The sequence below is a fragment of the Thamnophis sirtalis genome, unplaced genomic scaffold (assembly GCF_051295495.1).
Source record: "Thamnophis sirtalis isolate CommonGarterSnake01/CBP01778 unplaced genomic scaffold, rThaSir2_p1.2 scaffold_5, whole genome shotgun sequence".
Lineage (NCBI taxonomy): Eukaryota > Metazoa > Chordata > Lepidosauria > Squamata > Natricidae > Thamnophis > Thamnophis sirtalis.
The window spans coordinates 46,894,779-46,966,867 of record NW_028261385.1 but is presented as its reverse complement, the minus strand read 5'-3'; the positions used below and the strand labels follow the sequence as shown (position 1 = coordinate 46,966,867).

The following is a 72,089-nucleotide window of genomic DNA, read 5'->3' as shown; positions in this document are numbered from 1 at the left end:
TCAGAATAGATGCTACAGCAGCTGATAGTTTTTTACAAGAGCATCCAGGTTGTTACTTTCTTCATCCACCAATGCCTGGACTGTTGCAATTATCTGAAAATGAAGCCGGTAAGGTTCTGTTTATGTGGTAAGGCAAAAGTAAGAAAAGTCTTTTGTAATATTCCTAATACAGGTTGGGTCACTTTGTAGGTATTTCACTTTACTTTGGGAAATATCAATCTAAAAATCCCTGCTTTAATATAGGATTTAAGAGATTCTGATGCACATCCTTAGTTGGTTCCAGCTGAATTATCTATAACAGGGCTGTCAAACTCCCGGCCCACAGGATGGATGCGTCACGCACTGGCCACACCCACTCCAGGTGTAGCGAAGGGGGGGAAAGTCCTGATACATCATGTGACACCGCTGTAGCAACATGAGTTTGACACCCCTGATCTATAACAAGTATTAGCTCATGTTATCTTGCGTCATTTCTATGTGATTATTACACTCTACTGTAAAAGATTGTCTTAATTTCTAATGCATTTGCAAGTCTACAAATTCGGCATTGATAATCTATTTAGAGAAATGGCTTGCCTTTCTTGTCTCATTTCCTTTTCCATTAAATTCCTTTTATTTTTTTATTATAGTTTAGGATTATGTTTTTGTTAATAGATGGATGTCAGAGAATTGCTCTGGTTACATTTCTATTGATAACTTTTAGCATGCTATTATTTAAGGGCTAGACCAGTGATGGCTAATCTTTTTGTTGTCATCTGCAGAAAGTGCACATGCTGAAAGTGTGCGTGCACATGCACACCCATAATTCAGTGTGTGTGCGAACCCCACCTCTGTGCGCCCTGCGCATGCACATGTGCGCACTGGCAAGCCTCCCTCTCCCCCCCACATGCACGCATGATTCCCATGGATGTGTGTGCGACTCCCTGCACATGTGCATACATCAACCACATGTGCCCCGTCCATATGCGGCAGAGACCCCAAAACCACCTGGCATATGGGAGGTGCGCACACATGTGCAGTGGAGCTGAGCTGGAGCAATGGCGTGCGTGCCCGCAGAGAGAGCTCTGCCACCTGTGGCATGTGTGCCATAGGTTCGCCATCACAGGGCTAGACCATTTCAATGTTCTCAAATATCACACATGTAAACGTAATGACAAAAAAATATTACGAACAGTATACAAACTGTTAAAAGCTAATTTTTGCATTGGTTTTAATAATACATTGGAAGGTTGGTGTTGTGGTATCTGCAGAAAAGAAGCTCTGTATTGACTGAATGTTTTATATGACCATTTTTAGGAATCATCGCCCAGGCTAGATCTGTGCTAGCATGGGATAACCGCTATCAATTTTGCCCAACATGTGGCAGTGCAACTAAATTAGAAGATGGAGGCTACAGGAAATTGTGCTTAAAAGAAGACTGCCCCAGCCACCAGGGGATTCATAATACATGCTTCCCAAGAGTTGGTAAGAAAATCGCTAGCATGTTGCTATTTCTTTGCTAATGGCAGTAAGAAAAATCAGAGTAATATGTAGCAATATGAATTCTGATTTGTCTCTGAACTCATGCATTAAACTAAAAATTGCAGCAGTATGTATGGCATAACCGAGCTGCAGGTTAGTAATGGGAGAAAAATGGATAGTCAGAATGTAGAACAACCATGTGAAAGCCTGGCTTTTGATGTTTTAAAAACACTTCCATTATTATTTAGTGTATGATGAGAACATGACAGAAGAGAAGTAAACATATATACACAGTCCACATAATTACAGGTAGCCCTTGACTTACAACAGTTTGTTTAATGACCGTTCGAAGTTACAACATCACTGACAAAAGTGAAGTATGATTGTTTTCACACTTACAACCTTTACGGCATCCCCCTGGTCATATGTTTAAAATTCAGATGCTTGGCAACTGACTCATATTTATGACCGTATAAGTAACATTTCTACAAGGGTATGGTAGTGACCTTATAACCGGATGTCCGATTCAATTGCCTCTGGCATTACTTCATGCAGATCTTTTGGGGAACTGGAAGTCATACATCGTGGACAAACTTGCATAATATGTTTAATAGTTTTCATATAAGCACATAATCACAACAAGGGGAATCTTTCCATCCCCACTAATACAGGGCAGAGACACTTTTTCCAGTATCACACTTAATTCTCTTCAGTTTCGATCAGACAAAGCAAGGCAGGTCAAAATCAGATAGTTTGGTTGAGGGATAACTAATGATCAGGTCACAAGAAGTTACCAGGCATTCAGACGGGTTAAACCGGATAGATGTCAAGTGAACACTGTTTTCCAAGCTGGCCTATGGGATTCAATCTTGTGATGGGCTGTTCTTTGCCCTGGTGAATTGGGAGGGCCTGGTTGTTCAGCCATAGAAAAATGAGTGATTGTTTTCTGTTCTGACCCCCCTCGTCCCACACCAACACATACTCTGAGCCAAAGATAAGTTACGACATTTAATTAACAGACAGACAGGTCCTTGGCAGCAAACCGGCACAGACAAGCTTAGGCAGCAATCCAGCACAGATACGGCTTGGCAGCAATCCAGCCTGCTAAGCTCACAATAATGTTCTCCGACATTAGTTCCTGCGTTGACTTCTGCAAGAGGGGCGTGTGCACAAGCAGTCCTTTTATAGTCTGGAGAGGAGCCTAATGACCACCAGTTGAGTGCAATTACCTCCTGTACTTGCGCAACTGTTCCTGACGCCTATTAGTTCTTCGGTGCCGGGCATCCAGGAACAACTCACTGCTGACCTCAGGCTCACACTCCCTTGTCTCCTCTCCACTGGTCCAAGGCTCAGGCACCTCCTGGTAGCCAACCAGTCTCTCTGCGCCCTGCTCGGAGTCGGAACCTTGTCCAGGGTCCTCCACATCCTCCAGAACCGACTCATAAGGCCCCTCGCTGTCAGAGTCTGGTGGCAGCTCCAACAGTCTTCTAATGTGGGGTGGAAGGTTTTGCTAAGGAGTGGGATGCAATGTGCAGAAATGATACATATTATCCGTGGAGTTGGACATCAATCATTTGGGTGTGGGTGCTATTAAGTCACATGTTGGCACAATATTCAGCTGTGGAATAAACCAAAGCCATTGTTGTTGTTCATAGTGTGTTAGCATTAGCACCCCAGGATGTTTCAGCCAGTCTGTTCAGTAAATTGTTGTGGCTTTTCAATTTTTATAAAAAAAATTTCCAGATGTTACCAGAAGGTTAGTGATCTGTCCAATGTTATCCCCAGGTACTTCGGAGAAGGATTATGTTGTAAAATACAATTCTAGAACTTCATTGAAAGCTGATAATTTGTGTACCTATTTCTGAAGTGGAATGTGACTACTTCTGTTTTTGTTAAGCTTTGTTGGAAGTGTCAACAAAGAGTTCTGGTTGATTTACAATATTAATCTTTAATTTTATTATTATTATTAATAATATATAAACCCTTTGCATCAGTGTGTTAATTTGTATTCAAAATTTCTTAGCTTTCTCACAAGTCCACCATGCATAAAACATTTTCTGTGTTTTTCATATAATCAACATTGCCTTTATACATTTTTGATAATTTATCTGGTGTCATACACAAATGATAAATCATTTTATATTTTTTTCCTAAGTTATGACACATTGTAAATTTAATATTGGTTACTTACATTCCCTACCTAGTGTCTACCTCTGTATTATAACCAAAATTAATACCATTTTATCATGAAATCTTTAATTTCTTCTTCTGTTTCAAATCTTAACAAAAAATTATACATTTTTGCTATTATATGTTCATCATTTGTGGATAGCCAAATTTATTTTATTTATATTTTTCTAATTGTCTTTTTATCCATATTACACCTTTCTTTTAACTGTGTAGATAAAAAACACTGAAAACAATTTCCTTCTCCAGTCAATTACTCTCTTGACTCCACTCTCTCGTCTTAAGTTCTCAGTCTTTCTATTCTGTGTTTATCAATCTTAATATATTAGCCATTTTTCTTCTAAAGAATGCTTCTTTGGTTCAGGTTAATAAATGTTTGGGAAAAACTTGAGTTTATATTTCTTTCATACATTAAATATGGCACTTCTTAAATATGATTTCTAAAAACATTAACTTTACTATACTAATAAAAACCATGCCATTGAAACCTTCCAATTCTAAGATTCCTTTATTTTTTGAAAAACTCATTCTTTCATTTAAATTAAACAGGCTACAAAATATATAGTTTTTGTACATTTTCCATAAATATTTGCAAATACAAAAATAAGGCAATAAACATCATTAAAATTAGATTCTCCCTTTTTATTAGTACTATATATACATATGGATAAGCTAAGTTTGTTAGCTGATGTAGCCTATAGTTAATAAACTACACTGATGCCAGTGGTGAGTTCCGGATCCTGTTGCAACTGGTACAGTGCAACGGGACCGGGCGTCCACCACATGAACGTGTGCAGTACACGCGCAGTGCACTCATGCATACTTACTGCCCACGATTCTCCAGATGTTCAGCGGAGCATCACGAAGGCGCCGTACGCTCCATGCACGGAAGCCCAAAAAGGTCAAATACAACTAAGGAGGGTGGGCAGGTGTGCCCTTCGGAGCACCGTACCGGAACAATACCTGGTGTTCCCAGCAGGCACCGGTACACCCATACCGGGGCGTACGGTCATATCCCACCACTGACGGATGCTCATATTTCACTTCAGCCCTCCTGCCATCATAAAAATACTCTGCAATGTTTTCCTACTCTAGAGTTGAAAAACAAGACTGCTTTGTGCTTGCAAAGATCTCGGCATTACAAGGTTGCCTCACCTTACAAGGTGTCCTGGGTTATGGATGGACTAAATGTAAGATCAAGCATTTAGATGTCTAAAAGCGAACCTTTTTAAGATGTGTTTGGATACATAATTATAAAAAAGGACTCATTTGAGAGTACAAGGCACAGTGGGATCTGCAGGCGGAGGATAAGGTCAAAAAAGGCAAGCTAAAGAAACGTGTGTGTGATGCATATACACAAGGGACCAGCTTACATTTCAGTACAGCTTCCTTGCCAATTTTTATTCCTCTTCCCACCTTTTCTATGGATGCTGATGACAAACCAATACAGTACATCTGACTTACTATTCTGAGTAAATTTTACCACTATGTTCTCTCTCGAGATCTTGCATTCCTTCTCCTTCAGATATAACCGAGTTTAAAGTATTTAAATAATTATTCCACTATATACTGTATATCCTTGCTTGTTTTCATTCTTATATATCTATTTGCAAGTATTTAAAAGATGCATTTATATTTTTATTTAGATTACTTTTACATAGCTGCTTACTATTAATTTTCTGTTTATTTTTTGTTGACTTCACCTCATTCTCAAAGTGTATTATAGATGTGTTTCTTATCTTTTTTTTTCCTTTTGGATTTTGGTTGATGCACATTATCTACATTTCCTACAAGTTAGTTGAAAGTAGGAGTAAATATTATTATATATTCGGACAACTAAAAAAGAAAAAATGTGATCAGGATGAGATATGCTGAGCCAACAATTGGTAATTCCAATAAAATTTCTTTACCAAAATAAGTAGTCAGCAAAATTTGAAACTTCTGCTCAATACATTGCAGCATATAAATTTGCCACAGGTCATCAGTCTTTGAAGCATATTTACCTAATGGGATTGTCATATCTGTCATTTTGAGAGGATAAGATGAGAAGCCAACAAAATGGGGGGAGAGGAAGAATGAAACAAGACTATTGAATATGAAAGTATGAAGGAACTGGGTTGCATATACTTTAATAAAATCATTAAAAATGCAAGTTCTGAGACACAGTAACCATCATACATCACATTTTTTGCCATACCTTTTGTCTGTTTTCTTTTACCCCACTCGCAAATCCTACAGATAAGCAGAAGAAAGAGTAGACAAAAGGAATGATCTACGTAGGGATCACTGGTTGAAATCTCTTTCAATCTCTTTTTTAAAAAATTTGAAGGACATCTTTTTGAATGAAAATTTCAAAACCTGACAAAAGAGACAGGACAATGTAGCAAATGCAGGTATTGTCAGAAGAAGAGATGAAAAAGTAGGGCCAATACAGAATGGGAAGAACCAAGGAGAAAAAAAATTATCATACAATGCAGAGCTGTTATATTTAGCATGTTTTAGAAAATAATATTCCTGAAAGAGTTACAGTAATAGAAGTGCAGCATCTCTGATTTCTGGGTGTTTGCACCCAGTTGTTTTTGGATTCTACCAAATCTGTTAGGTTTCTGTCCGTAGAAACAATCAGGTTGTCATGTTTTTCCATTATTTTCTTATTATTATTAACAGAACTTTTACATGTTGCCTTTTTGCTTCAATATTTAATGTCCAGAGACTGCTCTGTTTAAAATTATAATTAAGGAAAAATTACAAATGACATTACACTAACTAAGTCTTATTGTCCTTTAAACATTGCATTTGGAAATCAAAACATTATCACCAAACCATTCATCAATAACTAGAAGGTGCAGAAAGCAAAAATTATTGCTGATTAAATTGCTGATATATATAACTGGGTCACTTATTCCAGTGTTTTTATCAAAATCATGCAGTAGCTCAGACAATTTACCTCCTGAATCTTGCTTTTGGCCTAGGTCCCCAGAAGGCATCAATGTTGAAAAAAAACCATGATTTAAAAAAATAATAATCCTGCAGTAAGTTTGCCTAGCTACAGGGCTTCTTGTGAGAACTGGGTTTCAAGCAGTGAAAGGAGATAGCGATGCTAAATAAGAACGGGTAGGCTTATGCTTCTCGCTGCTTTTTGTAAAAGGGATTTAAATATTTATGCCTCTCCTTAATTTCTGTTTCAGATCCTGTAGTAATAATGCAAGTCATTCATCCAGAAGGCAACCATTGCCTTTTGGGAAGAAAAAAAAGATTTCCCCCAGGCATGTTCACTTGCCTTGCTGGATTTATAGAGCCTGGTAAGTTTTCTTTATATGTATACTGTTTTAAAACTTTTTTGCTGCTTTTTTTGTGAGGGTGGGGGAGGGAAAGACAGGGACACAGTATTGATTTCTAAATAGCACCTTTTTGATAAAAGCATGTTACCATTTCTGTTCCTGAAATGAGTGAAATTCCAGTCACATATATGATAGGTAGGTAGGTAGGTAGGTAGGTAGGTAGGTAGACAGACAGACAGACAGACAGGCAGACATACATACAGACATACAGGCATACATACGAAATATACTTTGTCCCTATATATATATTTATGTATGTATGTATGCATGCATGCATGCATGCATGCATGCATGCATCGTACTTTCATTCAGACACAGAGGTTCAGGGGCTTAAAAGACACTGGAAAGGTCTATACTTTAGTGGTTCAAATCCTGCCACCACATGGTCGAATGAGATCCCCCTCACTTCCCTCAGTCTCTGCCAACCTAGCAGTTCAAAGGCATGTATATACAAGTAGTTAAATAGTTACCACTTTAATGGGAAAGTAACAATGGTTCGGTGTTTCACCGTACACTTGCACTATGACGTGATGTCATGCTAGCCAATGCTGTGGAAATGTCTTTGGACATTGCTGGCTCAATGTCTTAAAGAAACAGATAAGAACCTCCCACTAAAGTCAGCTATGAATAGCAGAGTAAAACCCGTAGGGATTCCTTTTTTACCTTCATTCAGGAACTCAATGTAACATACATAGTCTTCATTTCACAGAGTGACAATTCTCTGAGATACCTTGGCTAAGGAAGATGACTGGCCACCAGTTACCCATATGGTTGTGGGTGGACTAGAATCTGGGTCAGTCTTCAGTACTTCCTTTCAAGTTAGAAATTCAAAAATTCAAGTTAGAAGGATACAGGGTGAAATGAAATGCAAGCACTATAAATTACAATTGGGAAATAGGGAGCTAATGCTTGTGCATTAATTATATGAGCATGGTTGGGATCGCTAGTAATTTGAACAGAGATTGCTAAAAAATCTGAGTTTAGTCAAATTTGTGGTCATCTGCTAATTAGCTGATGGTGTATCCCAATGCAGCTTAGAGACAACATCAATTGTCAAATACCATTTGTCAATTCAGGTAGATTGACTAAGGAACTTGTACATCAATATGTCATCCTCTCTTACTACTGAAACCTCAAATTTTAAGGTAGACATTATATTTGAGAAATCCTTTGAAAATGTTTTTAAGCTTTTCATTATATTATTCAAGTTCAGCCACTGAACAACTTCACAGCAGCTTTCTTGGCAATTTTTCTCGTATTCCCTGCAGAGGAATAAATAAGAAATATTTCTCCGTATTGATAGTATCTGGTTCTAATTGGGAAGCAAGATTTGGATCTCTTGGGGATAATACAAGAACAGTGTGGCAGAAGTTTTGTCATATGCAGATTCAAATAAAAATGAATAAAATTGGTTTGCAGGGAAGGCAATTAACATTCTTTCATGCAGAATGCACAAAAACAGAAATCATATTTAATTGTGCCTTGAATAGATTTATCAGAGGAGTCAAAATAGCATCCTGCTCACTGAATAGGACTTGAGGATAGGTAAGACAGCAAAGCAATTTGAAAATATATGACTCTTTTATGTCTAGCAGCTTTATAAGTTTGAATAAGACCAAAATATGTTTGATGGGCATGAATGATTTATTTATTTATTTAGCCAGTTGAGAGTTGAAGAATATGGGTCACTAATATCTTTTACTGCAGTGGTTTTTTTTAAAAAAAATAGCCACTTTAATATATATGTAATTAAACTTTCAGAATTCTACAAGTTTGAGAAAAATGCTTTAGTACAGTAGATTAGACTGGAATTTTAGGGAGGTTTTGTTGTTATTGTTGTTGCTTGAATATGGTATTCATTGGCAGACAAGTACTTCCAAATACCCCAGTATTTCTTTTGGTAGATTTAATGATGAAAAATGTCAGGAAATAATTTTAGCTATGGATTGTTGTCAGAATATATAGTGCTATGACAAATTTCAGAAATGATGCTGACCTTGATTTTATATGGCTTTATTATCACTTTGTTTTGCTCTTGAAATAACAAATGCAGAAAATCTGTTGAACTGTTTCAGATTTGCTGCAGTTTGATAGTAGTAAAACCCAGAATATTTTATTCATTCTGGGTTTAATCTGAAAAGTATCAACATATTAATCTGTGACATATCACAGTAATTTTTGCAGGGCAAGAAGGATCCCTCAATTTTCCCAACCATATCTCCTGGACATCCCATGCTTAGTCTTCCCAACACCTTCCCTAATGTTCTCCCTCACCTCTTGTAATTCTCTATTAATACACTGGATTCTCTGCCTCTCTCTCTTTCTGATAGTAATAAAGAACAGCCCCCCCCCCCAAAAAAAAGCAGAATATCCCATTTTCTTGCCTGCACCAGAGTTATTTTCTCTATCCTTGCCCACTTGCCCTCAGTTCCTGCTTTTCATGCAGTGTACCCTACTGCTCCTATCTTCTCAGCACATTTTCTTGGCCAGGAAAGCCCTTTTACTGTGCCCTTTTCTTCCTCTTAATTTGCCCCTGCCTTAACCTTGAACTACTGTGCTTCAGTTCATCTTTGGAACAAAACAGTCCTGTTTCAATCCAAATACAGATCAGAATAACTGATTACAGATGTGGGGGGAGCGAGGTGAACTATTCGTAACTGGATCATGCATAGAGCTTTCAGCTCTTCCCTAAAATATTTATTATTTGGCTGAAGAGACATGCACAGATGCTTAGAAAAGACATATAAGGCGTATATGGTGCTATTTACTAAGTCTGCATTACTATTACTATTAATCTTCTCATCGTTCCTATTACCCATCTCCTCCCACTTATGACTGTAACTTTGTTGCTTGTATCCTTACGATTTATATTGATTGTTTCCTAGTATGATTTAATTGCTTATTTGTACGCTATGACTATCATTAAGTGTTGTACCTTATGATTCCTGATGAATGTATCTTTTCTTTTATGTACACTGAGAGCATATACACCAAAGACAAATTCCTTGTGTGACCAATCACACTTGGCCAATAAAGAATTCTATTCTCTTCTATTTGGGTCCATTGAGAGATGGTTATGGAATAATACATTCATTGCTCTTGAGGGACATAAGGGTACCCAGCAATAAGCATTGCTTTTGACAGTTACTGGACCAGGATTATTAGTTACCAGGGTGTGTGTGTGTTTGTGTTTCTGTGTGTGTGTGTGTGTGTGTGTGTGTGTGTGTGTGTGTGTGTGTGTGTGGAATGTGTAGGAAACATCGACCTCAAGAAAAATCCTGTGATTGCTAGATTGTTTTTCTCATATATCAGTGTATGCAGCCTCCAGAGTCCTCCCCATATAATGTTATTAAACTTCATAGCATGCTGTCAGAATTCAATTGCAAAATGCCATTTTAAGTACTCTACTACTGTTGGTGTTCTTTTTATTTGAATGTTTTGATTTTTTTTTTAGATTTAAATGATTCCCTGCCCTCCTTCAGCTATATCAATTTTTGACTGTATGATATGTCTATCATTTAGTAGGATAGTCTGGTTCTCAGCATGAAAAAGATTGTTCAGTTCTGCTATATATTAAAAGTACCGTTAATGGAGGTCCATGTGTATCTAAAAGCATTTCATTAGTTTGAACTTAATAGATGCACTGAGCTAAAAATTAAAGAAATATTAAAATATTTGCATAATTACAATCTATAGCTGTTATTCTCAAAGCAGTTTGCAAGTCCTAATTTCTTTATTTGAACTGGAGCTGTCAACGTGCTTTAAAATGCAAAGATCCCAAGCGTCAACTCTTGAAAAATGATGTTCAGATGATTAAAAATGAGGTTTAAAATCTATAAAGCCAAACAAGTAATTGAAAGCTCATTGCAGCCTTTAATTAAGATTAGCATAAAAATTACAATTTCCATTAATATGAGTTTTGCACAACTTTTTCCAATACAGGTCTGTTCTTTAGAAATTTAAATTATTAAAACTTATTCCAAACCTTAAGATTCTGCAAGACATTTGTTGTTGCAAGTATTCCCTCCCCTTCCTAGACATGGCCTGTTACTCTCATTTTCAGTGGATCCCATGAGCTGTGTGGATTCAGTTTCTTTATCTTGCTGGATATGAGTTACCAATGTACAGTAAAACTATTGGGGGGGAATATGGAAATAATTTAATTAGACTTGAAAATACGCTCATTGGTAAACGCACTGGCAGGGAGGGGACCAAAGATGTGCAATCAGTTTACATCTTTTGAAATTATTAGCATACATTGCTTTGACATGCTTTTGCTTTTGGACAATTAATTTTTCTGTTGAAAATAGTTTATGCTCTGATGTTTGAATATCCACAAATGATTGCTCAAGAAAGTTTCATATCTTTTGGAGTACTTTAAAGCACAAGGTACAATCTTTGCATTTAGCTTTGTCAATTAACTGTTCTATTTTTTCTTTGATTAGGTGAGACAATTGAAAATGCTGTTCGAAGGGAAGTAGAAGAGGAAAGTGGAGTTAAAGTGGGCCGTGTTGAGTATGTCTCTTGTCAGCCATGGCCAATGCCCTCCTCCCTAATGATTGGATGCATAGCAGCTGCAGTGTCTACCGAAATTAAAGTTGACAACATTGAAATAGAAGATGCCCGCTGGTTCAGTAGAGAACAGGTAAAGTTCAATTTAATTTCCTTTTCTTATTGATTGTCCTCAGAATGCATTGGTTAGGGCATACAATATGGATGTGCTTTTTCACTCAAACAAATTAAACTTCTTACTCTCCTTATTGTACAGTGATTACACTGAAATTGAAAATTATATGTTGGTCAAAGAATTGATACAAGCAATTGTTTCTCTGTTGAGCCCATAGATCTTGCCAGTAGGTACATTTCATTGAAGACTATTAGAAATACATGGCTTTCACTCCAAGCGTAATGATCTTCCTGATTCAGTTTTACAATATTGTCTCCTTGGAGATATCAGATAAATGAGGTGACCATTTTTATTAGGACAAGTTCTATTTCCATAAAATATTTTGGCTGTTGGTGATGAGATAAAATACTGCTAAAACAATTATTTCATAAAGTGATTGTCTCCCATGTTTTTCCTTCATATTTCGCTTTAGTTGTTTTCTTCGTTACCGAATTTGTTGACCTGCCAGAGTGATCAAGTAACATTCTCTGGTTTTAAAGGATGCTTTCCATCTGTTCATTTTTAATTTTTCAGGGTGAAGAATTATTAGCAGATATACATTGTTTTTTTGAAACTTAACTTGTAGAAACATATTTTGAAATAATATTACATTGATTTTTTTTTAAAAGGAACCGATGCTTTTAGTGTGTGGCTTTCCCTTCACCAATTTTTGAAATAAAAAAGGGAGTAGATCATTCCAGAAATAGTAAGCACTACCTATATAAGAAGTAATGAGCAGATATGAGGTTTGCACAATGTCTTCTATCAAAAACAGTTGGTCATTGATCTTAACTACTGATTTTCAATTACTGCGTAAGGTGAGTTTCTTGTTCTGATATTTATTTATTTATTTTTACATTTCAGATAATAGAGATCCTCAACAAAAAGAACCAAAATATTTTTGTGCCACCACATCAGGCCATCGCTCATCAGCTGATAAAACACTGGATTGGAATGAATGCTAATCTTTAAATTCAGCAAGCTAATATTTGCATTGCATTATAACACCATCTTTTAAGATAAAATTAAACTTAATATAATTATAGTAGTAATTTTAGATTTTCAATTCTTCCATTCCCCACATTACTGTAATTATTCCATGTAATATTTATACTTAGCAGTTCTTTTGACAAATTTTATCAAATGTTGCCTAGTTTATTGATAAATAGGCTCATAAAAGCTTATTTTATTAGGAAATAAGTTGGGTGTTTTCCGAGCAAGCACTGTACATATAGTACCTATGATAGCCTGATTAGAACCATTGACCTACAAAAGTTTTTTTTTAATGCAGTTAAAATTTTAAATGAGAAGTGTCAAAAAATCTCATAAGCCAAATCTTACAAAATCTCTACATTGTTACCCAAGCTCACATGATTTTTTGAGGGGAGGAGGCTCATAAAATTGCATACCTGAAATGATTTCTTATGGCTAGTATAAAATATTAAGTAGCATTTTATCATTAGTTCATTAAACGCTGCAAAATTGTAAATATAGTATCAGTATAATATTCTTACTAATGTACTATGCAATTCTTAAAACAAAATTGTAAAAATCCTATTAGAAGAATAGACATTGCATTACCAATGCCAACTAAAATCTCATTCTTGTAAGAAGCTTGCTGTGTTTTGCACAGCGTTACCATTAGCGTTACTAAATCATAAAGTTATAATTTTGGATTTCTGGATATATTTGCATTAAGCAGGTTCCTACATTTCTCCAACATACCAGATTAAGAATTGTTCTAAATGTGTCATCAATATTACATTAATATTATTAACTGTTTAAATTGAGAGAAGTTTGGAATTAGCAAGCTGACTTTTGGCTTTTTTGTCCCCTGGAGCTCTTTAATAAAGTCTTTCTAAACCCTTCAGCTGTGTGACATCTATTAAAAAGATTTTGCCTCCGTAGAGAGTTCACTAACAAAGTTGTTCCCTGCATTTTCTTCACTCAATACCTCTAGTCCAATTATATCAAATTGAAGTTAAATGTATTGCGGACTAACACTGAAACAAGAAAAGTGCAGGAAGTAGAACAAATGGCACAACCCAAATTTAACCAACAGCTATGAACCTGGTTTCCTTTTTGAACTGCAAGATAAAGGATGCTCTCTGTGGAACTCGGGAGAAAAAATGGAAATGTGGCTTAACCATGACTGCTGGAGGTATCATTACCTTTTGTCACTGGGTAACAGAGATGTCGTCTTTTTGAGAAACTGGAGAGTATAGCCAGCGGTTATTTCTATTTCTGTTTCTTTTTTGATTGCCAATTTGGGACTTTCCTACCTTTCCCATGAGAGAGCTGAGCTGTCTTTTTTTTTTCAAGTAGTCTGGATACAATTCCAATCAAACGACCTCCTGTATTAGGCTGAACAGGCCCAGATGTTTCCAGATAGTCCATTTAAAACCCCTTAATGGGATCACATTGGGTCAGTGGCTAAGATACTGAGCTTCTCAATCAGAAAGGTTGGAAGTTCGGTGGTTCAAATCCATAGCACCGCATAATGGAGTGAGCTCCCATTACTTGTCCCAGCTTCTGCCAACCTAGCAGTTCGAAGCTTGTAAAAATGCAAGTAGAAAAATAGGGATCACTTTGGTGGGAAGGTAACAGTGTTCTGTGCACCTTTGGCATTTAGTCATGCTGGCCATATGACCACAGAGACGTCTTTGGACAGCGCTGGCTCTTCGGCTTTGAAACTGAGATGAGCACCGCACCCTAGAGTCGGGAACGACTAGCACATATGTGCGAGGGGAACCTTTACTTTACCTAACTATCACATAGTTTATCCATACTCATAAGAAGTAGTTACAATCCCTTCCAAATTAGTTTGGCTGTTCTACAATTTAGTTCCATTCCTTCAGTTATTATGGTTAAAGACTAACCTTATTGCACAACATTTGTACTCCCATCATATTGTGTGTATTCTTTCTAAAATGTCGATAGGCTATTATTCTTTTTTCAAACGGAGTAAGACATCCTGCCTAAGACTGAGAAAGCATGAGTGAAACTTGTCCCATTCTTTCAACATGTAGCAGTGTTTGTAGTTTGAGCCATGGTCCTTTAAACTGTTGTACTGTCACAGTCACAACATCACAAGAGCAATCCTTGGCCGAAAAAAATTATACATGATTACTAGAAAGGAAGCCCCATTAAATTCAGTGAAACTTCTTCCCAGCCTTAAATATTTCCTGGTAGTGGTGGTTGTTTTCCTTCTGTTATACCAAGGCAGGAATGTCCATTAGGTAGTTAAAAAGGTTAAAATGGCAGATGACACAATCTGCCAGAGCTAAATCATGTTAGCTGTAGATCCCATCCAGACTTTTCATGGATGGGATCAAAATGGGTAAACACCATGGATAGGTCAAAATGGGTAAACACCATGGATGTCCCACTATGATAGGAAAAAACCTACACAGTAGCAGTCAAGTATGAATTTGCTGCTGCTTAATAGTCAGTCTTTTTTAATGTCTGAAAAATTATATTTGATTAATTCACAAACATAATACAAGAAGAAAATTTATTCTGTTCTGAATCTGTCTATACACGTGAGGGAAAAAAGAGAGCAGGTATTTGTAGGCTGATTAAAGTTAGGCCATTCTTAATAATCTCAGGAATTAAATAGCCTAATCCGATTCTGAGTTTAAGGAACAAGAATAGAAATATAAAGAAATAGAGCAAGCCAATCAGACTTAAGATTTGACTAGTCTTTCTTCTGAATGCAAAGTCTTTCTTTCACAAAAATAGGAAGATGATACAACTTGCACAGGTGAGTTGATTTCCCACTGCTTATGATGGGGTATGTATAATTTAGACCAATAATTATAATATACACACCTTTACTCCAATAAAAAAACTAGCTACCTCTATGTGTTGTTATTAGTGTCCTGAATTGATAATACAGAAAATAAATAAGAAAATGAGATAGGTGAGGGTTTTGAACTGTGTTTTACAATCTTTATGATATCACAGACAATTATTTTGTTCTTTCCAGTGTGGAGATCAGAACACAGCTGTACTAAACCAATGAAATTGATTTTAATGCTTAGCTTTGGTAATATTTACACGAATCTATTCATTTTCTAGGTTATTCACAAAACGCCAGCTACATTTGCTGTACTAGAATTTTACAAGATTTGTTCCAATAAAGAAATATTCTATATTTTCCCCCTCAAAATAGGCTAGTTTCTTTATCTCAGCATTACTTGGAACCATATGATTCTAAAGTTGTAACATTGAATTCTGAATAGAGATAAAGTTCTAGGCTACATATTAAGTTAGGATAAGAATTACTTAAAATTTTATTTCATGAAGATGTGTGTATGTGTGTACACTACATACATACTGTGTGTATGTAGGAAATTAGATACAGATGTCCTTTGTCAAAGTACAGGAACAATATATTTCTTCAATCTGGGGTGCATTTCTTTGTTTTTGTTTTTTGAAGAGGGAATCATTACATTAATGATTCCTTTTTAAATATATTTTAATTGCTTTACTCCTATTTCCAAAATGTATTTATTCTGAAGTAGGTAATTCATTTTGAATGTTTAAGATCAGAATCCCATGTTTTTGTTCCTCTATGAATATATATTATTATAAAATATTAATATTAGAAGCACTAATGGCAAAATTATTTGATGGTTTTGCTAGCCTGAACTATATCTTCTTAAAGAATCTACATTTAGAAATTATTCAGACGATGTTCTATATCCATAATTTATATTTAAATGGAAAATAATAAATTGAAAACAGATTGTAATTAATGTTTAAATTGGAAAGAATGTTTATTGTCTGAGGTAATGGTGATGAATGATGATGTCATTTTTGGATTGGATTCTGTGGATGCTGGAAAAACACATTCTGCCAATTTATAAACTCTTTGAAGTTCTCACTGCCAACTGTCAATATGTCCTGGAAGAGCCTTTAAGCATCCAATAATTATTTTTATGATCAATGAAAGCTACAGAACCAGAACAAAGCTCAGTGAATTTGTCTTGAACCAAGCTACATTTAAAAACCAGTATTTAAAATTACATCAACTGATATAAATCACTTAAGAAGCGCAAAAATAGATGTAATAAAAAGAATAAAGTTTGATAAAACTATATGCAATTTCCAAGCTCAAGATTATTCCCTCTTTATTCTGGAAGACATTTTTGATTAAGCCAAGAGTGAGTTTATGTTGTATAATGAAGGAAAAATATTTTAATAGATTCATTTTTTCTGCTTTGCAAGATCTCTGCATCATAACTTAATAAACATGATAGACATATCAAAAGACTATGTATTTTTAATGATATAATTTATAGCCAGTTGTAGGCTTCTCTTCCTTGGATAACCTTTTACTAAACTGAACATAAGTCACAGCTTATCAGCCTATTTAATTTTCTATTGTCTTTCAATTAGGTTTTTTGTTTTATTGTTAAGCAATGTCAATTAAACAGGTTATTGAACATTATATTATTTCATTTTCATCTGACCATGACAATGTATGCATTTTTCTTAATGTACATGATTAACAGTTCAACATCAAAATAATCTCTAAAAACTAATGTTAAAAAGATAAAATCAGAAAATGGACATTGTATCTGCTTTCTCTTCACTTTTTTGATACTTTCATGTGTTCCCTCAATTTAATATACCTTGAAGCCATAAAAATGCAGTGATAAATTCCACAAATGGATTTTTGATTAAAAACCTTTTGCAACTATAAGATTCATATAGTTAAACTTCCTTGGCATATTATATAGCCCATTTAAAAAGTTATTCCCAATGAAGTAAAATAAAAAGACATTTGAGAAAAGGGGTTAAGAATTAGTGTGGATCTTCAGTCTCTTAAGAATGATGAATTATGGTGTTATTTATATGGACCTTTCAGAACTGTCAATTGAAGTTGGTTCTTTTAAGATAGCTGTGCACGCTATATATATAGCGTGATATGCTGTAAAACTGCTATTAAGATTTGTGGTGGTGAATGGGGAGCAAGCAAACTGTTTTTTCATTATCTGACATTTTAAAGTGTTCCATTTTTAAAAATAGAGATTTTCTAAGTACCATGTCAACACATGCAAAGGAGCTAAAAACTTCCTATCAACACCTTAAAAAAGATATTTTGTCTATTCCATTGCTGCAATAGACACACACACATACACACACACACTTTCTCTGGCAATACTATCAATTAACTTCTTTGTAGCTGAGAATTTAAAATTGCATTCCCAGCATATTATTCTAATAATGTTCCCAAACTATATCCAGAACTGCAGTTGGCAAGCTCCTCAGCTTTATATGATTTTAATCAGTAATTTTAAATGCTATGTTCAATATCCCAAATGTGCTTTTTCAAGAGGTAACTGGACTTTACTGTTTTCTTTGACGGTATTTCGCTTTTCATACAAAAAGTTTCTTCGTCTGAAGAAGCTTCATTGATGAGAAGCGAAATGTCTTCAAAGAAAAATGAAATTCATTTGCCTCTTGAAAAAGCACCTTTGGGACAACTATGACCTGGATACTGAGAATCTCCATAGACCTTTAACTATACAAACAGAAAAGGTCAAAAAATAGAATAAGAGCCCTGATGGATCAAGAATATAAAAAGTAGGTTATTCATCTGAGAATAGCTATTCATAAGCTCTCAAGGCCAGAGATGCCTGATCTATGATCATTGCTGTCTAAAAATATCCTGAACAAAAGACTGAAGCACTGTGATTTCTTTCCTCAAGCTTTAGCAGCTTCAGCTCAAATCCTAGCTTGGGCTGCTAAATAACTTCCCAAAGACAATGTTAGGAAATTAGACTTTTCCATTCTAGAGGTCAGATATGTTCTAGCATGGATAACTTGGTATCATTCAAGTCCTGACTTACAATGCAATATTCATCTTAAGGAACAAACATTACACCATTTTGGTCTCATTTAAAATGTACTCTTCTGAATTCATAGAATGTGGTAGGAAAATTAAACACAGAGTCTATTACCATTGTATTGTCCTTTGTACTTCATCCATATGTTCATTCCCTACCAATACTTCTATAATTCCTACAATTATATAGAGATGTGATTTCATATTTTGTTACATTTTAAAATATGAATTCAATAGATTATAATCAAAATATCTAACTTTATTGGGAAAGTAGCATAGAAAAATTTACATAAGGCAATAAATAAAGTTGACTTTTTCTTGATCCAAATAAAAGCAACATACTTCTTCAGTTTGGTGATCTTTCAAGGTTCCAAGTTACTTGTAAATTATGGTTACTGGGAACTCTGACTGTTTTAGTCCAACATGTCTGGGAGTTCCTGCTTTTCCAAATAAATACTAATAAAAATAAATTGGAATAAACTTAGGCAAACAATCAGCATGCATGGCCATCAATCATAGTTGTTCCATATAACCATGGTGATTAGAATGTAGTATTGCAGGATAATTCTGTCAACTGCCATCAGTTCAATTTTCAGCAGCTCAAGGTAGATTCAGCCTTCCATCCTTCTGAGGTTGGTAAAATGAAGATTGTTGGGGGCAATATGCTGACTCTGTAAACCGGTTAGAGAAGGCTGTAGAATACTGTGAAGCAGGTATATTGCTAAAATAGTTAAGTGGCAAGATATTAAAAAGAGTAACAGAAAGCATTTACATGAGTAATACACTCATTTCCAGAACATAAAAGTAAAGTACTGGTTGCTATTAATCATTGTTGAAACACGGGGGAGAAAAGCTGATACTTACGTAAGTCTATTGTTTGTGTCAATCTATTTATTAGGTCACAGACTGAATACTTTACAGAATACTGAATGTTTTGCTAAATATACAAACTAACAGATTATACGCAGTGTGGAAGTAAAAAAAAAACTGAAGATGGCAGCTGTGGTCATGGGTTATTGGCATCCATCTTTCTAAAATGCATTGCAATGACACACAGAAAATGAGTGAAAGGCTTCATGTGATACCCTGTTCTGGGACTGATGCCTTCTATGCTGGTTGTGTATCTATGACTGTGTTATCCTATTGCATATTTGATACACAGTGATGTAAAAAATTTAGGCTAATGTGCTAAAGCAGACTACAAGAAAATACAAATTATGCAATGAAGAGCCACTCATATAAGACCATACAGGGGCAGAGAAACAGTGAAAAGAGCACCGCTCCCTTATAAAATATATTTATTGGGGAAAATGAAAACACTGAAATTATTGGGCAGACTGAGCACAGAGACTAACATAATGGAACAAAGTTAAGACAAAATGAGTTACTGAATGGGGTGGCTATTTATGTCACCCAAAGCTCTCAATCTCTCCTACTTCTGCAATGCCAGGAAATTATGGAATCTGCAGATCACCTTTGAATCTCAAAGGTTTATCCAAGTATCAATTCCAATATTTCTTTTGAAGGAGTGATGTGTCCTGGAATTTTCTCAGTTTTATACCATCTTACTCTACAATGGGTGGCATCCCAATAGGGGACCATACAATCTATCTGTGCTGTACCAGGTGATAAATTCAGTCTGGGATGGTTCCTAGACCTTTCTGAAAAGAAACCAATTTATAATTATCAGAGTTGCAGTAGAATCAGAATACCCTAGGGGTATTGTGTCCTTTTGTAATCCATTAAAAATTATCATTGACCTGCCTAATTGACCTGCCTAATATGTTTAAGCAGTCTTACTTTCAGAATAGTAACATAATTCTTCTCTTATTTTTATTCTTCAGATAAATATCAACTGATGCCAACAGAACATTGAAAACAGGACAGGTGACAATTCAAGAAACACAAGATTTCATCATGAAGCAATGGATTTGCAATATCTGATAGAAGTAGAAACCATCTTATATGGAATGGAAAAGGAAATAGCACTGATTTTTAAGGCAATATCTGAATGTTTTAAAAAAGAGAAGTGAAGATAAGATTGTCCTGCTTAGACTCTTTTCTGCATGTAAATATTGATGACGTAGAAAAGACATCAAAGAATATACTACAATGGAGTGTAATTCTGTGGTCTGCTGTATAGAGAAGTGAAATATAATATCTTGAGTATGAAAATGAGTGTTGTGATCCTCATGAAGAGTCACTGTATGGCTTGAAAGTCAAAACACTTTTAAAAACTCATCACAAAGAACATTGTTACAATTAGCAAAAGGCCACTAATTTCTTGACTAATCTTTCTGAAAAATCTGAAACATTCAAATATACAATCCAAATCGCAAGTCCATCCAATGAAAATAAGGGTTGGTAGGAAGGAAAATATATTGGTGGAAAGGAGTTATTGGTTAATTCTGAGCCTGGTGATGAAGTAAATATGCTTGGGCTCACATTTCACGTAATTTTGAAACTATGAAAATATTGTGTTTAACATTTTTAATCATTGAAGTGTCTTGCCATTCAAATTTTGAGTCAAATTCTGACTTTCAAGAGATACATTTTTAAATTGCATAAATACAGAATGGTCCATTCTTACATCTCCTCCAGCTTTATTTGCTGACTCTGTGGAAGCTGCTTAGATATTTCAATTAAGATTATTAGAGCCTTAAGAAGATAAAATGGATGTACCAGATACATGCTCAGTTGCCTTAAACTGGGAAAAAGAAATTGCTTCCTGTCTAGAGAATATGAAGCACTGCACAAGGGGAAAAGATTTCTATAAAGAAATGGCTATGGGAATGGAAAAAGCTGAACTGAAATTCAGCTATTCTACAGAAACCACAGAAGAAAATCACAGTTACCAAGAAATCCATTTTGGAAAGAAATATAATAAAGAGATGAGTAACGCGCTACAAATAAGGAACAACAGCTTATTTGAAACAGGGAGTGCTATGCTAACTTCATCCAAGGAATCAAAAACCAAAAGAAGATATTCTTTTCCAGTTCCATCCATTGATATATTGTCATTGCCTCAGCTTAGAAGAGACTCAGGTTTTTATTCCATGCCATCTTTATCTTTAAAACTCCTCTCCATCCCATTCAAAGTAGTAACTACTTATAAAATGAGTACTAATAGACGTGTCAGCTATACAAAACCTTATTCGAGTTTCACATCATTGTCTGGTACTCTCACAGATCTTAAATCCTCACGCTGCTACGCTTTTGCTTCATGCGATCACAATATGAATGTCTCTCATACTAAGCAAGAAAGCAAATTCAGTAATACTTTTTCGGAGGACAACTATTTAGAATACAGACAGAATAGTAAGGAAACAGGGAAGGTGACAGTAGAAGACTTTCATTCTATTATGAATTCTTGTCAAACTCAAAAAGAGAAATATAGACCCATTGAGACATCAACAACCCCAAAAGGAGGTAAGGAACATATTACCTTTGAAAAAGATGGTTTTGTTGGTGAGGAAGTTCTGAGAAGCAAAGACCAACAAGTTCAAGTCCATGAAAAACTACCAAACAAAGTAACTGCAAATCAAGACTCTTTGCTTTCCGAAAGGCTATCAAGTGGCAATAGCAATAATAACATTTCTGCTAAGCTTTCCGTAGAAGACATTCAGGGTCACGAATCAGTAATACAGTCAAACAAAAATCTTCTGCAAAGTATTTTTGAGCCTAAAGAAATGAAAAAAACCCAGAGAAAATCAGTCGTGACTGTAATAACAGGAGAATTGGAACAGAAGCTCATCATTCCAGGTGACATTAAATCTATGGCAAATTCATTCGGCTTGGCAATAAAAAAAGAGCCCAGCAGCAAAAGGGAAACAGTATTTATGTTGCCTCTTTTGGATTCTGAAGAATCAAATCGAGTTAATGAATTCCAAAATTGTACTGACATTCAGAAAATGTCTGAAAACATTCTGGAAGATTCTGATCACCAAGATTATTCTATGCAGTCTGAGCATCTTTCAGCTGGGGACTCCTTTACAGATGCTCCAGACATGTTGTCCAGTGAACAACACATAAGTCTCTCTCATCATCCTGGAAGTCATTTAGCAGATGTTCAGACAGGGACATTATTCAAACCCAGCTCTGAAAAACGAGATGAAGAAAAGGAAGCAAATATGAATGTTGTCATGACCTCAGTCACATTCTCACCAGTAAATCAAGCTGATCAAATAGGCAAGTAATTTTAGCTTTCTATGAAACAATAAAAGCAATCTCTGCAAAGGCAAAAGTGACAATGACACAGGACATGATGATTTTAAAATAGTCATCAGATTTTTGATTCATATATAGAATCTGTTCAAACATAACCTGTGCAGTTTTCAGTGTTGTTCTTGATGTGATGAGCCCCCAACTAGCCCCCAACTATTAATTTTTGGTTATATTTTAAGAACATCTAAATAAATTTTACATTAACTGCAAACTCATATATTACCAACATTAAGTTGGCTTTAGGAATATTGACAATGATTTGATCCTTCAAAATAGTTTTATTTTTTTATGCAGAATTTGAATGCTATTTCTTATGTAAGTAAAACAGTATATGTATGCACAAAGCAGTTCTGACTTATCTCCAGAAATTGTGAATGCTCCAAAACTGGAAGTTTTTAAGAAGAGATGGATAACTATTTGTCTGAAATAGTATAGGGTTTTCCGCCTGAGCAGGGGGTTAAACTAGAAGACTTCCAAGGTCCCTTCCAACTCTGTCATTCTATTCTGTTCTATGTTTTGAAAGAGTGAAATAGATAATTGCCTTTTTTTAAAAAAATCAATTGAGAAATATAACCCCCAAAAGTAAGATATCAGTATAATAAAAGGAATTATACATAGACATTTCAGAAATTAATAAAGGACACATTTTCTTCACCAATTTTTAACATTAAAATCAGACATTGCTTTTTATTTCTATGCCAAACCCTACATTCAATTGAGTCGTGAGAGTTCTTCACAAAGTTTAAACATCCATATTTGGGTGTCTGTGTCTGTGTGTGTGAGAGAGATGTCTGTTGTCTCTCTGTAAATATACTCTAAAGTAAGAAACACCATCTCTTCCACAAATATTTTTCCCTTTATCATGATGGCGTTATTTGCCAATGCTCTCTTTTTTCTAAAGTTTTTGTCCATCAATGACCCATAAAATAGGAATGTGTTTAGAAAAATACAGATACTCAAATGATTGTTGAGACCAGTGGTGGGTTTCAAAATTTTTTGGAACCTCTTCTGTAGGTGTGGCCTGCTTTCTGGGTCCACTGGTGGAACCTCTTCTAACCGGTTCGGTAGATTTGACAAACTGGTTCTACCAAATAGGTGCGAACTGGTAGGAACCCACCTCTGGTTGAGACAATATATTAGGTGATTTGTTTAGTTGAATGAAAAGTCTTCATTCTTCTACTCATTTCGAAAAGTGGACATTCTTTGGATGAGGTTCCTACAGCATGGGTCTCAGGCAATTGTTCTTCTGTTCTGTTCTGGAAACAGAATCCAAAACTAGACTTAACCTATATCAATTCAGATGGAATAAAATTATTGCATTTGAAAATGCACATTGGTGATGGGCATAAGAGGAATATTAAGCCATAAATTGGTTTCAGCTTATTTCTGATAATCTATCAGCCCAAACAGGAACAGAATTTACTCATGTAAATTAAGTAAATGTCTGTCTGACTGTCTTCCACAGATTTTACGGTGGACATATATTCTTTGCCTTGTTTTTTTTGGCAATGGTGAGTGCATATCTCTGACAATCTTTCTCTCTCTGATATAACCCTAGCAAAAAATATAGTTGTTTTTATCCAGTGTAAGACAACTTCATATTTTTCATATACATTTCTATCTTAGTTTCAAACCTGGGAGGTAGCATGATTAAAATGTAGGCAATAAGAATCTGTGAGAAACTTCACATGATTTCCACATGGGAAAAAGTTCCTTTTAACATGCTGTACTTTCTAATACATTTATATATTTTTTTCTTTTTGATTTGACATACCTTCCTAAGCATAACCAAAACCTGAAGCCACAATTTAAGGCTATATCTATAGATTTGATTATTAGTTTTCATATAATCAAAACTGACTGTTTGATAGACAGAAGTGAATTCAGCTTAGTCTCTTTAGTAAATATGGATATCTAAGATTCCCTTTGTGGGTAAAAGGAAATTTGTACTTTCTAGAAGTGCACACCACACAGAAACTACTTCTTGAGGCATTGAGGGAAAAATATAGCAAGGTAAATAATTTGTGATTTATATAATGAACAAAGAGAATTTCAACCATCATAACTCCCATCTTGATTTTTTTTCTTGACCATAGTCTTTGGATACCCCTGACCAGAAGAGAAGTACAGAATTGAAATCTTTTTAAACTTCTTCTCACATAAATTATAAGCTTGTTAGAAAGCAATTTTATTTTATGCTATTTTTGGAATGTCTTAAAATATTCCAAGAATTATTATTTATAATACATTAAGAAAAGGAGAAAAGATATAGTCAGGATCATTGATTAATCTAAAGATTCTAAAATGTTTTGAGATGAGCTGACTTAAAGGATTTCTTTTCCATTATTTGCAATGCTAGGGGTTTCTTTATTTATTTTTAAAAGTGGCAAGTAAAGCAGTGTATGCCCTACCTTCTTGACCTCTGGTTTGGTGTTCTATTCCTGGTAGAATGTTGGAAATGTTGTGTTGCTATGCACTTCTAAAATATATGAAATATAAATAAATGGAATCATTGGGGTGAAAATATATTTGGCCCACTGGAACTCTATTCAAGATGGTACTTTCCATTTTTTATAAAATAGTTCTTTTAGTTTTGTTATTTTCAGTAACTGATATTAAGCTAACATATCTGCAATCTATATATAGTGGAATATTGGAAAAGGTAATCTGTCTTTAAATCTTGTCAGGTGTATGGAGTGTTTTTTTTTCCTCCCACAAAATATAGCTAAATCACTGAAAGACGGGAGCACAAGATTGTCAAGGGACCAAGTGCTGAAAGATGCAAGGACAAACAATAGTTCTGAAGAGGAAGAAGAACCAGACCGTTGGGCTAGACGAAGAAAATGGTTCAAAAACAGCAAAAGGCACCCTTCAGCTAGAAAGTATTCTAAGAATAGCAGCTTCACCAAAGGATCTAGTAAGTACTGCGTTTGGTTAGAAAAGAAAAAAAAACGGCAAAGATTTGCAGATAAATTCATCACTTGGGAGTTGTGCCATTGCAGATTTTTTTTTATTCAAAGTTTAGCAGTTCCAGAGGGATAATTGTAAAAAGCGACCTGTTTAGAATAAGGGCCAGGGAATGAAAGAGCTAACTATAATTTTTTAAATGAAAATGAATAAGGAGGAGATGGTTAAATACAACATAGAAGGGCAATCATATTTTTTTTTAAATTGTAGTTACCTTTAAATGTTAATGAATTAAATTTTAACGTTAATCCTCTCTCAACATCCATTGTATGACTCATTATGGTGGGGTCTTTAGCATGTCATTCAGAGCCAGGATGCTTCTTGACCAAAAAAAGTTGGATTCCCAATTGAGACAAACCATCAAAGAAATCCCCAAATTGTATGTGTGAAGAGAACTGTAGGCCTGACATTTTTACACTCTAGTACAGTGTTTTTCAACCTTTTTGTGCAAAGGCACACTTTTTTCATGAAAAAAATTACGAGGCACACCACCATTAGAAAATGTTTAAAAAAATTAACTCTGTGCCTATATTGACTATATATAAAGTAATTTTCCCACGGCACACCTTATACTATGTCACGGCACACTAGTGTGCCGCGGCACAGTGGTTGAAAAACACTGCTCTAGTAATTGCACACGAACAACCCAGAGCCTTTTGACATGATCCAGCTCTTTAGTGGGCTTCAATTTAATTAGGGAGGTTTTAAGCTAGCCCTTCAAAACAAAGAAACTGTTTAAAATAGCTGATGCTAAGGATAAAAGGAAAAGACAGCAAATATTCATAGTTTAAGATATAACTAAAGATTTGCTGTATTTTTAATATCACAGAAAAATCAATGGTTTTCTGTCATAGATTAGGGAAAAATAATATAAACAATCAAAGAAAAACATAGATTAAGAAAACAAAAATTCTCCAGCCCTTTATATCTACATATAATGGTTTAAATAAGGGGGGGGGGGGGAATTAAGTATTTTGAAAATGTATTATCAGTAAGACAAATATTTTATTTTTCTTCCTTTTGCCAGAATATAAACTTCATAATTGTCTTTGAAAGGCATAATTTCCACAAAATATATTGCTGAAGCTTTCTGTTTGAGGCTTAAACTTGCCTAGACTTGACTGTTATACACTCTCATGCACATGGTGCTGTGACATAAACGAAAACCTGTTGCTTGAAAGTGCTGTGTTATGAATGCCAGTATCCCTTATGTAACACCATGTTGATGAATGCTTTCTGGAGTGATTGAATTAACTGTGAATCATTCATCCATATGATCTAAGCTGCTCCTTGAAAACTCCTCCTCTCCTTAACTGTGGAACTATAAACAATATTATTGAGCTTTAAAATCAGTGGATTTTGATAGAGATCAATGCATAACACATGGACCTTCACAGGTCAAAAGGACAACAGAAAGGTAAGCTCACCTGGGCTTTTATGTGAAAATCTGTCTGTAATTTTCTTTTCTGTGAACCAGCAATGGTAATGTTGAATAACTTGTTGGAATGGAGTTAATAGGAAGAAAAAGAATCTAAGTATTGGAGGTGGGAAGCATCCCTTCTGTTCTTGTGAAACATTCTGTACTAAATAAAAGGAAATTATCAGATATTTTATATTGTATTAATCTGTAATGAAAATAACACAGGGTTAAGTATTAAAGTAATATATACATTTCTAAGGTGATGATGTTGACACAAAGAAATTCATATTTCTTTGTAAACATATTATAAGAGCAAATGGGTTAATGTGGAAGGAATATTAATCTAAAATCAGTGATTTTGATAAATTGGTTTTTTTAAACCCACATATAAAAATCAAAGTTAAAATGTATGTTCAAATAACAAAAGCCTCACTTGTGATATTACTTATTTTAGACTCTCCTTTTTGCTTCCCACACAAAATCCACAGCTTGGCAGTTTCTATTCTTAACATTAACAAGCATTCAGAATATTGGCTCATAAAACTAAACCTTCAAAACTCATCTGCTTTCCTAAGCAATAAGAAAGTATCTGAGCAAAAACATTCCTTACATAATTGGTAAAAATTCAATAGGATAGATAGAACAAACTTGGAAATAATGTTTGTGATCAACTTTATGTGTTTTTATACGATCCGGAAATTTAATATATCCTAGATTCTGAGTTCAAGAAAATAGCAACCTTTATTGTGTGATACAGATGTGGCTACTTTAAATGAATGACTTGATATGTGCCTTCTAATTAGCCAGGCTGCATGCACTTGCTTGTCAAGTTCACTAGAATCTGGCTAAGCCTCCTTTATGGCTGCTTATCTGGGACTACAGAAGCAATAGCAACAGCTAAGTTATATCCGAGTTACAAATCAAAGGTTTAATTGGGGTAAGAAAGCTGAATGATCAAAGCAAATATTTTTACTCTTCTCTCTCCAATTGATAGAATGCAGATGTTCAACATTTTGGACACTCCTGAGACCTCCCCTCCTGAAAGCCCACTGCTACTGCTTTGAGCCTCCTAATCAGGGTCACATATCATTTCTAAGCATGGAAGCACTCACCTAGCCCAAAGGGTGATCAGCATCATCTTTCTGTTCCTTCTGGGAGCTTGTGCTGATCAAATCTAAAGAAAGAAGGGTAAGGAAATAGTTCTAGTGATAGGCAAAAAGAAGGTTCACTTAATGAAAATGAAACCCTTTGTCTGAAGCTGACACTAATCCTCAATGCAATTTATGTTTATTTATTTTATTTATTTAGTTTGTCACAAACATGTACAAGATAACAGGTATAAGTAAGAACATGAACACAGGAAATGGGAACAAATAAATGGGGACAATAGGACTGGGACAGTAGGCATGCTGGTGCACTTATGCAAACCCCCTTACAGACTTCTTAGGAAAGGGAGAGAGTTTAAGGTTAAAGCTATGGGGGTTTGAGGATGTAACAACAGTCGAGTAGTGCATTCCAGGCATTGACCACTCTGTTGCTGAAGTCATAGTTTCTGCAATCGAGTTTGGAGCAATTTGGAGATGTTAATCCGTTAAATGTTTTATACAGGTAATAAAATATTTAATATAACTTACAAAGTAATAAAAGAAGATGGTATAAGAACAGGATGAAGGCTGAGTTGCAACAATGCTTGGTCTGGTGCCTAGGGGAACAGTACCTTTCTTTTTAACCATGTTTTATGGTTTGTTGTGAGCCACCTAGAGTCATTGTATGAGATAATCCTGTCCATATAAGTCTTATAAATAAATAATATAAATAAATAAACAAAACTAAGATGTAACTTTATAGAGATGGAAAGAACAAGCCATTCAAATACTCAATTTATTTATAATAATGAGCAGAAAAATCATGACCAAGACATAAATGGAGGTGGAGGAGGCTTTTTGTTTTTAAGCATTTTTTTAACTAGTAGATTCTAATTTCTCGTCATCTTTTTTGCTTTTAATAACTTTATCACTTTCTTGATGACACCAGCAAAAACATCTGATCTTTCCTTTTTCCAATTCTTGCCTCTTTCCAGTGAATTCAGAACGTGGTTGTCCCTTGGATCTGGGACCACACAGGGAAAGTGAAGAACGGGGCTTCTACACAGAAATGTTCCACTCAGCTTCATGGATGTTCCAAGGGGATGATGCTAATGCAGATAATAATCTCAGATGTCTTAGCAAAAGGCCAGTCACTGGTAAGTATAAAGGATGTGATATGATAATGTCTTCAGAGAAGGCAAGTTAGACATTTTTTGTCATCATCAATTGCAAGATACTATCATTGCCTATAAAAAAAACAGTTGGTAGGTAGGTAGGTAGGTAGGTAGGTAGGTAGGTAGGTAGGTAGGTATATAGATAGTTAGATAGTCAGATAGTTAGATAGTCAGAGCCAAGGTGGCGCAGTGGGTAGAGTGCAGTACTGCAGGCCACTTCAGTTGACTGCTAGTTCAGCAGTTCAGCGGTTCAAATCTCACCAGCTCAGGGTTGACTCAGCCTTCCATCCTTCCAAGATGGGTAAAATGAGGACCCAGATTGTGGGGGCGATATGCTGACTCTGTAAACCGCTTAGAGAGGGCTGAAAGCCCTATGAAGCGGTATATAAGTCTAACTGCTATTGCTATTGCTATATAAGTCTAACTGCTAGATAGATTATATTGATTGATTGATTGATTGATTGACTGACTGACTGACTGATTGATTGATTGAAGAAATCTTAGTGTATCAGGAGGGATATAAAATGACATTCAGGGATGTGATATGAAGAGAATCTGTGAGAGGTAGAAAAGAATAAAAGAAATCAATATGGTTGCCAGGACTGCACAATCAAACTCCACTTTTTTTTTTACATGAAATGCAATTTAAAAAAAACAAGTAGTAGGTCAGGGCTACCTTGACAATTGTTCTAATGATTCCAGACATTGCTGTTGAGTCCATGTGTATAACCAATCATTTACTTGAACAATGTACCTAAAAAGTTAAGTATTTCAACAAAATCACAATTACCATTCTAAAACCTATTGGATATACTGTATGTTTCATAACAATGTCCCAAAGGTACTTTTTCAGGAGGCAACTGGACTTTCTTGTTTTATCTTTGAAGATGTTTCACTTCTCATCCAAGAAGCTTCTTTAGCTCTAACAGGATAGTGGGGAATGGAAGGATTTATATTCCTTGCAGATAGCTGGTCATTTGCATCCTTTTAGGGAATCATTGAAGCACTTGGAGGTTTGCCAATTACCACCAATTACCTCCAATAGACCGATTAGATCCCACAGATTAGGCCTCCTCCGAATTCCATCCGCCGGCCAATGCCGACTGGCGACCACCCAGAGGAGAGCCTTCTCTGTGGCTGCTCCGACCCTCTGGAATGAGCTCCCCGTGGAGATTCGAACCCTCACCACCCTCCAGGCCTTCCGCAAAGCCCTTAAAACCTGGCTATTCCGACAGGCCTGGGGCTAAAGAGCTTCCCCCCCCCCCCGAATGGTATGGTTGTTGTGTGCTTTTAAATTGTGTATTGTTTTGTTCGTCTTTTTTTATTCTTTATTTGTACCCCTTCCCTTGACTTGGATTGTGAGCTGCCCTGAGTCCCCTTTGGGGAAAAGGGCAGCATATAAATGAAATAAATTCAATTCAATTCAATTATCTGTGTCTTCAGGGTCACCTGAGTAGTGCTCCTGGTTCCTGTGGTCTGCAATTTTTTTTTCCTCTTGAAATCCATTCCAACTCCCATACAATTAAAAGGGTGTTCGTCCCAAATTGTATAGCTGAAAGTCTTTATGCCCAATAAATGCCCAATAAAAATATGAATGTGGGCATTTTATTTCACTTTTGTTTTTTTTGTTTTGTTTAGTTCGGGAGCGAACTGTGAGGATTCCTAAAGGAACGGGTGACTATCCTTGGGGATTCCAAATCCAGTTCTCAAAGCCCATCTTGGTGACCAAAGTGGATTCCAGTAAGTGACACAATCATCCTCAAAGTTCACTTCCTTCGGGAAAAGATTCAAAGGAGTTTTAAATGGTATGGTGTTTAAAATAGCCAGCAAAGAGATAGCAGGTATTTCAACAATTCTGATTTCTTTGTATTGTGATTACAATGAAGCATTTTTCTTTTTAGAATTCTATTATATTTCTATAATATGGAAGAAAATCCTGCTGCTACTCTTGCAAATAGACCTACCATTGTAATAAAAATAATAAAAAAAAATCCTTATGGGAGAAGTTTTCTTTTGTCATTCACTTATGGATGAAGAATCTTCCTTGATTCTGACATTCATTTAATCAAACTAAAAGGGTCAGCTGTTGCCTGAAGCAATTACTTCCCCTCTGCTCTGCTTTATACTCTGCTAAAAAAAGATGATGATAATGACAAAAAAGGTCAGTGTGCCTTGGCAGTTAGGGAAAAAGTGGATTGCTTGTAGTTTTCCCTGTCTCTTTTTTTTGAATAAGATCGTTTTTTAACACCTGACCTCTTCTTGTGATAATTCAGTTTGGCAGAACAAATGATTAGTTGAATACCTGCCACCCTGACATGTATCGCTTTGGAAAATATTTGATATTGGGAGTATGTCTGTCAGAATCACCTGTTCTTTTTTCTCTTTTCCTCCCCCACATGAATTTAAAAACATCCATTTCAGGCTTAACTGAAAGCAGAGCTTGAATAGCTTGTCCACCATCCCTGATTTCAGGCCACTAGTTACACTAGTTTGCATTTATATGAAGTGTGGACATTATCCTTGCAGAAATCGTTGCTTCTAGAAATTCACTTAAATGCAGTTTTATTTGTTGCTAATAGATATTTGTAATTGCTGTAAATGAAGAAAAGAGACATGTTGGAGACTCATGCTTTACAGCAGGGGTGCCAAACTTGAGGCCCACCCGAATACATCACATACTGGCCACACCTACTCCCATTTTAACAAAGGGGGAAAAGTCGTGATATGTCATGTGATGACATGACAACACAAGTTTGACACCCCTACTTTACAGCATAGATAAGCAATTTATTACTTTCCAGATGTTTTCAAGCTGGTTCTTCATACGTTGTAAACCAGCTATCTTATTCTTGTTTTAGCATTACACCTACAATTCTGTAAGATAGTGCATCTTTGATGGAAACTGGTTGAGATCCAGTTCCTGACTGCACTATTGGCATTTATTTAACTTTCATTATCCACAGATGCACCTGAAATCTGTTGCGTGAGGACTTTTCTGTGGCTTATAAGAGTTTTATGGGTTGAGAAGCAGTTTCAAAAGATATTCACAAGTAAAACCCAGAAAAGTTCAGAAGTATAACATACTTTCTTTGAAATTCCTTTCTGGCATTTTTAAAACTTTCTAAATGGCAGGAATGAATAAACCATGAGCCAGTTCCATCAAAATGGCTTCTTTTCTCCAAACTGCAGTTAATGGAGATGGTGATAATAATAAAAGTTACCCCCAAAAAAACCCTTCAAAAATATTGAAATGGCTTTGGAAATGTAATGTCAAATTTATGGATGTATCAGTCAAATGCAAGATATATTATTTGATGAGCCATAATCTGACATAATGCAAGATATATTATTTGATGAGCTTTTATGAAAAGAGCAGAAGCTCCCAAAACTCCTGTGCCTGTCATTTCTCTGCTACCTTCTGATTTTTCCTTCCACTCCTTCAGAAAAGAGCTTTACACTGTTCAGATCCACTTTCTAAGGCATGGGGTACAAGAACATTTAGATTACTTGTATTAATTAAGGATATCTGTATTTGTGTTTTCTGGAAGAAAATACTTCAGAATACATTATGACATGTAATTGTATGCTGCCAAGCGATACAGAAGAAAACATTCTTCTGAGAAACACTGAAGAATAATTCAAATCATAGTAAATTGATAGACCTGAATTGAACATATTTTCTACATTTCCTTCTGTCCCTAGCATGTATTTACATAAAAGCAGGCTACATCCGTCTGTACCACAGACATAATATACATGCATATTTAAGCTACTGATAATAATCCAGAGGATAATTCGGGACTTCTGGATCAGACATATTTTCATATGCTTTGAAATCCCACCAGCCAGTGCTATCCATAACAATTATTTTCAAGCCCTCAATTCTTCTAATATTTGTTCAGCTCTGTGGGAATGCCAAGTGGTTAAAGTGTTAGATTAAGGCTAGGGAAACCCAGATTCAATTGCATTCAGTCACTGAAGCTCACTTGCTGATTTTGCGTCAATCACTCTTAGCCCAGTTTATCTAATAGCACTGTTACTTTAGGGACAACAATTGTATTGCAGTCTTATAGGAAATTCTTGCAGAAGGGAAAGCTATATATGCTGCCTTGAGCTCCTGAAGAAATATTTGAGCACTTCCACAGAACCATCAGGTTCCTCTGGTCTCAGAAATGCAATCTTGTTATCCTACAACTACAGGTAGTCCTCAACATATGACCATAATTAAGCCCAAATTGAGCCAAAAATTTCCATTGCTAAGCAAGACTTAAGTGACTTTTGCCTCATTTTTATGACCTTTCTTACCAATATTGTTAAGTGAATCACTGCAGTTGTTAAGTTATTAAGTCATAGTTATTAAGTGAATATGGCTTCCCCATTGACAGCTGGTCAGAAGGTCGCAAAAGGTGATCATGTCCCTGGGAAACTGCAACCACCATAAATACCTGCCAGCTGCCATTTTGATCACATGGCCATTGTGTGGTCATGTGATCAAACTACAATTGTGTGATAAAAGGGTCATAAGATACATTTTTCAGTGTAATTGTAACAGTCTTTCAACAAATAGTTGTAAGTTGATTAACTACCATATTTTTTGTACTATAAGATGCACTTTTTTGTCTCCCAAAAGGGGCTGTCTGTGCATCTTATAAACTGAATATTGCTGAAGCCGTACCCACCTCCCGGGCATTTTTTGGGCTCTGCATGCCCCCTTTTCAGGCTTTTTTTCAGCCTATTTATGAAGCTTTTTTCAGCCTGATTTTTTTTCCAGCTTTTCTTGGTCCATTTTCAAGGCTTTTTTGGCCTGTTTTCAAGGCTTTTTTGACCCATTTTCCAAAACAAATGGGCTGAAAAAAGCCCCCAAAACAGGCCAAAAAAGCATCAAAAATGTGTAAAAAACTGGAAAAGATCCAAAAAAGACCCCAAAAGGGGCACAGCGGCCAAAAACCTTTTGTTTTTTGTTTTCCTCTTTTAAATTTAGATGTGTCTTATAGTCAGGTGCATTTTATAATCCCAAAAATATGGTATATTTGTTCTCCAATGAGCTGTCCAGCTCCTTCCATTAAGGGAAATCATAAAAACCTGCAGTCAGAGCTTCACATTCCCATTCTCAACATTTTTTATTTGCTAACAACAACAAAAAGCAGAATCACCAGATGCTTTTTTGTTAATTCAGTTCACCTGGTATTTCTGGGCAATGAGCGCATTTCCTAACCAAGCAACCTGCCACATTGTCTTCTAAGTATGTCTGTGAGATTCAAAGGGATCTCTGCTTTGCTTTGTACTTTGCCATGGGTTGAAGATTGAAGTATGGTGAAGAGCAATAACCTCGTAATATTAGGAAAATTCAAGAAGTACCCCCAGAAAACACAATCCCTTCTCTATTGCTCTTTTTCTCCTATCATCGCCTCTGCAATAATTTTTTTTGTCATAATATGAAACCAAGATTGTACTATGAAGCCCAAGGTTCATTGTTCATATTCTAGCTTTTTCAGATAATCCATGATGTCATTGTGTAATGATCTCATGCTCTTAAAAAGCAAGTGAATTCTGTTCATGTTAGATTGTGAGTCTGACCTAATAAAAGAGGGAGAGACAATATCAACCCCCTTCCCCACATTTCATTTTAATCAGCCTCAAGCAGAGTACAACAGACAGCAGTTTGCATGGCCCCAATACTAGACAAGTTCAACTTGGATTGCCTAATGCAAAGCAAGGGAAAATCTTAGGAATGACCTTCCCAACTTCTTCAGAAGTGGATTGCAATGGCGGATGTAATAGGAAAGAGGTTGTCTCCTTTGTGTTGATACAGTATTATCCAAATATTGCTAAATGCGGAACATTTTTTTCATTTTGTGGCAGATAGTACAGCAGAAGAAGCAGGCCTGCAGATTGGCGACATAGTGATTGCTGTCAATGGCACAGATGTCACCAGCATGCCTCATTCAGAGGCAGCAAACCTAGCAAAAAAAGGTAAGTCTGCTCAAAAATATGAACTTTTAATGAGTTATTTGTAAATGGTGTGGACACCCACAATAATAAAGACGGTGGGTTTATGCCAGTGGTGAAGTTTATTTTTTTTTACTACTGTTTCTATAGGCATGGCTTGATGGGCATGGTAGGGGAAGGATACTGCAAAATCCCATTTCTTCCCCACTTCTGGGGCCAGCCAGAGGTGGTATTTGCCACTTCTCCAAATTACTCAAAATTTCCTCTACTGGTTCTCCAGAACCTGCTGAATTTCACCTCTGGTTTATGCAAATTTAACCAAAAATAATAGCTGCAGCCCAGAGTTATAAAGTTTCATACAACTTTTTTTAAAAAGCCTTGTATTACCAACATTAAAACTTTCATCTCATATTTTAGAAGACCACAATCCTGAGAATTTTTAAAAGTTTAAGACATATTCTAATGCACACTATTTTGATAGCATAAAGTTGAGATAAAAAGTCAAATCAAGGGGTAAAATGATGGGTTGATTTTTCCGGCTATGTTACTCAACTATCAGGATTTGTAACACACCCAGTGAAGGAATCACAATCAATACAAAAAGTCTCTGGTTTAGCTCTGACTGTGCTTACTCAAATTGGGGGCATTATCTTCTCAACAAAAAATTGCACACTTTGCAAAAATAGAAAAAAAAATTGAGGAGCATCTAACTTGACCACAAATATCAGCATCAATAATATTTAGCAAACATGCAACATCAAAGTACAGTAAATATTAAATCCTTGATTTATGTGCAATATGACTACCGTATTTTTCAGAGTATAAGATGCACTTTTTCCCTCAAAAAAGAGGGTGAAAATCTGGGTGTGTCTTATACACGGAATACAGCATTTTTGGCCTCCCCAAACCCCACCCCTTTGCAAAAATGGCCACGCATAGCCTTTAGGAAGTTTCCAGAGTGCTCCTGGGGGCTGGGGAGGGCAAAGATGAGCAGAAAACGGGGGGCAGCCCCCAGGAGCAATCTACAAGCCTCTTAAAGGCTATTCATGCTCTCTCTTTTTTTTGACAAAAACCGGGCCTGTTTTTGTGAAAAAATGGCCTTTTTTGCTTGTTTTTGCCCCCCTCCCAGCCCCCAGAAGCACTCTACAAGCCTCCTAAAGGCTATTCATGAGTCTTTCAATTTTCTACCTTCAAACTATCTTCCTTACAATAGTGGATAAGGTCCCATTGGGTCATTTTGGTTCGCCATTTCTCTAAGATCTTTGTCCTATCCATATTTTCCATTCATGTACTTTCTAGAAAATCCTTATGTGGATCAGTTCTTTGCTTGCCAAAATATGCTTTCTTTAGTCACACATGTGTCTTTCTCATAACATGGAGCAATATACTAAGCTAAGAAGTAATGGATGGAAACCTGGCAAGAAAAGTTCCAACCTAGAATTAAGGAGAAATTTTCTGACAGTGAGAACAATCCATCGGTGGAACAGCTTGCCTTCAGAAGGTGCTCCATCACTAGAGGTTTTTAAGATGAAATTGGACAGTCATTTGTCTAAAATGGTAGAGTTTCCTGCTTGGGCAGGGAGTTAGACTACAAGACCTCCAAGGTTTCTTTCAAATCTGTTATTCTATATTCTGCTATTAGTTCTTAGTCTAAAACCTGAAATAGCCAGTCAAATTATTACTACAGAATGTTTTAAATAGTGCTTAGGAGTTTATTTGCAGACTTCTCACCATTTTAGGGAAACATGAAAATAAGAACTGTCTATAGATAAACCAGGTTGATCTATTCAATTGAGAATATAGAATAACAGATTTGAAAGAAACCTTGGAGGTCTTGTAGTCTAACTCCCTGCCCAAGCAGGAAACTCTACCATTTTAGACAAATGACTGTCCAATCATCTTAAAATTGGATAACTAGGCTGCAGCTTTCTTCTAGCTAGGAGAGATGTGGTAATACTGTATTTTTTATTTATTAGATTTATGGGCTGCCTATCACATCTACAGGCATCTTTGGATGTCTTACAAACATTAAAAGCTGGTAAACATCCAAATGATAAACAATAAATAACAATAATAATCATTAGCATAAAAGATGGTAAGCAGAAGAGCATGAAATACATGAGGAGAGATGCAGTTTTCTCTTAATCTTCCAAAGTGGTGTATTCCCATTAGGGGCCCCAAGCAAAATGGCAGAGCCAGGTCTACATGCCCTTATACAAGGTCAAGAGAACGGGTACAGATCTAACTTTGCAGGGTATGATTTCCAAGGGACAGAAGCCATGGTAGATCCCACTAGCCAAAATTCTTTGACAAGGTCTGCAACATGCCCTTTCTGCTGGCACGAGTGGGGCAGACCAATCTCATTGGACTGAGATGTTATTCATAACAGAAATGTATATTATCCATAGAAACACAAGATGTGTTCAGGGCCATATAGATTACTTTTAACCTATCTGAATTCTCAGTTCAGTTGGATTGTTAATTCAGTGCTATTCAATGCAGGCAGTCCTCAATTTATGACAGTAATGGAGCTTGCCCATTCATGTTGGAAGTCGAGGACTACATTTAAAAAAGCACATAACTAATGATCTCCCTGTCCCTGCTTTCCCTAATGCATTTGTTAAATGAATGCATGGGTCATTTGGTAGAGCATGGGGTCACTCCGGGATAGGAGAAACTGAGGGAGGCCTAGCGCAGGCCCTGGCACTCCCAGGAGGACTCCTGCTCCTTGGTATCCCATCCTTCCCTCTAAGATATCCCATGCTCTGCCTCCTGCTCCTTGGTTTTCCCAAAGTTCTATGGGCCTCCTCCCTACCCTCACGTCCTATCACATTTGCTTACTTACATTGTGACAAGCTCAGGAAGTCAACACAGAGAGGCCTCTCCCTTGATGGGCCACATGGCATATTCAAGAAGAAAAAATCTGAACTCTTTTGCTTCCATTACAATCTTTTCATCTCCAGAGAGCATAAACTACTACAATTTCTTCTTAGCTCCACCAATGCTAGTTTTATGCTGGCGGTGCTAAGAAAATATCAAAGTGGTTTACCTGGCTGGGGAGGAAAGGATTGCCATGGAAACAAAAAAAGTTCAGATTTCTTCTTTGCTCTACAGCCAAGACTAGCTCAAAGCTAGCAATGTTAGAGCAAAGAAGAAATTTGATCTCTTTTGCTTCCATTGCAATCCTTTCCTCTCCAGCCAACATAAACTAGTACGATTTCTTCCTAGCTCCGCTGGCACTAGTTTTACACTATTAGAGCAAAGAAGAAGTCTAATCTCTTTTTTTCCATGGCAATCCTTTTCTTCCTAGCCAGAGTAAACTACTGATTTATTCTTGGTGCAAAACCAGCACCTGTGGAAGTAAGAAGAAATGCATGGATGGAAAGAAAAGGATTGCATTTATGTCTGTATTTTCTCTGGAGGAAAATTCATTGTTGGCTGAATTAATGCATTAACTCTTAGTTCTTCAGCCAACAAAGAAACTTTTTCTGATAGTAAGAAAAAAGGGTTCTTTGCCACCAGTAAAAGCACAATAACATTCATATTAATATGAAATTTCTTTTAGGAGATATATATTTAAAATTCAAACTATTCTTAGGTGAGGGCTAATTGTACCCAACGGATTTTAATTTCTCAGTAACACTGAGAACACTGAGATAAAAATGTTTAACAAATACAAGTTATTTCTCAAGTTACTGACAAATTTATTTTAGTATATATCAAATTTTTAATTGTGGAGATGGAATTCACACTCTTTTTTAGAAAAACTAGAATTCCTTTTCTAATTATTATGAGGAAGTTTGAGAATTCTCTGCTCTTATTCCCCGAATGCAAGTGATACGAGCACTTTTCCACCAGCAGAAGCACAGTAACATTCATATTAATATGGAATTTCTTTTAGAATATATATTTAAAAGTCAAGCTATTCTTGGGTACTGCTATTCAGAAATCATTTTAAATAAGAACTCTGAGATTCTGTCAAGGATGACTTCAGGTTCCTGTTCCTCTTATAGGAATGACAAAAGCACATTTGATTGGAAGATCTGTGTGTGAATTTTGACAGCACAATGCTATTTTGGTCAAACCCCATACACATGGCAGGATGGTGTTTCAAAGAATAATTTCCACATGACAGTCAGAAGCACTCAAAGTATATTTAGAGATGCTTAGAGGAAGTCTTAGAAATATTCAAACTTGTACATTGTTCAAAAAATTGTCATTTTTAAAATCTTTTGCATAAAAAAATATCTATTCCGATATTTGGGGGAGGTAGGTTTGTAAAATGTGCGAAGCACTGACGCAACTTGCTTACACACCCAACATTTGGATCTTCTGGAAGGCTCAGCATGATTAGTTTGAAGATTCTTCCAAGGTTGTCAGCACACACCTGTACTTGTATAGATAACTCTTCTACTAAGATTACTGGCACAATGCAGGAACTGTGCGGGAGATGTCTAGGAGATGACATGAAAAACCCCTCAAAACATCCCTCTTGAGATGAAGTGTCTTCAATATTTGAAGCAAAGTACTTTAGTCATAGCAACTCATTTTGTTAAGGATCCCTTTAAGTGCTTGACCCTCTATTAAAATACTTTTACTTTTACTTTCTGTCAGGTGCTGTTGGATAATCCCAGCAAAATAATGTTCCTTATAAATAATTTCCCATAAAAGCAAATATTTCTGTTTGCAACAATCGTTATTAACTCCATTACCAACCAAGCATCTTTTCCTAACTGAAGCCAGTCTTTAACTTAACATGGCATTCACATTCATGCCAATACATTCCATTTTTCTCTTTTCTGACCTTCTAAATAAATTGATTAGAGATACCAAGTCAAATAAGGCACTTAGAGAATATATCAGATAGCATAAATCGAAAGGAGGAGTATCACCCTATCATAATTTCCATTTTGAGACACCGTATTTAGGTTGAATCTATAGGAAACATTAATATAAATAATGCAGCAATGGCAAGAACAGAGAGAAATGACGTTTTCTAGGAACAGTCTCGTTATAGAAAATAGCCTTATTATAGAAAATGCTGCCCGTATCATTAGCTGAGTTTGTTTGTTTCATATTGTGTAGTTCTTGATACATTTTCAATGAATAGTGTCTTGCTGTACATAATAAATCAGTAGGGTTGATGGTTGCCATTTTTTTTATAAATATAAGATTTTTGAAAGCAATTGAAGCTTTTATAGGAATAGAATTCAATAAGTTTGTTTTGACAAGATATTTTCTCCATATTAACTTTAGAGCTTTAGAGTAAAGCTTTAGTATACATTTTCTGTTTTAATTATTGCCTAAGTAAAATAATTACTTATGTGTAAGGTGACCAGATTTTCAGATTGGTAAAGAGGGATACCTTTGACCGGGGGGGGGGGGGTGTTGATTAAAAATTTTATATGGAGCAACAAAAATTTTCATACAATGCAAAAATAGTATTGTAATTTTTTTTATTTCAACATAACTACAATTTACAAATATAAATTGTAACTGTTGCCAAACATCAAAATTTTGATCACGTGACCATGAGGATGCTGCAATGGTCGCTAAGTGTGACAAATGGTCGCTAAGTGTGACAAGTGGCCATCAGTCACTTTTTTCAATGCCATTGTAACTTTGGTCACTATATCACCTTTCTGGCCATAGTTCTTAAGTGAATAACTGCAGCTGATAAGTTAGTAACATAAGTGAATCTGGTTTCCCCATTTGACTTTGTCAAAAGGTGATTATATGACCCCAGGACCCTGAAACCATCATAAATACGAATCTGTTGCCAAACATCAAAATTTTGATCATGTGACCATGAGGATGCTGCAACGGTCGCTAAGTGTGAAAATGGTCACTAACTGTGAAAATGGTCATCAGTCACTTTTTTCAATGGCATTGAAACTTTGGTCACTATACCACCTTTCTGGCCACAGTTCTTAAGTGAATAACTGCAGCTGGTATTTTGTATTTTGGATAGAATCTTTTTTTAAATAGCCTAAGACAATTTAAAAAAAGAATCCACACAGAGTAAATTGAAGTAAAACATTTCAAACTATTCTTTCTATGCACAATATATTTCAAAGTATTGTGCATAGAATTTTTAAACATGGTTTCACTTCAATTTATTTTGGTAGAATCTTTTTTTAAATAATCTAAGACAATTTAAAAAAAGAATCCACACAGAATTTTAAAAAATCCTATGCACAATAAATAAAATATTATTTTAAAATACATTAAAAAAATAAAACAAAAAAACCCAGCTCACTTACCAGCAGGCTTGCACTACAAGTCAACCCAGAATGATGTAGATGTTAATACAAAGAACTGAGCAAATTGAAATGGTGAAATTAGTCAGGGAAATATTTTTCAAAGAAATTTTGCCACCATTTTGGAGCAGACCTCCAACCTCCGTGCCCCTCCCCTCTGGAAAATCCAGGAAGTAACACTCGCGGCCCCTCTAGCCAAGTGTTTCCTGGAGCTCTATGGTACTTGGTCATTTTTTCTTATAAAATGAGGTAAAAGGGGCGTGGGGGGGTCCGTTTTGTTGCTTTAACATTTTAATATCTTCAATGAAAGTACTGAGACAGAGAGAGAGGTTAGACAGGGTGTCTTTTGTCTTTCCCTGGTTAGGATTTCTTAAGCAAATCCACTGGGCTTTCAACATGAAGCCAAAAAATTGGGACTTTTTAAAAATGGTACGGGACAAATTGTTATAAAGCGTGATTGTCCCACTGAAATCGGGACGTCTGGTCACCTTCCTTATGTGCAATAGAAGAATCTGTTTTTTTTAAAAAAAAATTGCTATTATATACTCAAATTTTCCAGGTCCTGATATCTTGAACTTATTAGTGGGTTCTGATATCAGTTGTTGCCCCAACATCCCTCGTCCAACATGTCGAGGATACCTTCACAAACGGACCCACTCTGGAATCCTGAAGGGCTGGAGAAAGAGGTGGTTTGTATTAAAGCATGATGGTTCCCTGTATTATTACAAACACAAAAAGGTAAGACAAGTGCAAAAGTATTATCTATAATGCAAGGGTTTCTTGACATTCAATATAGAACTACATTGATAATTGTATCAATTAGAACCTATAGTACACATTCCACAGGTAGCACGCAGAGCCATATTTGCTGGCACACCAGCCCTCAGCTCTGGCGTACACACGCGTGCCAGCCAGCTGATTTTTGGCCTTCCTGAGGCCAGGGGAGGCCGTTTTCGCCCTACCCAGGTTTCAGGAAAGCTTCCGGAGTCTGGGGACAGCAAAAACTCCCCCCCCCGCACATGGGGAGTGCATGCATGCACTGGTGGGTGTGGCGCATTCCATCGTGAGTCTGGATGTGCTCACACAATTTTGGCATGACTTTATAAAAAGGTTAGCCATCAGTGAAATAGAATCTTGGAATATGTAAGGTGCTGCATGCAAAGCATAAAGGTTTTTTTTGAAACAGGTGCTCCTAAAGATCTAGGTTTTTTTTAAATATAGATGAAATTTTAGCATGCATCCATTGTTCACATGTACAGAAATTTCCCATAATGCTCATGAAATTATATATTGTGTTTCAGTACAAAATGAGATTATCTTGAGTGCAGGATGCTTCACTTTAATTATCTATCATATCCAACTTCAAAAGTATTGGGTGGGAAAACTCTAATATATATATTTTTAAAAAATTATGTTAAGAGCAGATAATACTGTGTTAGATCAAAGATTGAAGTGTTCAGCAATTTCTCATATTTCTTATCCGATACACTTGAGATAAACATATTTATTAAAGATTTACTTCAAAGTATAGGTTGCTTATTAAATGAATTAACCTACCACAGACTCCATTATACAACTGAGAATTTTAATATGCCTACCTGCTGTTTTGGTTTAATAGAACAAATGTTAAACCAAATCTGTTTTGTTCTTTTTACTATTGTTGCACTCAACAGCAAGCACAATGTTACAAATTTAATAATTCAGATTAGCTTGAATATGCATGCAAACTGGTTACAAATTAAAAAGTTTTTTTCTTACACATATAGGTATAAAATATATGAATTATACTATTGCCTTTTGGGGTGTTATGCAAAGTGCAGGAAATAATTAAGAGTTAGTAAAAGAAATTGAGAAACTCTTCAATTAAAATAAATTTAACTAAATCTAGTTTACACCAACATTATTAGCTATACCTCTCCATAACTTTCTGTCTTGGTAAATATTTTTTACTGGGTCCAAATGCTAGTTCATATATTGCCTTTCATTTTTAAAATCTCATATTTTTATTTGTGTGCATCTCATGAACTCCATCCAACGCTGACTTTTCTCCTCATTCAATTCCTTTCAACTTATTTATTCTTTCTTCATACCCTAGTTAATAGTATTAAAAGCCACAGAAGCAGAGACACACTCCTCTAGTTGTGCTCTCTTAATAAATCAACTATAAGGGAACTAGTAAAATCCCCTGCCACTTTACTTGCTCTAATATTTTTTCCATTTATAACTTGAATGTGTTTCTTTTTGATACATTCTTTTTCAGATGCATTCTTTTTATTGCAACAAAGAGTCTCTATAAAATTTGCTGCAAATATTTTATGTTCTCAGCCAACCATATGGCTTCATCTGTATACCACAAGTACTGCTTATACATTTATCTGTAAAATCATTAAACGACCAAAGGAAAATCATAGATCTCAATGTTATTATTAACTGGTGAACATTCTACTTATGTTGTGGATGCTTCTCTTCCATCATATATTAGTTTTTATTCCATTTAGCAAGAAAACGTCAGTACCATATTCATACATACCATTCTGGAATCATATACTTTTTTTCTTTTTTTGTAAATTAACACATAACACATTTTTTCATACATTCATACCTTCCTTACTGACCGGTCAAAAAGCAAAAATCTGACTTGTATATTCACAGCCCAAAACAGAGTTTCACTGCACTTTCCAAATTTTATTGCTCAGATTTTTCTTTCCAGGTATACTTAACAAACTAACTTTTGCATGATTTTGCACTCTTCTTAATTTTTCTCTTTTCATATGTTTACTTGTCAGGCACGAATACAGTCTTAACACACACTTTCAACAAATTTCCCAACCACTATAATCATTTATTACCATAGTTTAAGGCTTCTCTAGTTTCACCATCCTCCTTTGCAATCTTATCTATTTTTAAAATTCTTACAGGATTTATGATTTGCAAATATCCTTGTAATTTCAAGTTTTTTGTTCATCATGAATAATGTATAGAGAAACTAGATCTTGAATTTACTTGAAAATGATATTCCAATACAATTAAAAGGGCAATATATTACCAACCCAGAAAGAATTCTGTGTCTTCTATTACAGTGATATAAATGATAATGATGAAAATCAAACCAACATGTCCTATTCCTATACTTTTTTGAACTTTAATTTGGTAGCTCAAGGAGAAAAGGCTTGTTTTCATTGTAATATCTGATTGTCTACTTATCTGATTTATGCCAAATTTCAAACCATAAAATCTGATTTTAAAAGAATCATACCTAAACTAGGATTAACTAGTAAATATGGAGTTCTGGTACAACACAGCTAGAGGGCACTTTACTTCACTTTCAGCAATGTACACTACAATGTATCTTACACTATAGTACTTTCTTAAAGATAGCATGTTAATTACAAACAATGTCCAGCAGGTGGAGAACTTTGATCAGAAATATTTCTCAAAGCACAGGAAACAAAACACAGGTAGTCCTCAACTTACGACCTCAGTTGAGCCCAAAGTTTTTGTTGCTAAGTGAGAAATTTAAGTGAGTTCTGCCCAATTTTATGACTTTTTTTGCCACGTTTGTTAAGTGAATCACTGTAATTGTTAATTTAATAACACTGTGCTTAAGTGAATCTGGTTTATCAGAAGGACAGAAAAGGTGATATTGGAATTGGTTAAATAAATATAAATATGAACCAGTTGTCAAGCATCCAAATGTAAATCATATGACCATGGAGATGCTGCAGTGGTCACAAGTGTTAGGTCACTTTTTTCAATACCACTGTAACTTTGAACAATCACTAAATGAACTGTTGGAAGTTGAAGACTACCTGTATAAATACTGTCCAAAATCAGATAATACAAGATTAATGAAATTGGAGCTAGTAAATCAACCCTCTGAAAACAGCAGGAATTCTTGTTTCATTTTGGTTCAAAATTAAGATTTTTAAATTGGAAACAACATTTGTGCAATGAAGTATTGTTCATCTCCCAACAATACTTATTGGATATAATAAATCAGCTGAATAATAATAGCATAATCCCCTTTTGACATTTTTCTCTTTTGGTGAAGTCAACGCATGGTGCATCCACATTCAACTATACTGGTCACTCACTCTATCCCCCCCCACCCCCCACCCCCCCAAAAAAGGAAGATCAGCATGATTTTTTTTTTGTTGATAAACCTACTCTAGCTCCTTCAGACTGTAGTTACAACCCCTTTTTAAAGCCTTTTTAAAAGATAGCAACAGCATTGGGCCTTTCTACAATCCTCTGGCATCATGGCTGTCTTCCATAATTTTTCAAACATCACCGAAAGACATTCCACTACTGCTTACTGCATTTTTTTATCTGGGCATCTGATTTTACTTGATTACATATCTCTTCAATACATATATAATCTTATTTCAGTCTTTTGAGCTGTTCATAGTTTAGCAGGCTTCTAGATCAGGGATCTCCAACCACCGGTCGGTGCGCTGGCACCAGCCCCAGCACAGAGGTGGGTTCCTATCAGTTCGCACCAGTTCGGTAGAACCGGTTCGTCAAATCTACCGAATGGTTAGAAGAGGTTCCATCAGAAAGCAGGCCACACCTACAAAAGAGGTTCCAAATTTTTTTGAAACCCACCACTGACACACGCGCACACACACACACACATACAGACTCACACAGAGAGAGAAAGAGAAAGAAAAAGAAAGGAAGAAAGAAAAAAAGAAAAAAAGAAAGAAAAAGTGAGAGAGATGAAAGAAAAAAAGGAAAAAGGGACAGAGAGACAAAAGGAAGGAAAGAGAGAGAGAGAGAAAGAAAGAAAGAAAGAAAACACATGGCCGGCAAGCCACTCTGACAAAGGAGACCACACCCACAGGTTTGAAAAATTTTTGAAACCCACCACTGCCCCAGCATGACAGAAACCAGGCCGCACAAACAAGTGAATCCCAACCCACAGGATGCAGGCAGCATGCGAAACTATCTCCTGCCTACTCCAACCCCCACCCCCCACCCCCACGATCCACAGAAAAACTCTTCTCCACGGAACCGGTCCTTGGTGCCCAAAAGTTTGGGGGCCACTATTCTAGATGCTTTTCTAAATTTCTTTTCCGCATGCACATAAACACATCACTTTTAGATCAGCATCCAAATATTCAAGAAGATGACAGCGAAGTGGATCCCTTGGTAATTCTTTTTTGTGTGTTTACTTGATTCACGCTTAACTGAATGAAAAGGGGAATCGTCTGCCAGTTCCAAAATTTTCCATACATCTATATATCTATAGTACATCCAGCATAAAACATTCCCACCCAACATAGCATCTCGCCTGGTGAGAATTGTCAGTGTAAACATCTGGTGGGTAAATTACAAAGAAACCAGACAACATTGTCCAATTCTAATCTATTTCATGTGCCATTTCCCAATCATATTGAATAAATTACCAATGCAATGCAACGCTTTTTATTTTTTATGTTCAGGGGAAACCAGAGGAGATAATACTGCCTTATTGTGTATAATCCTTTCACATTATTCCACCCATGCCCTTCTTCCTTCAAGCCGCTATATTCATTGCTAAGTGCTTTTCCTTAAAGAAGGCTTAACTATAAATAGATTTTGGTCCATGCTGTTGCTCCAAGAGGTACAATGTACATTTGCATTACATTCTGACAAAGAGCTTTATCCGCCACAGGCAGAGAGGCATCTATTCTTTACAAGCATCCTACTATCTATTTCATTTACAAAGCTTCTGAAATGGCCACTGCCTGTCAATAGATTTGCTAATTAATCTCCCAGAGTCTATCTGGGCTGTAATCCACAGAAGTGTAAATCACAATGTATTTTCCAGTTGCCATGATCCTTCCCTCCCTCAATCCTTCTCCTTTGTCTTATTAGGAAATTATTCATTTTTTTTATTGGTGGAAGCCACAATGTACCTTTTAAATGTTTGGCTTAGAAAGCAAACAGATATATGAAATAATAGATTGGAATGTCACTCTTTTCTCAAAAAGAGTTGGTCCCATTCATTTCAAGTCCCTGAGTATCAGAAACATTACAAGTATTAAAGAAACTATTTTATATCCCAAATGAGCGGGCGCTGCTATATGAACATCATCCTCCTCCTCTTTTAATCCCTTACGTAATGGAGATTGGGCAACTGAATGGAGCTGAGTGTTTACTGGCCAGATGCCCTTCCTGTCACCAATGCAGAGGTTTTTTTTCCCCAGCACATATATTCTCAGTGTGCCCAGAGAAAGAAATATCTGCCTCTACCCAGGATTGAACTCACATCGTGAGGCGAGAGCTCTACCTCTAGGCCACCACACTACTCTATATCATGATGTACATTCATATATTAATCATTGTAATTAAGAATAGATGCCCATGTCTGCATTAAGAATAGATGTCCATCTCTGCTTATTCATGAAAGCTAAGCAGAAGCCCAGCTTCTCTCAACTTGCACAGATTTTTCTGAACATTTATATGTTTTGAAATATTAAAAAGGAACACCAAGAATCCCACCATGAACCACTTGCATTTCTGCATTCTCCTCTTCCTGAAGCAACTAAATTCTGCTGAGATCATGAAACACAGCATGTAGTACTAATAACTGTAACAAATTAATCCCAACATGAAGATGACCTACAGAAAAATATAATACAAATGCTATATGTTTTGCATACAGCAAAATGTTTTGCTGTAGCAAAATATTCAATTGGAAGCAGAAGAGTTTGGTTTGGTTTGGTTTGGTTTGGTTTGGTTTGGTTTGGTTTGGTTTGGTTTGGCTTGGCTTGGCTTGGCTTGGCTTGGCTTGGCTTGGCTTGGCTTGGCTTGGCTTGGCTTGGCTTGGCTTGGCTTGGCTTGGCTTGGCTTGGCTTGGCTTGGCTTGGCTTGGCTTGGCTTAGTTTAGCTTAGTTTAGTTTTGTTTTGTTTATATAAATTAAATAGAAACAATCCTTGACATTTTTTTTGCTGAAAGCAAATTTGGCCCATATAGTCTGGCAAAGTGTTGTTGTTTTCAACACTTTGTTTCCCAATAACAGGATCTCCAGATGAACTTTCATGGGAAAGCTAAATAAGTCACTCTTCCTCATCTTTGCACACTGGTTTCCATCTAGACTGGATAGATAGTAGAGGTAGAATCCGCCACTATAACTCTTCCTCCTCTATTCTGCCACTTGAACTGACTTCCTCAGCTTGAGGGTCCTCCAGAGCTAAGGCCTTTCCCTCCCATAATTACTTAGCTAATGTAACCATTACTGACAATTCTGAGAACTGGAGCCTAAACTTCAAGAGACCATCTGAGTTAGAGAGGCTGCACCTGACTATCTCTTAATCAGCCATCCATGATCAAGTACTTTGTTTCTAAGCTATTGTACTTTCAGTAGGCCCTTTGGATTTTTCTTTACAGTCATTTATAATGCAATCCCGAGAAATCTTGTTGAAATGTACCTCATACTAATCTCAGGGGACTCTATTCTCTAGCCAGCTGATGCACAGAGGCCTCTTAATATCTTAATCTCCCATTATTAATTCCCGGAAAATGTGAAACTGCTTTAATATTAAGAAATATAATGGGCTCCTTTAATTTTCAATTCTATAGAACAGTATATCTCAACCTTAGCAGCTTTTTAGATGGGTGGACTTCAAGCTGGCTGGAGTATTCTGGAAATTGGAGTCCAGCCATCTCTAAGCTGCCAAGATTAATAAATGCTGACCTAGACGTTGATCAGGAAAATCTCTGTTCCAATGTCATTTTTAAAAAAGCATAACTTACTATGTAAGTGATTTGATAAAGCACATCCACCACCCCAGGCAGCATTATTCAAATAACTTATGTTCATAGAAAAATAAATCTTGGTATTTGGGTTGCACGTTTTATGATTTCCATATGAATCAGGAACCTACATTGTAAGATGGCAACACTTGCATTTTGTAAGTAGGACTTGTGACTCTTCAGAGAATCAGATTAGTATCTAGAGATGTAAAGAATTAAATAGAGGACCTCTGACATTTAAAACAGAAGCTTTTTTTTTTTTGCTTTCATCCTGCTTCTAAGTTATTGGCCATTTCTCTTCATTTTTATTTCACCGTTGGTTTACATTTGGGTTTCAACAAATAAAGCTAAATAACGTGAGATAGTTTTCTTTTTTAAAAGACTATAATAGCCTCATTGGGTTTGTAAAGGGAGTTCTAGGCAAATAAAATCCCTTTTCATAGGATCATAATAAAAATGTGCTGCTTATCCTCTGGATTTTTTTTTTAAAGAAGAAATGTACTGTGCAAGCATCAAATACAACTCTTCACATTGATGAAATCACAGCTGTCCAGTTTTATTTTAGCTAAATATAATAATATATAAATAAAACTACAGTTATCTGGCTAGAATTAACCACAAGATTTGTATGTATGTCTGTGTGTATAAATGCCTAAGCATTTGAAGTGAACTGTTTTCTAAGAATTTATCTAGCCAAAATTTTTAATAAAATATTAACTCTTTAGTTTTTACGTAGGAAAGCTGTACATCAAATTCAATAATTATTGAATATAAATTATAATTTATCAGAAACTTCATCAAAATCTGAAAGTGAACTTTTTACAACTGGACACTTTTGCACAAATTATATGTTTACAGACACACACACAAATAAATACAATTAATTTACCATATTTTCTATCAGTACTAAATAAAATTAAGCCAACTTGAATAGACTAAGAGCCATTCTAAAGCCTTTCTATATTTGCTTTGCTCCAGAAGCATTTCTGGACCAATATATATTTATGCAATGTCACCAGTTTAAAATAGCAATCTCAATATATTTTTATTAAGTGCTGCAGTAGCCAATTGGTCAGCTGAAAGAAACACTGATTGGCTGATAGTGATGCACATACACAGTGTTCAAAAGTTAGAGAATTGAACATGAACACATGGCCAATTTTCAAATGGTTTCAAGGGACTGTGGACTAGAAATGAAGTTGGAACAAAACAGTAAACTAAAATTCAATAAAGTAAAACATACACATTGTGCTCAAATTTTATTCTGTAGTTATAAAATGTGAAATACTATACTATGTACAGTTTTCACAGTACTTTGCTAAATCCGTGTGATAATGTTTGATCAATGAACCTTGAATTGCAATTTAGTCTTACAGAACCCCTAGAGAAAAATAACTAGAGCAATGTTTCTAAAAAAAAAACAAATTCTAATGCTTTGCTGTCATCAAATGGTTGTCTTAATTTAGTCAACCCAGATGTAGTGTCTTTATTTTAAAAAAAAACACTTTCCTACAGCTAAAAAGAAGCCATATAAATACTCTGGTTCCATGCCATATATTTATAAGTAATATAGCATCTTGAATTGTATCCAGAAGCAAATTGGAAGCCAGGGCATTTGTCAGAACAAAAGTTTATTTAAAAATGTTATGAATGTTGACTATAATACTATTCAATTTGAGATCCCTCCCTTTCTCTCAATTATAAAAATATATATTTGATGGCAAAAGTTTTGAATTATGTTTGTTCCTGCTACCTCTTCGATTAAATAAACACCAGCATGTAAAATGATCAAGATTGAGAAAGAAAAATTGATTGCTCATGAAACAGAACCTGCATAACATTTTGAAGGGATTTTTTCTCCTCATCACTCTTCCTAAATTCAATTGTAGGAGATTGGTTTGCTTAATAGGGGAGGAGGGACAGGATCTGATATCCCTGGTCTTATCACATTTAAATCCTATTCAATTTCAACTGCATATTGGACTAGTTCCTTATTAAACTCTATTTTTTGACTTTATTTGGGAACCACAATTGATTTACAAATATGTTGCAATAACCTGTCAATTATAAAATCAAATTACTATTGTCCAACTAGATTGAAAATATTTATTTTTGATCGCAAGGCAACATTATGCGGCCCATTGTCATCCAACATAGTCTGTAAACTTTAAAAATATTATCATGGCACTGATAATGAAAGTGAAGGAATATGGCCCGAGGAATTGGCCTCATCTTTCCAAGCTGTGCTATTAGAAAATATAGAATATTGAGATAGAAGTATAAGTGTTTCACAATTTGTCTAAATTAGGATTAGATAAACAAGTCTTGCTACATAAGCAAGACTTTGCCTTTCATCCTCTGGCAATTAAAGTTGCATCATAAGCACTCTTCAAGCTTGAATGTGTTGGTTTTGTTGTAGGACGAAGGAAAATGCAGACCACTGGAAGTAACAAAGGTTGAAGGTGCTGAAATTGGCATGGATAACAGCCTGGGCAAGCCTTTTGCATTTAAATGTGTTCCTCGGGCTGGAAACAGGGTTTTTTATTTCCGCGCTACATCAGCCCAAGAAATGAAGAGGTACATTCCACTCACTAAATTAGCACATTTTCTCTTTTTGTGTGTGTTGCATTTATTAAGTTATGTAACAGGAATACTCATCAGCCTGTTGTGGAAGGGAGGGAGAACTAACATATGGCACTCAGACTTAATTACAGTTCTCTCTTTCTCTGGCAAGGATTGTCTCTGTTAGCATTTTGTTATTCCCAGTAGGGTGGTGGGGTTTTTTTTTGGGGGGGGGGGGGCTTGGAATCATTTCTCTTTTTTCTTTAATGTAGCAGTTCTGTCAGATCACATCAGAGTTATATCTGGTCCAAGATTCTATTTTTTTTTCATGTGACAAACAAGAGCTCTATCGAAAGTTCAGAAGCACAAGAAGGATGTAAGGCTTTCCTCTATACTAACACACACACACACACACACACACACACACACACACACACCACACACACACACAAGCACCATCCCTGTTACTGACCACTAGCAGTACTGATGATCAAGTTAATAGCAAGGAATGTTCATTTCATTCCACTCTGTCTCTACAGATAGCTCTCATTTAGTAACCAGAACCAAAACCAGTAACTGGGTAGTTAAGTGAAGTGGTTTCTAAGTGAAACTGTAATTGTGGCTATGAACTTCACCTTTCTTTTGCTTTGCAATGTGAAGATGGTCGTAAAGTTACTTTTTAATCATTATCATTATTGCAAACGATTATTAAACAAGGCAGTTGCTAATTAAGGACTACCTGTACACTGCGTTTGTCTGATTGAAAGATTGTTACTTTTAGGCTCTGTCTTCAGCCTTCTACCTACTGAAAGAACAAAATTTTCTTCCTTCTCCTCTCCACACCCTCACTATGAGGAGGCAAGCTTTACCTCAAAGCAGGTTTCTTAACAAAACAGATTTGTTTTATTACGTGGATCTAGATAATCTTAACTGCTCTACTTGCGCACAATGGGGGTTTGTTTGTTTGTTTGTTTGGTGCTTTGAATCAATGTTGACTCATGGTAACTACCTGGTTTAGTTCTTGCAGTTACCTTGTCAATATTTTTGGAAGTAGTTTGCCATTGCTTGCTTCATAGAATTGCCTGCCAGTGATTGGCCCAAGTTTAGCCAGTTAGCTTCATATCAGGGGCAAGGGGTGGGATGGCTTGAACTCACAGTTTCCCAGATTCTAGTTATATGCCTTAACCACCACATCAAACTCACTCACTTTAGCAAATGTGTATGCTAAATTCAAAACTCAGAGAAGGAACTAGGTGTGCCAGTGGGTTACCATCCATTCTTTTGGACTAAACAAGTGGAGAAATATCAAATGTGCGCAGCTCAAGGGGCTTCAATCTTTTCTTGCATAAGCTTTTCAACTGCGGTTAGTCAATGCATAACTCTTTTCTTCCAGACAAAACTATACATTTTTGTATTTTTTCCCAAAGGTGGGTAGATATCATGGAAAAAGCTGCACATCCTATTCATCAGGTAATATGATTTTTTAAATACTAAAAGTAAATTTATTGTTTGATGTACAGGTTAGGGGAAACTGGAACCTCAGGGCAGATATGAAGGGATGCTGGGGGTCGATCACTTTTAAAGATGCCAGGCTCACTGTTTGAATTACAATCCCAATGTCCAACATTGGAACTCCTCTAAAAGCCACATTACAACTGGCTACGATTCTGGCTGTTGAATGCCAGGTCACTCTGTAATAAAGCTGTCCTTATACATGATTTGATAATGGATGATAGAGCTGACCTGGTTTGTATCATTGAAATCTGGGTAAGCCAAGACAGGTCTTTCCCCTCTCAGAGATGTGGCTACTTTGGTTTTATGTTGACCCTCAGAGGATCTGCCCTGAAGATAACCAAATGAGGGACTATCTGAAGAAGTCTGTTGCTGTTGTACTATCTTCTCTGCTGCACAGTATCTTTCCTGCCTGAGCTTCTGGTTCCATTGCTGGGTTGATGTTGAAACCCTTAGCCTTGCAATACTTGGAAATTTCAATTTGCTGCCCAGTGACATTGAGTTTGGAGTAGCTTAATAGGTCCTGGTTTTCATGGCAACTATGGACCTGTTCAAGTCATCAGGTCCCAAGCATACTAAAGGTTGCACACTAAAGCAAGTTTTTGTCTTGGGGCAGTTTACATGACCTAGGTTTGGAAAACATAATCATCAATCCATTGTCAAGATCAGATCACTTTCCGATTACTTTTTGGCTCACTGGTGCCACCCACACTGCAAGGCACAGAGTTCTGATACAATAGGGTTCCAGAAAAAAATGGAGCTTTTCCCTGAGGGTATGGTGGGCTGTTTGGCTGAGATGGCATCCTGAAATGTGTATGTTGCTGGGGCCTTAGATCAGATTGCCCCTACACAGCTTCTCACAGTGTGCCAATATTGGGATACGTCTTGGGTTTTTTTTTTTTTTTTAATAATTCAAGAAATAAAGTATATAAAGAGATGCCTGGATGGAGGAAGACTAAGAATGAATCCAAGCAAGCATGTGTAGTTATAAAGATGTTTAAATGTTCTCATTTCTCCATCCTTATTGTGTTTGCTAGTACCCTGCCTGGCAGACACTTATAACAACTCAGGTGTTGATGAGGAATGACAGGCCATAATATCATCTCTAGGACTCTTATGAGGAATATTCTGGATATTTTACAAATAAACTTGCTCAGACCCACTCAGTATTGGAGTCCAATTGGTCAGTTCCAGTTGAAGGGTCTGGGGCAAAAGCCTTGTGGGGTTATCTCAAATGTGTTTTATTCTGTGCTCCTGAGGAAATGGACAGAGGTCTTCAATCTGTTCTTGAATCTGTTACCTTGACACATGTACTTGCTAGATCACGTCCTCCTGGATAGTCACCTGGGAAGTGACCTGTAATTGAGTTTATAGAAAGGTGACAGCTGTTTTGAGAAGATGGCACCATTGGTTTTGAAGAAATTCTAGTCCACACTCTCCTCAAAAACCCAGACCCAGTCCCAACAATTCTGAACAACTATTGTCTGGTCTCCAACCTTCTCTTATTAAGACTGGAAGGAAGTAGGATCTGTGATGGAGATGGGATGGGCTGATCCATGCATTCAGATGTGCCTTGATTTTTTTGCAATTTTCATTACGATCAATCACTATATTCTTTTAGATCAGCATCTGGGATTGGGGCGAGAGGCATTGTTTTACAGTGGTTCTCCTCCATTCTTTGTTTGATTTCAATTAGTGTTGATTAGTAGGGAGAGATGCTGTACGACTCCTTATATGTGACATCTTCAGGGTTTGACATTCTCACTAATTCACTCTGTGTGTTTGTGTGTTTGTATGTATGCATGTACCAGAGGTGGGTTGTTGCCAGTTCAGCCCAGTTCAGCTGAACCGGTAGTAGAATTCAGGCCTGGGTCACAAAATTGGCAGTGACCCAGGACTGATATGCCCCTGAACTGGTTCTCCGGTGTCTTCTGCCATTGCTGCATGGTTCTGCACATATGCAGAGCAATTTTTAATCAAACGTGCACAGCTGGCGCGCACGCAGCGAACTGGTGCTAACCGGCTCAGGAACCCACGCCTAGCATGTACTGTATACAAACACATACACACATATATACTCATAAGCTTCCCAGAGTATCTGAAGAGGGATGGCCAGTAAATGCAATAAAAAATAAACTTCTGGAATTAATGGCCTTATTATAGCCATTTTGTTTTCTTCCTAGTGTTTTCCCACACATTCAGCCCCCCCTCTTTTTTATTAATTGAGTATTGATCCATTGATTGCAACAAGAATTGATTGACCAGCTTGTTTTCGAAACCTGAAGTTGTGGGCTAAGAAAGAGTGATTGCCTCAAAGTTACCCTAGGTCTTTCTGGCCTAAGGCAAGACTAAAATGCAGTCTCCTGGTTTCTAACTTGATAACTTAACTGTTACATTAAATTGGCTCAAAGCCTTTTATGCATTCTTGTTTCGTACAGTAATCGGTGATCCCTTAAATGTGCCAATAAAAATTACGCTCTCTCTCAGAAGTAGCTTATCACTTATTTTCTGTCTGGAAAAAAGAGTAATAATAGAAAAGGAAAAGGAAACAAAATACAAAGAGCTTCAAATAGAAATAGAACAACGGTGGCAGAACAAAGCAAAGGTAGTACCGATGGTAATAAACTCCGTGGGTGCAATCCCAACACAATGAGATTTGAGCCATTTGAACACCATTGGCATTAACAAAATCACCATCAGCAAATTGCAAAAGGCAGCTTTACCAGAACAGCTTACATCCTGAACGATATTTGTAACTCCATCAAACGTAAACATCTGCATATCTTCAGATCCTTGGGAAGAATTGAAAGGTGGATAAAAATGCCAAATCTAGTCTGAATATCTGGATGTCACACTGCAACAAACCATAATAAATGAAAATGGCTTGTGAGTATTTCAGCTCAGGGTTGAAACATGAGTCAGTATAATAACATGGCTCATCCTTGACAGTGAGAAATAACTGCAACTGGATGCTCAATCATCTAACTGTGTCCATGACAGAGCTGCCCCTTAGAAACTTCTCAAACTTCTGTGACATTTTAAAAACTTGGAAACTTATGTGTAATAAAATGTCATGGATTAGAGCTGCTTTATCAGCTGCAATCCACAGGAATTTATGATAAATGATTTTTTTCAAGAGACTTAGATGTCATGAAATTGATTTATAAGCATGCTCCAGAATCAATGTTGATGCCTAAAAATAGTTTCTGAGGTTACATTTTAATTACCTCATTTAATAATTATCAGTTGAATTAAGAAATACCTTCATTTCACTAATTAAGCAAAATTTCTACTACCATTAGATGTATTTCTCAATATATCAAATAAGCATTTCTTGACGTCATGAAATGGCCACTTATAGCAAATGTAATGATGTTTAAGAATTGAATGTAGTAGACGTTCTTGTGATAGAAGAACACAAATTGGATATGACAGACGTTTAGCCCTAAAAATGAAAGGTATTTGTTGCATGCTGAACAAATATTTGATTGGTCCACTTTTAAATACATGTAGAGATGTTTTCATGTCAGCAATTTCTGTACAAGAGGGAAAAATTGACTTATTTTCTAATGTTAACATACAGAACCATGTGTGGGAAGATGTCACCATGCACAATACAAGCCTTCCACCACTTGCTATCAAAAACCCAGAGTGCTTGGGGCTCCTCCACCAGCTGGACAAAACCAAGAATATATGGGTTCAACATTATTGCATTTTGAAAGATGGCTGTTTATATTTTTATGCTAGCATACGTTCCACACATGCTGTTGGTAGGTGGCTCTGCCTTTCTGTCTTGCATCCTTTTTTCTCTTTAAAGAAATAGTTTGTTTCCCCCTGAGTTACATGAAATAGTTTACAATATCTTGTAACATTGTGTTAATGGTAATATTATAATTCTAATCTTATATAAACTTCCATAGCCTTTTGAATTGTGCTAGAAAAAGCAATGACCTTCTCCCACTGATTTATTTTTTATCCTTCTTAAAATATGTAAGGTAGTTTTATAACATACATATTTAGAAATGATTATAGCGAATGGGACAGCTGATTGCATCTTCCATATGCTAAATGTGTGAGGACAGCCTTCTATTTAGCATCTGAGTATATTAGAGCCGAAAAAAGATTTTGGTGAAATATAGAGAAATGTAGATGTGTAGATGATGGCCATAACCACATGACTTAGAACACACACACACACACACACACACACATTATTGCACCTTTTCTCTTATTTTTCTCTTTCATTATTGTTTTCTCTGTACTATTTCAATGTGTGTGTGTATATGTGTGTGTGTGTGTGTACACAAACACACACATATATATATGTGACATATATATCTATATCTATATCTATATATCTATATCTATATATCTATATATCTATATATCTATAGCTATAGCTATAGCTATAGCTATAGCTATAGCTATAGCTATAGCTATAGCTATATCTATAGCTATATCTATATCTATATCTATATCTATATCTATATCTATATCTATATCTATATCTATATCTATATCTATATCTATATATATATATATATCTATATATCTATATATCTATATCTATATCTCTTATCTATCTCTCTATCTCTTTATCTCTCTATCATCTATCTACATACATACATACATACATACATACATGTCTTCCAGGCAGAAAACCCATTTTTGTGTTGCATTTATCAGTCAGTTTTGGCAGAAGGTAGCAATCAGAGCCAAGGGCCCTGGCTTGTGGGATCCCCTAGAACTGTAGTGTGCTTTGGGTCCTATCTGTTACGCAAATCATCTCATGGGCTTCAAGAGGGTAGTTATCTCTGCGGTCATGATTGTGACTTTGTTGTTTTAACTTTCATAAGCTGCCCAGAGATTCGTGGCTGAGTGACTAGTCAGAAAAATTAAATGTTTAAATAAATAAATAACTGTAGCTTAAGTTAGTCATGTTTATATATTTTATAATTTTTTTCCAGATTTTTCTTTCATATCTCCTCAAAGCCCAGATTCATATGTTCATTTTCCTCATACTGATGAAACCGTCTCTTGAGATAGAGTGACTCCTAGTTATATGCTAGTCTTCAGACAGAGCAATCCTGCTTTAAAATACTAAAATTCAGAATTGCTGAATTCTGCAGCTATCTGTATCTTATGAAGCAATTGTCTGCAAGTCAGCATGAAACTCTAATTCAACAGTCCTTTCCCAGATTGGTGTTCAGACTTTTCATAATCCAAATATAATAGTCTGAATTAACTGGTAGTCTTAATAGCCAGGTGTGGGATCCTACCGGTTTAACAATTGGCTTGCTGAGCTTGCGCTGAGAGTGCGCTGAGCACTGCGTGTATGTGCACAGTTTAGAGAAGACTTACCTTCCGGATTACTGCTTGGGAAGGAAAACAGCCGAGGTACAGCAATCCACGTAAAGAACATGGACAGGCGGGCTCACTTGCTCATGGGAGAGAACCGGTTCTCTCCCAGCTGATCTTAGGAGCTACCTATTTGCCCAAACCAGTCCAAACTGTTAGAATCCCACCCCTGTTAATAGTCTTTTAAAGTATGAGTGGGAGTCTTTGCCATTACATCTTTTGGAATTTTTCTAGTATTCCTTGCCATTTATTTATTATCTTATTTTTTTAGGGGGAATTTATTTGCAGGGCTACACTGTGAGTGAACAAAGCCTTGGTTCCAGAAGATCTGTGATTGAAGTAAAGCCACCTTCAGAAGAGTTTACTACTTTCTACTTATGTGCCGAAAGTGTTAATGAAAACCAACGGTAAATCATTTCATCTTTTTTCCAACTATTTGCTTTTTTTTTTCCTCTAGTATATTTCTAGTTGCCTGTTTATACTTCACTGTATGTGCAGAAAAAATTACACAGAAGTTCAAAATGATTTGGAAACTTTTCCTTTAATTGTTTTATTTTATTTATATACACAGAGGTGAAATTCAGCAGCTTCTTGCAGGTTCTGGAGAACCTGTAGCGGAAATTTTGAGTAGTTCGGAGAACCAAAAAATACCACCTCTGCCTGGCCCCAGAGTGAGGTGGGAATAGAGATTTTGCAATATCCTTCCCCAGAAATGGAGAGGGAATGGGGATTTTGCAGTATCCTTTCCCTGTCACACCCACCAAGCCACGCCCACAGAACCAATAGTAAAAAAAAAAAAATGAATTTCACCACTGTATATAAGGATTGGCCCAAGGTCACTCAGCTTATACCTAAGGCAGAACTAAAACCTACAGTCTTCCGGTTTCTAGTCTGGTGCGTTGACCACTACACCAAATTGGCTCTCAAAGTATGAATACTATTACTATATATCTCTTACAAATATGGAAGCAGGGATAAATTATGAAAAAGCCTAATTATTTTAAAGGATGCTCCAATTGTTTTCAAATAAAAATATGTTGGTCTTTAAAGATAATTTTTGTAGTTGTCATGGGCTGCAACTCACTTCATTGAATAAAAGCATTATCCACAACTGCCAGATTTTATGAATTTATATAAAATGGATTTTAAAAATCTTTCTCTATATATAAACTTACATATCTATAAACAAATATTAGAAGTACCCTTCATGTTGTGCAATGCAAAGAAATATCTTATGTAATATCCAATTGCAAATAAATTCAGCAAGTTACTCTATACAATAGCTCTAATTGAGTTATTATTACCCTCGTACTTTAATCTAACATTTAGCATTGAAAAATCAAGTAGAAGCGCTAAGAGAGTGCAGTCAAATCTGCTGACAAAATGTAATTTAATAGTTCCACAGCACAGTCTTCCTTTAAAGTTCTGCCTGGGTAAATGGTAACTTTGGATCAAGTCCAAGAACAAATGAAGAAATGTAAGCTCTTTGTTGGGGGAAAAACAAAAGATGCCTTTCAAATATTAAGTAGTCTAGGATACATTCATAGAAATTCTAGGAGATCTGAAAATGATTAGATCCGTTCTTCAAAACAATGATCCTACAAGGTATTAAAGATTAATGAACTGATTATGACCTAAGTTTTCCTGGAGAAATTCTTAAGCCAGGCTGGACAACCTTAGATCTAAGTGACAATGTGACACCCTGCCCCCAAATTTCTTTTGTCTCTCATATGTACTCAGAAATGACTTAAGGACAGAGTCTGTCCTGTTTGAGTCATGAAAACTAAGCCAAACTATAACAAAACCAAGCCCAGTTTGTAATATTCCTCTGTTCACTGAACCCCAAAACATTATCTTGCCCTTTTATCAGTGGTGAAATTCAAAAAAATTTACTACCGATTCTGTGGGCATGGCTTGGTGGGCATGGCAGAGAAAGGATGCTGCAAAATCTCTATTCCCACCCCACTCCAGGAAAAGGATACTGCAAAATCCCCATTCCCTCCCCACTCCAGGGGTAGGATACTGCAAAATCTCCATTCCCACCCCACTCTAGGGCCAGCCAGAGGTGGTATTTGCCAGTTCTCTGAGCTACTCCAAATTCCCACTACTGGTTATCCAGAACCTGTCAGAACCTGCTGAATTTCACCCCTGCCTTTATGCTTTCATAGAGTATCCTGTATCCTGTATAGAGAAGACTTGGTATTCTCCACAAGTGTTAGATTTCAGTTCCCTTCAGTCAACGCTTGTAGGGATTTTGGAGTTATTGTGATAGCAAAGGCTGGCATAATAAACCTAAAGCTATATTAATCTTTAAAAGGGATGTGTGTCTCATGAGATAGATAGCTATACCCTTGAGAAGTCTTTCACACAGTCAACTGAATCCAGCTTTAGCCATATTTAGTTGGCATAGACCCAATTAAAATAATTTACATATTGTGGATTTACATGGGTTTATACTAAGCTTGACTTAATCTGAATTTAACCCATCAACTCAGATGATTTTTTTAAAGTATTTAGTCAAGTGAATAATCATTTAAACAAGCTAAGGTACAGCCAGTTCTGTGAAAGAGCAGGAGGATTTTTTCATCTCTTGGTTTGAAGTATTAATGCTTATGTATTTCAAGGTAATGCACATATCTGTAGTACCAGTATGTAAAAATATTGCAATTTGTGCAATCTTTGCAAAGGTTAGCTACTTTCTGTAAACTGATCCAAAGAATGAAGTGTGATGGTAACAAATGGGTATGATGCATTTTGACATTCTAGGTCACAAATTCCCAATCTTGGCAATTTAAGATGTGTGGACTTCAACTCCCAGAATTCATGGCTAGAGAACTTAAGTCCACACATCTTAAAGTTGCCAAGAGTGGAAGCTCCTGTTCTTGGTGATGCAGGTTTTTTTAAAAGGTATGTTTGATATGTCATTTGCTATGTTGTAATTATGTTTGTTTTAATTTGCAGTTAGATAAATTCCATACAGTTAATGATCAGCTTTGACTTCTCCTTTTTTCCAGGTGGATCAGTGCCTTGCGAGCTTCAGTCAGTAAATGGCTCCCTTGGAACAAGGCCACAGAAGACTTCATGCATTGATTGCTATAAAAAGTACAATGTGAAAGGAAAACTGAGACTTCTGTACAACTACTAAGCTTTTGTTATGAATTTTCAGAACATGAACGCAGCTGCTGGCATAAATTCTTGATCGTGTCCTAGTATCCCATGAGTAAAAAATCCTCTATTTGTTGATATTTTTTTGAAGTGTAATGAATTAAAAACTGTACATTCCGATGTCCCTGTATTTATTTCAGCATCTTCTCTTTCATTATTTGAGACAATACACTGAGTATCTACATCATTTGTATACAACTTGTTACACTCTCATTTTCACTGTTAAGAACTTAATTCTCGGAGGAGGCTTGCTAGTTTCTCTTTGGAGTTGTCATTTCCTTTTAGAAAATTAAAATGACATTTTCCTGAATAATATTGCTTATTTCCACTAACCCCTAGAGTTTTTAGTGTGTTCATGGGACAATAGTTGTTATAAATAGCAGCATGTAATTTTGTGCTCATGCAGTGCTGCTGACTTAATTATAGCTATCTCTTGTTACTTGTAACATCTGATGTTTCTCACAGTGGTGGGATGGTATGCTCTCTTCACAGTTTCCTCCAAATTCTGATGAAATCATAAGGGATAGTTTTAATGTTTGGGGATCTATCCAAAGGTTGCTTGAGTAGAAGACAGTTCAGCTGTCAGTTCTATCTTTTATCCCCTGCCTTCACCAGACTGTAACATAAGAAGAAAGAGGAATCTTCTGCCACTTTCTATTCCTTATTTTTTAAAAATAATTTTATTAAAATTTTAATTACATTAGTAAAAGATAATATAAACTAAAAGAGAAAAATAGAAACTTGCAGGAAAGCAAATACAAAAGAATACAAATCAAAAAGACAAACAAATAAAAAAGCAAATTTCCATCTCAGCACAAACATAAACAATTTCGCTATCTCTTCGCCTCCTCTTATTTAACAGATATAATGTTCTTCACCCATAAGTCATTTCTTGACTCAAGGCAAATAGAATAACATCTGCTCCAATCCTGTATCAGCAAAAAGCCCCCAAAGAGTGCTAAAATAACATTAGTTAGCATATATAAAATTAAATATTGCACATATTACTTTTAGCTAAAAAAAACACATTTAAAAGGCATAAAGTGGTTCGGAGATCCTAGTGTGAACAAAAGACTAAAGTTTAACATGACATCTCGCCTTTAAAGAGAACAATCTCACAAAGATCTTTTACTTTAAGTTGAAAGACAATTAAGTACAAAGTCAGTTTAAATCCTTTCAGATTAAAATACATAAGGTAACTGTAAGAAAAAGTTTAAAATCCAATACATAACATTTTTCCATTCTAGATATCAAAAGTCCAAAGAGAACCACACCAAATAACTATATGTCTCGTTATAAACATTCCATATCTCAACTCATATAAGCAAATCCACATTTAGAAGGCATAAGTAGTTCCCATATTGTAGTATGAACATTAAAATTTAACATGACAAAGAAGGATAATTTAGCCTTTAAAGAGAACATGCTCACAAACATTTTTCATCTTAAAGGACAGATATAAAGCCAATTTAAATGTTATCAGATTAGGATTCATAAAGTAACTATGGGGGGGAAACCATGTTAACTGAAAACAAATCTAATACAGAACGTTTTTTCAATCCAGATGTCAGAAAATCCAAAAAGAACCTCTCAGAATAACATGTCCTCATTTTAACCCTGATTAAATTAACCAACTTTGTGTTCCTTTGACATAAACCAATTTTGGTCTTCAATCCATTCAGATTATTGATTATTCTTGTTTTGAATTTATTCTTTAAAAACTTTTGTGAGTGCAGTAAAGGAAATTATTCTGATTGTTCCCGGGAATTATCATTATATTTCCTTAATTCTTAATTCCTCATCTATTTTTTTTAATGTCTAATGGCAAATTCTTGTTCAAATTCTCATTCACATTGTTTTTAGATGGATTTGTTGCACATCTTTTTTCTGTAACATCTTCTAGAAACAGACTGTTTTCAAGAAAACATAACACAAAAAGCCGCAATGCAGTTCCTCAAAAAATGTTCTGCATGCCATTATAAGTTGCTTGTCTTATAAAAAAACGTTTTTTCTTTCCCACAAGAAAGCATTGATTATTTAAAATTAACTTCAAAGACTTAATACTCAAGAGTTCAATATCCCAATGTTTTCTGAGCTCTTAATTCATTTAAACATTTTGTACCTCAAAACTTGTCTTTCTTTCTGGTGTTTATTTTAAATTCTTAAATCTTATAAAGATGCAACTTCACTTTCTTATACTGAAGATTAAAGGTATCCACTCAGTGTCTCCAGCCTTATTTTAAAGGTGTCTTTAAAGCAATAAATAGGCAATTTCCTGCTGTATATCAAAAGTTACCTTGCAAAACATGTGGAATTGCATTTTTCAATTGATTTGGTACAGGGCATGGGCAAAGTACCCATCAGGCTTTATTTATTCAATTTATTCAATTTGGCAAACTCCCAGTAAAGCAAAAAAGGATATCCAGGCTGCCAGAAGTGGGATTGAATGACAAGAGAAATGGGAGCAAGAACTGACTGATTAAACTCCATATTTTCATTTTGTTTGGTGCAGTCAGACACCTGGCATACAATGGGAAAAGAGCCCAGTCTGAGTCTTTTAACTCTTATTGCAAATGGAAATCCTGGAAAAGGTGTCTAAAGTTGGAAGAGGAGGGACATGCCCATAGGAGCCCAAAAGTGCTACCCAGCTCTTGACCACTTCAGCCATCACTTCCTCACAGATTGTGTCTACAGAAGAATTGTGGCAGAAGATGGAAAATACTACTTTAAAACTGGAAATATGTAATCAACTTTCGTCATCTATGGATTATGCATGACACAAAGGTGACAACATAAAAACATGCCATTTAAAAATGATTAGAAGGACATTCTCTGATTACCAAAACATGAGGGAGTCCTTAAGCTCCACTTCTAAACAAAGTTGCTAGGGAGAAAAAAAAACTACTGATGATATAATAGCTTACCACTCAGTAAAAACTTTTAGGATAGTATTGTAATGGGACATATTTGCATACAGTATGTGAGAATGGAATGTGTTTGATGAAGGCTTACTAATTTCCTGAAAGGGTCTCTGATCTCTCTATCCATAACCCCACCATACATTCCTCAAAGCTCCTTGGAAAAGTCAACTCCCAAGTCAGCTACCCCTTACTTTTCCCTACACCAGAGGTCAGCAAACTGTGGATCTTGAGCCGCATGTGCCTCTTTCATCCCTCTGCTGTGGCTCCCTGTTGCTGGTCGGTTCTACAATTGATAGGGCTTACGGTTAGGACAGGTAGAGGAAAAAGGATGCCACACTAGGAGGAGACTCTATGATGAGTGACAATATTAAAAAAGCTGAACATTATATAGATGTTTTTTAAGGCATAACATTTAGAAATAAATATTTTAAAATAAATATTTTATTTATTTTTATTTTTTCTGGTCACATGCAGTATTCATGCAGCTTTAGATCACTTGTTGCTTCTTGTAAATTCTTACTCCCAATTTGGCTAATTGCTTGAAGTTTCACACTGTTGCATCAGCTGGTTGAAGCTACTGCCAAGCTCGTGCTGATGTTACTACAGAAATTTAAAAATGCATTAAGGGAGCTTACATGAATGTAAAGATACATTGTGCAGAACATAAATATTGAAAATTTCAGTTTCATGCTTTAAAAATGAAATTAATAATTGTATGAGCTGTGGGAAGATTTCATATAGATGACTTAGAAATTCTTAAAGACACATTATTTTGCCTTGCAAAAGTTGAATCATTCAGGCTGGTTGAAAGTATCTAAATGGGTAGAGGTAATATTAATCAAATAGGCTATGATATCAAACATTTTTTAAGCATCATTAGTTTTACTTTTCTAATACTATAAAAGGAAGGAAGGAAGGAGGGAGGGAGGGAGGGAGGAAGGAAGGAAGGAAGGAAGGAAGGAAGGAAGGAAGGAAGGAAGGAAGGAAGGAAGGAAGGAAGATACAGCATGGAGGTCGATACTATTAGAAGATGCGCTTTAGTGTTGCCAGTAAATTGGCTGGAATAGTAGGATATAATTTCAAGTGAACAATTTGCCACCTGCTACTAAGTCAAAAATATATGCCAAGGTATGATCCAGTGCAGCATAACTGAAAACAAAACAAAGACATATAACTTTATAATTGCATGTTCATTGACTTCCTTGTAGTGTACTTTAATTTCTAGATTTCATAATTTCAAGATTCTGTTCATTAAGCCTTGCCATGAAGTAGCTTGTCATGTTTCCTGTCTGGCCTACCTGGGAAGGGCAATATCAATATTGCAAGTCTGAAAGTACAAACATCCCGTTGTCTCCTTTACAGCCCAAGGAACTAGGGAAGTCCCCTCTGAGCCTCTTTCTCCCTCCATTATGCAGCTGTGGGTTACTCTCTTTCTTCTCCGACTATCCCTTGGACAGCATTTCTTTCCATGATATCTCAAGCTCTTTATCATATAACATTACATTTACTCCTATCGGTCCATGGAGTGACTGGGAGTTAAGCTGGGAGAGTTTATATTTCCACCAAAAATTGTGCTCAGAGTATGAATAACATGCAAATATACAATATATATAATACAATTGGAAAACATAAAAACCATTAATCCATAAATATATTAGAAATAAAGAGTACCCATCAGGTTAAAATCTACTGCAGCAAACAAGTCAGCTTAAATGTCTATGGAGATTCTTAATCATCCAGGCCATGGTTGTCATAAAAATGCTTTTCAAAAGGCAACTGGACTTTCTTGGGGTTTTTTTCCCTTGAAAACATTTTACTTCTCATCCAAGAAGCTTCTTCAGTTCTGGCTGAATGGTGGGAAATAGAATGATTTATATTTCTTAGCAGTCATCTGGTCGTTACCCCTTTGAAGATTGGTCATTAGGCTCTTGAGAGTTGTTGAGCATACTTGGGAGCATATCTGTACCCTGAGAGTCACCTGAATCAGAGTGCAAATGAATGTGGCATATTCTTGGGACTGCTGAAAGAGCTGTGTTATAGATAGGGAATAGGTGGTGTCATATTCCTCCCTCTCTGTTGAATTGAATTGAATTGAATTGAATAGGTTTATTTATAGGCCGCCCTTTTCCCTGAGGGGACTCAGGGCGGCTAACAACTCATAGGAAGGGGGATACAGACAATAACATATAACATTACATATAATTAAAAAGTAAACAACATTCATCCAACATTCGGGTGGGGGCAGATCAATCTCTACCCCCAGGCCTGGCAGGATAGCCAGTTCTTGAGGGCTGCGCGGAAGGTCTGAAGGGTGGTGAGGGTACGGATCCCCACGGGGAGCTCGTTCCAGAGGGTCTGTTGAGAGAAAGCTGTTCAATTTTAATATAGATGACCTCTTTGACCCCTCTTTCAAACCAACAGTTCTCTCTGTCCAGAATGTGGACTTTGCTGTCTTCAAAAGAGTAAACTTTGCCTTTCAGACACAGATGGACTACTGAATCTTGTCCTGATTGGTTTGTTCCAGGGATGGGATTCAGCTAGTTTAGACCAGTTCAGGCTAATCAGATGTTAATTTTATATCTGGTTCACCGAACCTGTAGTTGCAAGGATTGGCTGGCCCCACCCATCCTGCCCTTCCCCTCCCAGAAGTCTCCACATGGCCCGTTCATCATGCCAGGTAACTGCAGGGCCCACGCAGAGGCTCTGGGACGGCCTCCGGAGCCCGGGGGAGGTAGTTATTGCCTTCCTGGAGGCTTGAGGAAAGCCTCTAGAGCCTAAGGAGGGTGAAAATTTATTTATTTATTTATTAGACTTATATACCGCTTCATAGGGCTTTCAGCCCTCTCTAAGCGGTTTGCAATTTTTTTTTGCAAATTGAGTCAGCAACTTGCCCCCACAGTCCGGGTCCTCATTTCACCAACCTCGGAAGGATGGAAGGCTGAGTCAACCTTGAGCCGGTGAGATTTGAACCGCTGACCTGCAGATCACAGTCAGCTAAAGTGTCTTGCAGTACTGCACCCTAACCACTGCGCCACCTTGGCTCTTCCCTCCCAGCCATGGTGCAAGAGGCCAAGTAGGCCACACCCATCATGACCACGCCCACCGAGCAATCAGGCAAAGAACTAGTTGCTGACATTTTTCAATCCTACTCCTGGTTTGTTCTCCTGTGTTGTGCCATGTGTTTGTGAAGTGCTCAGTGCTTTTTAAAAAAAATCAAATCCAGGGAATGATTCAGCAGGTGCTCCTCCATAACAGATAAAGGAGAGAACAATAAATAAAGCAACAGTTATCATTCCATTGCAGGAATATCTGAAAAGCTCCAGAGGATTTTCAACCAACACAACATAAGTGTACATTTTAAACCCAAGAATACATTAAGGCAGAAGCCTGTCCACCCCAAGGATAAAACACCCAAACTGAGCAATGTGGTACATGCTGTGCAACGCAGTAAGAAGTGGGAAGACCTGTACATTGGTGAAACTAAACAAACACTTCACAAACGCATGGCACTGATTAAGTTAATATAAGAACTCAGCCAAAGATGATGGACTTGCAATTACTCATCTTCCTTTTCCTAAGTCACCTTCCAGAAAATGAGGAAGTGGAATGATCTTCCAGTCTCCTACACTGATTTTATACACTACATATACATATGCATACAATAATGTATATGTATAAAATGGAAAATCAGGATACATTTATGCCATCTTCATTAAATGATTTGCTACTTTAAAAAATCAGATAATCATCAAGCTCAGAAATCAATTTTGTCAAAATAAATGCAACAAGGAGATCCTAGAGGGGAGAAGAGAGGAGGCAAGCATTCTCCTAGATCTCACTCTGATTTTGTCTGATTGTTCAGTATTAAAAACTGGAGAGGCTTTGGAGCAGGGGTGTCAAACTCAAGGCCTGCAGGCCAGATCTGGCCCACCATGTGGTCAGATCCAGACCACAGGGCCATCTGGAAAATATAAGGGGCCAACCTGCATCACTTCGGCCCAGTCTACCCAATGTGAAGAGGAAACATTGGGCCTGCATCCAGGGGTGGGTTGTATTATACCGTATACCGTTTACCGCAGAGCTGTCAACGGAGCAGCTAATTGCTACGTGCTAATCTTCCCGCTCTTGCTTCATGTCTCAGCCGATCAAGAATGACTGTGTGCGGACACGTTCTTAAAACGGGGACATAACAGGTTGCTGCTGGTTTTGCCACCAGTTCACAGTGTGTGCGTGTGATATTCAATGTAAATAGTTCTTTGCCCATGTGCACAACAATTTACAGTGAACTGCACACACACAGTTGCTAAAAACCAGAATGGCGACGGCCCAGCGGCAGCGAGGAAACAGGTTCAGGGAAGTGGCAGGCCTGCGTCACTGCCAGTTCTGTGACCCAGGCATGAATTCCACTACCTGTTCAGTCAAACCAGGCCTAACTGGGAGCAACCTACCTCTGCCTGTGTTGCTTCAGCTCTGTCTAACCAATGCGAAGAGGAAACATCGGGCCAGCATGGCTTCAGCCAGACCTACCAAGTGCAAAAATTAAACATGCCAGCAGTTTGGGGAGTGGCATCAGGCTGGCCAAGTCCACCCAGTTGGTCGAGCACACCTTGTCAGCCACGCCCTCCCACCCTTCACCCAAGATCAACCACAGCCCTGATGCAGCCCTCAAAGAAATTCAGTTTGACACCCCTGCTTTGGAGCAATTCACAATGTATTTCTGTTTGCCCTTGTCATTTTTAAAATAGTTCTCCAATGGGAGAAAAAAAGGCTTCCCATATGGCTAGAAAAGCAAGTCAGAAAAGTGGGTGTTTAATCTGGATTTGTTTAAGCCGGAATAAAATCAGATAAGGCATTCAGATGAACTGCCAGACACATCCAGGGAGCAGTGTGGAGTCAAACAGTCTAGACAGTGGCTATAACCATAACAGTAAAAAAACACCTTTTCCTCTTTTATATTTGCCGTGTAGTGTTTTTAATCCTGTGTTTATACATTTGATTTATCCTATCCAGAAGCAGGACTTTACAGGAAGGACTGAAGCTGGGTGAATCTTTCACATTCAGCAAGCCAATGGCCTTTTAACACTTCCTGTTTTTTGATATAAATCTCAAACCCATTTTGCATTCCTCACCAGCCTTCTCTCATTCTGGACATTAAAAATTAGCAGTTCTGTTATTAGCTCCTCTTTCCATTTCTTATACTGCATATCACCTTTTTACTTCTCAACTTATCTGTGACTCTTGTAATGGGAAGAAGGAATAACCTTGAAGAACAGGAGGAAGAACTGCAATTGAGGCAACAATCTGAAGATATCTGAATCCAAGGCAGAAATGTAATTTGAGAAAGTGCCTCAGGTGTGACCCTCTCTAGTTTTCATGAAGATAAAAGGAAAGGAACATTCAGACTTTCAACATTCTGTTACTATACCCTTATAGTAAAGTGGAATTCGCTTGTATGTCTTTGGCTTTCAAATTTGGTCTCCCTTGAAGGCTGGGAGCTCTCTATCTGACCTTACCAGCCTCTTAACATTTCTTCCCATATTTCCTTTTCATGGAATTTGTACTTCCAGCACCTCATTTTTCAGGATCTCTCAATTATATTCAACTTGAATATCCTTCAAGATTTTGAGCACACCCTTTGCTTAAAAATATCACATGTTTGTTTGCCCCCATTCCCAATATCTGCTCTACCTAATTAAAATCTGTATTCCTGAAGTCCAAAGGTCATGACTGACTTCTCGACATTTCCTCCCCTAGTTATCTTGAACTTTTCCCGAGATAAGCTTGCTTTCCTTCATGGCATCTGACAACTTTAGTCCATCAATCAATTCCTCTTAGATGGTCAGGATTAGGTCAAGGCTGCCTGACCTCTTGTTCTACCTTCTGAAAAATTAAACTGTCACCAAGAGAGATCAGATGTCTGTTAGATCTAATCCTTTTAGCTGAGTTAATTTTCCAGCAGATCTCAGAGTAGTTGAAGTCTTCCATTACCATTATAGCATCCTTCTTTAAAATCATGGAGAGCAGGAAGACACATTTCACATCCTTTGCTTAAAAATATTGCTTTCAGTAAATTCTCCCAGTCGTACTATTTTGTTTACACTCCTTTTCATCTTCCCCAAAAGCTTGGAACCTCTACATTCTGAAATATGATGAGCAAATGCATATTAAGATTAGAAAGCCAAAGGACTTTCTTTTTACTGAATCTATTTCTTTTGAATGAATAATATCTGAGTTCTACATTCCAGCTATGATTCTCATCCCACCATGTTTCACGGATACGTAATTTACATTTCCTAGTGAGGTTTTCATTTTCTCCTGTTATTGCCTGGAGATTGGGGATAACACTGCTTGCTGGCCTGTCTATTGCCATGTTGAGGATTTGAGTGCATCCCATCCTCTTGTCTTGTCCACGTCCTTAATGTCCAGCACTTTTCTATCTGTGTCTACGGTCCTCTGCCCCTCTTCCTTCTGCTTTAATTTACAATAATTCTGATTAAGATTGCAAAAGACTCCCCCCCCCCAAAAAAATGCATTTCACTTATATTGTAGAATGAAGCCATCGTTGCCTAGGAAACCCTTTTATCAGAATTGCATATCATCATCCAATTTAATGATAGAAAAACTTTGCTAACAATAAGAGGAACAATATGACCAGTTTGATACTTAAATGAATTTTTCAGAGAAGTCATGGACTCTCCTTTACTGGTGAATATATTCCAGCACCTAAATGCTTTTCATTCAGCCATATGATTTTATATTCTAGACATGAAGAATCTGTGGCCTCCAGTCATTGGACTATAATTCCACCTTCTATATGTGACAAGTCTGGTTATTTGTCTGTTTCAGTGGTGGAATTCAAAAATGTTTATTACTGGTTCTTTGGGCATGGCTTGGTGGGCATGGCATGGGAAGGATAGTGTAAAATCTCCATTACCTCCCCACTCCAGGGGAAGGTTACTGCAAAATCCCCATTTCCTCCTGATCAGCTGAGACTCGGGAGAAAGAGAATAGATGGGGGTGGGTCCAGTCAGAAGTGGAAATTTACCCGTTCCCCCCAACTACTCAAAATTTCCACTGCCAGTTCTCAGAACCTGCTGAATACCACCTCTGATCTGTTTCCTTTTCCATTTCCATACATTATTTTGGAGTCAATAGCAAATTGCAATGAAATTCTTTAGATGTAATGATAGTTGCCAATATCACAAAATTGTTCATGGAGTATAAATGAACCTTTTAAGT

The 72,089-nt window shown here is 36.4% G+C and overlaps 2 protein-coding genes across 4 annotated transcripts in view; both read left to right on the top strand.

Moving 5' to 3' along the window:
* Positions 1-13,523, top strand: part of NUDT12 (nudix hydrolase 12) — a 16,565-nt gene extending 3,042 nt beyond the window's left edge. For all 3 annotated transcript variants that reach the window (XM_087715778.1, XM_087715780.1, XM_087715779.1), the window contains exons 3-7: positions 1-108; positions 1,297-1,464; positions 6,837-6,950; positions 11,435-11,634; positions 12,520-13,523. The exon at positions 1-108 is cut by the window's left edge and continues 473 nt beyond it. In XM_087715778.1, coding sequence (XP_087571904.1) covers positions 1-108; positions 1,297-1,464; positions 6,837-6,950; positions 11,435-11,634; positions 12,520-12,627 — 698 coding nt within the window. In that variant the 3' untranslated portion in view covers positions 12,628-13,523. The remainder of the gene's footprint in view (positions 109-1,296; positions 1,465-6,836; positions 6,951-11,434; positions 11,635-12,519) is intronic.
* Positions 13,524-20,628: 7,105 nt separating this feature from the next.
* On the top strand, positions 20,629-62,059 carry LOC148045354 (uncharacterized). Its single transcript, XM_087715777.1, has 11 exons — positions 20,629-22,699; positions 25,461-25,652; positions 29,203-29,364; positions 31,021-31,122; positions 35,245-35,355; positions 42,151-42,329; positions 51,752-51,909; positions 53,322-53,364; positions 56,990-57,176; positions 59,036-59,171; positions 61,779-62,059. Exons 1-11 carry the CDS (start codon positions 21,184-21,186, stop codon positions 61,852-61,854), a joined length of 2,862 nt encoding a protein of 953 aa, XP_087571903.1. The 5' UTR covers positions 20,629-21,183; the 3' UTR covers positions 61,855-62,059.
* Positions 62,060-72,089: the final 10,030 nt, after the last annotated feature.

Coding starts and splice junctions, on each gene's coding strand:
- LOC148045354 (XM_087715777.1), top strand. CDS start 21,184: ATGGATGTACCAGATACATGCTCAGTTGCCTTAAACTGGGAAAAAGAA. Junction 31,123..35,244: donor GGTGACCAAAGTGGATTCCA/GTAAGTGACACA, acceptor ATTTTGTGGCAG/ATAGTACAGCAGAAGAAGCA. Junction 59,172..61,778: donor AGTGTTAATGAAAACCAACG/GTAAATCATTTC, acceptor CCTTTTTTCCAG/GTGGATCAGTGCCTTGCGAG.